Raw genomic sequence first — 72,089 nt, 5'->3', positions numbered from 1 at the left:
AAATACACATACACTTGATGACCCATGAAGTTGTTTTACAAAACTCACTGTTTTGTTTGCGCTGGCAGAAATCAGCTGGATTACTGCTGAGACAATCTATTTAATTCTGCAGTATGTTATGTCCTTCAAAGATGCACTAATCACTATTTTTATGAAAACAACGGGTCAGATGACTAATGTGTAATGTGAAAGCGGGTCGGTTCCACAAAGTGTTTTCAGCATCCTTCAGCTCATTGTTTGGTTTTTTCGCGTCCTGACACTGATACTGTTTTGATTCAGTTTCACTGCTCTCGTCACAGGTCCAATCTGAATCTGCGGCTGCAGCGTTCCCTGCGACAAGCACATTTCAACCAAGTCAAGTTTCTTCTTGTAAAACTCAGAACATTAACACATCTCCACCCCCTTTTGCATATTTTCAGTTTGCGTTAAGATCAATGTTTGTGGTGCAACGTCACAATATGTCAAAAACTTGATCTTGGGGAACCAAGCACTGGTTGCTTGAATGTATTACGTTTGCTTTTTTTTGCTCAAAAAACAATGTTTATCTTGAATGAATGCTGTTCATTACTTTACAAGTAAAGAAACATTCTGCTGAATTACACAGATTTTGCGTCTGTATCACTGCTGAAAGGTCTATCAATAAATCTGCAGTTACTTTTTGGGCCTCTGCAGTAGCTGGCAGCTGTTTTCAGACAACAAAAACAGCTCTAAAAATCTACTGTACAGCAGACGGACAAAGTTAGCTACTAGCTAGTGAACATAGTGGAGCATTAAGCAGCTTAAGACCCAGGTGTTTTTCTCAGGAGTCACTAGAGCAGCTCAGAATAACATGTTGGCATCCTGGGTTTCTGCATTCTCGTTCCAATGGCGTGTATATGAGCTGAATCTTGTGTCGGGAGGTGGAGGGGACGGCGGTGCCATGATGGCTGTGCAATACGGCATTTCAACATTTGCAAGTGTGAAACCACTGGTTATTTTTGACGTGATGTAGGGGCAATTTCCTGTTGAGTTTGTGGTGACAAAACCAGGTAAGATGAGATCTTTTCCCCACCATAACCAAGTGGACCCTAATCAGGCCATCGGCATAGCGCTGTCACAACAAGACTGAAAACTGACCCCAACGAAAAGTACTGTTTCAACATGGAGAAATGTAAAGTTTCAACATGGCCTTGGTTTGTTGAAACCTTCATTGCCAGCATTTATTCTGGTGACTGGGTTGGGTGGAGAACTTCAAGGAGGCTAAATTTTGGACCTCTCAGATGGACAAAAACAGGACTCAAAATGAATGATTGGTGCTTTATATCTGTCATACATGTATGTAAATAGACAGCTGTTGGCCAACAACACTTCCCACAACAACTTTATGAGGTGATAATAAGTCCACTTTGGGTTTTCAGCTTGCTTTGTTGCTCCCAAGTGACCGAACAGTCACTTCATGATTCTATCGCTTTAAAGTTTTTGTTCAATAAACACTTCACTGAAGAATCTGATCCCAGATGCTTAAATTTAAACACGTCGCTGGTGTTAATTCTATTTTTGTTTTTAAGGTACGATCGCATTCTACAAAATGTGATTCCACCTCAAACTGCGCGCTCAGTGACCGGGGTCTCACCAGGACAGTTTTTTGGAATGACACCACTGTACGTGACTTCGTTTTTGGGTGAGGCAGATTGGTCATGGGTACGAGATAAAGACGTCCACACACACACACACACACACACACACACACACACACTGCAGAGTGGCCCCACTGTAGTAGCACTGAAGGGTGTCCCACAAAGCATTTATTTTTGTCTATGGGGGTATAAATACTAACGGGTGGTGCCCACATATTATCAGAGGCTGATAGTGCAGGTCTGAGCAGCACATGTGCACAGTGATAGACGGCCCTGCCTCTATGAAATATAACCGTACGTTTTGCCCCTGGCATAATAAGTGTGAGTGTTTTATTATTGCTCCCCAGCTTGGGGTATGACTGTTCAGTTGGCACATAGCCGCCTGCAGGGGGATGTCAGTTGTGACTTTCCAGTAATAACAAGGGCGTGTTGTTTTCTGTGTGCATATCTCTTGTACGAGTGTGTGTGAGACAGACACACACAGACAGAGAGAGAGAGAGAGAGAGTCATGGTGAGAAGACAAAGCAACAAACGATGGATCAGTAATGTGAAGCTCATGCTATGTATTGAAAGAGAGAGAGGAGCCTTTTTTTCCCTCTTTTCTATTGATTTCGTGCCCACTTATCTAGATTGGATGTTGGATGCCCTTTATGCAAGTCATCCAAATATCATTAGGGCTAAACCCACCATGTGGTTTTAGTTCAGAATGTGAGGAACGCATGCATGGCCCGTGGATGTTTCTCTGCTCTCAGGCCCTTCATGGGGCAGAATAACATTCTCCGCTCTCAAAGAGCTGAAGGTGAAGAAAGAGACAGAAAATACATACATACAGAACATCAACAAACCTGCGTTTTATTAGCGATGGGCTGAAGCTGCTCCTTCACAGTTAACAGTTGCGTTGCATGCAAGGATTGACTCAGTGAAGGGGCAACAGTGTGGATAATCTTATTGTTTTTTAGCAAAAGCAGGAGAAAAATACTTAGTTGGAGTTGGACTGTGTTCCAAAGAGGAAAGAAAAAGATCTTGGCTTTTTTAAATTGTATTTCTTTTATTTTATCTGTTGCTCTTGTGCCCTTCTTACTTTCCAGGCAGAAGGAAGAGGGCAGAGCTGGAAGAAGCTGTGTGTGTGTGTGTGTGTGTGTGTGTGTGTAAGGAAGTGTTCTCCTTGGAATATAATGGCCGCAGAATTGCATTAACAGCCAAACATTTCCTCCGTGTTTTCCCGTGCCCTATATTTATACTCTCAGTGCAGCACACACACACACACACACACACACACACACACACACACACACACACACACACACACACACAGTATGCCACTGTGTTTATTCACTTTTTAGCCACCTCCGTCATGTGGTCTTTATAAGGACCCTGATTTCATTATACATGGAGTTTAGGTAGGAAGAAGTGCTGATTTATTCCAAAGGTAAACCTAAACCGCGGGTTTGACTTACAGCATGTTAGTTAAATATATATACTATATATATGTGTGTGAGTTACAGTTTCAGATTCCTAAGTGGAGTATTTATTGTCATTTTTAGTCTCTAAACCTGTCTGAATACAATTTTTGCTTTATAGTTGTTATTTTTAACTCTTTGATTTCCTCTGCGTTTTAAATCTCTCAGCCAGATGTGTGTAGTTTTGTTTGTTTAATTCCATTTAAAGGTATCATTTTTTGTCAGACTTCCAGGAACCCAACAAGCAACACATCTTCTTGTGTTGTGTAAAAGTCAGGCGAAAGGCATGAATCTGATTCTGATTACTTGGTCGAAATAGAGCATGGAAGGATCACATGCTTATTTTCTCAAGTTTTTTTTTGTTTTTTTTTACTGTGTTTTTCAGCTCCCTTCCTAAAACTCCATAGTTGCGTACAAAAGGCCACTAGTTTCATTCCAAGAACCGGGGAAATCTGACGGTGAAAGTGAACACGTTTTTGCCAGCGTGACCTTGAGCAAGAAATTTCAGTCCGGAGACGCTCCAATATTAGACTGCACCAGACTTAAATGTCTGTATCTGTGATAATAAGCAGTAGCTGTTTCTGGTTTTTTTTAAAAACCTGCATTGCATTTCAGAACATTTCTTGATTTAAAAAAATAAATAAGATGGTGGGTATAGGATCCGCTCTGATCCCAACAAAATCAACAACCTGATGAACATTTCTGAGAAAAGTTCAAATCCTACGTGAGTGAAACACAAACTCGTGAAACAGTGAGAGGTTTCAGAGGTTTCAGTGGATTGTTCTCACGAGGATGGAAATGGATGCACAAAATCACCTTAATTTTGACATTCTTCTCAGCACTGTTTACTGCTATTTGTTGTTTACCAGCATTTCGTGCCTCACAAGATTGAAAGTAGTTCCTGTACTACCAAGATGAGCTGTTACGCACTCCGTCTCGCACCTATTTCATGTTAAGAAAAACAGTGAAAGTAGTCAGTGTGAATCATGAAAGTCAGAACATGCTCCTTGAGTCAGAGATAATCTTTTGAGATTTCAGCGAAGTTCACCAGTTTCATGATTCCCACGGTTTCCTCCACGGATGTAGAACATATTTAACACCGAACTCACTGTACAGTCAGTGTCTCAAGGTGGTAAGCTGTCTTACATTAAATAGGATCTGTAATTCCAGTATACAAACTGTACTGACTTCATCGGATGTCTCTGCTGCGTTGTCTGGGAGTTTTTCCTCATCCAAACCACAGCTCTAAGGATAGATGGCGTTGTATTATTGTAAAGCCCACTGAGCCATTTTTAGCCTCAAAGCAGGCATGGCTCAACGGATGGCCACCACCACTTTGGTCCTGACTGAAATATCTCTGACATTCATGGCCTGCTGAGGATGAATCCTACTGACTGTGATGATTTTTTTTCTCTAGCAGCACCGGCAAGGTTAATATCTTATCTACATCTCACAAACTCTCACACTCTTTTGTAAAGACAAGCATGTTCCCCTCAAGTTGAATCCAGAACAATCATAAAGATGTGCTCTGTGTTTCATGCTAATTAGCATGCTAACAAAGTAGGCTAATGTAATGTGGTTTTCGCTTTAGTTTTCGCTTTCTCCTGTTCTATTTCTTGTCACAGTTACTGCACACAAAATGACCTGGATCCAAGACACACAGGCAGGCAGGCAAGTAGTGTAACTAAGAGCATCCAATGTCACCAATGTCAAAAATCCAAAAGTGTGAACAATAAAAAATAAAAATAAAATGGCAGGCGATAAGAACTGGCTACCAAAGGCAGGAAAATACAAAATTAACACGACAGCTGAGGACAAACCAGAAAACCACAGGGAAAATATCAGGAACAGAGTGAAGACATGAGGACCAGGGAACAGGCACTCAAGGCACCGGAGGTACAGGACTAGAACAGACAAACTAAAGAGTAAAACTAAACTAAAGAGTGAGGGAAAAACACAGACGTAAATACAAACTAAACTAACAAGGGGATGAGGCAACAGTGGAGTGACGCTGGGAAAAGGGCAGCGGTAACGAGGCTGATGTGAGACAGTTGTGGAGGGAATCAGGCTGGGAACACAGGTGAGCAGGAAGTAGACGATGACAAGAAGACACAAAGGGTATAACTACCAACTAAAACAGGAAATGACAAACCAAACCATGGTGTTTTTGTTTGTTTGTTTGTTTGTCTGCTGAACATCAACATGTAAGCGTTGTCGTTGGGTGCAGGTTAGCATGCTGACAGTAGCATTAGCTCAGGCGTCGCACCATTGCCTCATAACACACAAACAAATAGGTCAACTGTCTCATTTGCTTTTTACACAACCGCACACACTTTGGATTAAATAGAGCATCGTGAAATTAAAGAAGAAAACTGGACACATGGCAGTAACAATCAATCAGTGAAGTTGTCTTGATATACTGTGCTGCAGGAAATATAAAAGTTTAAACAAGAGGGTTGGCCACCTTTGTAATACGTGCTCATATTGTGTGTGTGTGTGTGTGTGCGTGCGTGCGTGCGTGCGTGCGTGTGTGTGTGTGTGTAAATATGATCTGAAATGTCATTGTGTAGCGCTCGAGTCGAGTGTCTCTGTGGTTTCCTGAACATTTAACATCTCAAGCTTGAGATCACACACAAACACACACACATACACACATACAGAGCGCTGCCGTAAGAGCCACATGTCAGCTGAACGGGTCTGTGGAATTAACCAAAATACAAGTTTCATATTAAAGTGTGCTGCTACTGTAGGTGTGTAAGTGTGTCTGTGTTTCTCTGGGTTTTTCTGCAGTGGGTCAGCGGCCGTGCAAATCAGGTCACTTTGGGTAAAAGTGGTAATGACGCTCTGTGTATATGTGCATTCTGATGTGCATCATGTGAGTGTATACCACTAAATTACATTGTGTAATCAGTCAGACGAACGTGCGTGTCGAGTGAGCGGCCCTTTGGTTTGAAGCCGCGTGTTCGCGACTCTGCAGTGAGGCATTTTCTCAGTAAAAACCGCAGAGTGAGTTTCTGATCACAGCTGGAGGCAGGGGGACACCTGTCGACCTGCTCATCATCCCTGTGGTCACACTGGCCTATATACAACAGAGACACAGAGAGAAAACACTTCTAACACGGGGGGGACATCGACGGGGTAGAAGGAAATATTAACTGTAAAGACTCAATGTTATAGACAAAATTTTATTATTTGGGTCAAATGTTATGCTGTAAACCCATACAGGGGAGTGGAGGTGTAATGCAGGTGCACGTAAAATGCTGAGAAATGCACAAAATATTCACTTTATTCAAAAAATCTCTTTTAGCATCTCCCATTTAAAGACTTTATACTTTCGACATTTTTGTATCTAAAGATTTTTGTATCTAAAGCTGCACAAACTACTGCACTCGCTTCATCATCCTTTATCCAGATCTTTGCCTTTTAAGTTTCTAATCTCCCACTCACACCTGCAGGGTGAAGGTTTTATTCCAGTATGAACAGCAGTCTTACTTTTTTTATGTCAAAGAGTGAAAGAATAAAACAAGAGAAAGACAGAAATCTACAGTTCTGCTTCTGTCCCATGGAATCTCATTTAACGAGTCTGAGGCACTGAATTTAATCATTTACGTGTCTGTGTCTATCTGTCTTTGAATATCTGACAGTGTGTGTCTACATGTGTGGTTCAGTTGAACAGTGTTTCTTCTAAATTCCTAAAGCTGCAGTAACTGCTTTTCTGGCCTTCAGGGTGGAAAACCCCTGTATCACACATTGGCTTACACACAATTTGACTGTCTTTTTTTCACAATGTTCAAGTTGTTTACGTATCATTCATCTGAAATGCATGTTTGACGCTTTTATATCTGATCAATACCAACACTTTTTACCAACACTTACAGAAATGACAGCTTGCGTTTACCACCGTTCACAATTACGATATATAAAATAAGTACGGCAAAAACATCAGATGGTTCAGGGCCACAGTTTTATATATCTTTAAATGTTACAGTTAATGGCTGAAAATGTCGACAGAAATAAACAACGTTGGAGATTTCATTTATCTCTTATCTGCAATGCAAATTCAACCGCCGTTTGCCTCCCTGGAAATGACTGTTGACATATTGTTACCATCAAGTTAAAAGGGCGAACTTGTTAATGAACACAACAGCATGTAGCTTTTTCACCTTCAAATGGCAGATTCAAAATCATTTTGATGGTACAGTGTCTTGAAACAGGGTGAAGGGTGTCTCCCTATTGTTTTTGCACTATGTAACTTCAGTGAGAGGGTCGGATCACAGTGTTACATACATGTTTACTTAAACACAACATTAATATGACATAATGAGGAGGGATGTCTGCAGTTTCCCACTGATCGGAGATCTGCAATTTTGAACGTGGACCCAAGGCCAATTTTTTATTCTTTTTTATGTCAGAGCACAATCTGTGGCAGAACTCAGACGTGCACGTAACATTACTCTGGCTAACCTGTGGATAAAATGTCTGCAGTGTGGAAATAACTTAAATTAGAAAGCGAAAGCAGTCCAACGGCAACATGTAACATCTGCAATATGACCATTTCGCGAGGGGGTGACAAAAGAGCTGCATTTAATACTACACATTTGATAGGATAACATTTTACAGAGAAGGTAATTGAATGAATCGCTCTGGATAACCAGCTCTACCTCTGTGGTAGAGGATCAGGGTTTTCTTCATCATCTGGAGTTTTTGAATCCCCGGTATGCCCTACCATCTCAGCACTACCATCTCAAGTTACAATGTGCCGGTATGCGCACTAGTTTTGCGGGTCTCATACAGCAGAGCACGTAAAACAGGCAATTGAGGAGATGCTGAATGTGTGTGAAATAAACAAGCAGCACGTCCACGTCATTTTACTTGATAACGTAAGGAATATGAAAAATAGCAGTGGATGATATGGAGGTACCAAGTGGGGGCTGCATCTCACACACACTTCAGCTGGCTTTACACGAGGGTCTGCCGTCACAGCGCAGCATCATAGACTCACCTGCTAACACAAGGAAGGTGGTAGGCCAATGTTGCAATAGCATATGCGGAATAAGAGCCATAAGTATATACATATGTATATATATAAAGTATATACTTTGTTTCAGCAAAATGGAAAAACCTATTAAGAAACAGCTTGGATGCAGGTACTTTTTTTTCTTAATGCAGCTGTATTATCCAGCTTTAAGCCGAGTTTTAGTCTCCACGAGTGCATGAAGGAAATATCTGACTCTTTAGCTGCGAGATGCTGCACTATATTTACCAGCTAGTCTGTTTTTAAAAAAAAACAGCAGCTTTTGATAAAATAAATGATATTGCTCACTCATTTTGCACAGATGTGTACAGTTGTAAAGTAAAAGTCTACACTAAACCAGAGTCTGATCTGCTCCCACTGAGATACTCTCAAATAGCATCCTGTTAAACTAAAAATTCTTAATTGTTAACTCTGAACATTAGGTAGCAATACTATATAAGAGGGATTTACATTAACCTAACCGTTGTTTCCTTCTTTTAATGATTTTGTATGTGTAAGTGTTGTTATATATCTATACTTCACTATTCAAAGCTCTGTAGTTATAGTCTGTCTTCACATAAGTTTCACAAAACTGCTTCACATTAGATTCCCCTAGAACCATCTTAAAGCACCTGTTGAGTTTTGGATTTAAACATTTACACTCGTGGTATTTCATTGCTCCGACTTTCACATGAAAAAGAAATCCCACATGCAGCGGTGACAAGTGACACATTTGTAGTGAGGATGTGTTCAACAACTCGAGTATTAAGCCTGCAAGACAGACAAGAGACAGTACAGGTGGCCATTGTGTATCTGCGTATGTTTGTGTTTGCGTCTGTGTGTGTATGCTGTGGTGTGGGGGTGGAGTGGAGGGGGGGTAGCATTTCCGCCAGCACACAGGTGCATCATGACATGTAGCCCCTGCGAAACCTTGATCTCAAACACACACGCACACACAAACAGACACCTCAGATGCTGCGATAAGTGTCATCTCCAACCACGGCGACGGTGGTGCTTTCAGTAGAGATACGAGGAGGAGGGGATTTTGCAAGAAGGGAAGCTTCAGAGGCTAAAACCTCTATAAACAAAGTGTGATCCAGGTGTGCGTTGATATCAAAATGTCTAGAGCACCGAAATGAAATAAAAACTCTTCAAACTTCAAAAAATGTTGAATGATCTCTGAATCCAACTGAAAAATGTATGCGGACTTGCGTTGCGCGTTTGCCCGTGTCCTCGTGTGCACGCATGATTCTGCACATTGGTATCTACAGTACATGTGTGGCACTGCGGTCTCCTGGCTGTATCTCATGATTGTGGTTTTGCCGTGCTGTTTTTTTTTCATGCTATTTTCTCTCCCCCCCGCTGTGTGTAAGCAGAACAAAAATGTAGCTCCTCTTCTGAATAATGGGAGTGGCACAATAAACCACATGCAGATGCTTTCTAGCATAAAAATACAGACAGCGACAAAGACACAGAAACGTAACATACTGATGTATATCTGGGCCAGGTCTCACCTCAAATGCGCGGTTAACAGCTCATAAAAGTGTAAGTGTGCTTGTGTAAGGACATAGCAAAGGAACGTACCATTTTTCCATGGTCCAGCTTTAACATATGAAGATGTAGCACAGAGCCAAAACCCAAATAGCCAGTACCCTCCAGCCAGGGTGACTTCATTTATTTCCACTACCTCCCACACACACACACACACACACATACACACACACTTGCTGTCGTCCATGCATTGGTCTCGTTCAAGTTCCCAAAGCTGTTTCATTACAGTGAGCCCAATTAATCGGGGTCACATTCACCCAACAGCGGATCAGCCCTGCAACAGCTGAGCAAAACATCTGCTGGGCTCCCACTCCCAGCCAGGACGCTCTGGGGTTGATTTAGACCAACGTTTGACATAAACCGATAAATTTGTTGATTCCACTTCCAGAAACGTCCACCCTCTCCATATACTGTTACTCTTAGTCATCCCCCCCCAACCCCCCCCCCCCCCCCCCCCCCCCCCCCCCCGCAACCCCCCCCCCCCCCCCCCCCCCCCCGCCTTTTTTTTTCATAATTTCTTCTGTGGCTGTACCTCGCCCCATTTCTGTGAATCAACTGCGCCCCCCACCCTCTGGTTCCCCCCCACACTTCTATACAGCTGTTCCCTTGCCTCATGTTGCACATTCTTTCATTCTTCAGGGCTCTGGCTGTCAGGGACCCATTACTTTTCTTCCTGCTGTGTGTGTGTGTGTGAGAGAGAGAGAGAGAGAGGCAATGTAACAATTTGAGAGGCCTGAAAGACAGAGTACAGCTGCATGGAGTGGAGCCCCCCTCAAATACACAAACACACACTCACACACACTCCTCCAGCTGTTTGTCTCTCGCCAATTACTGCCGTCCCTGCTCGTCCTGTCCCCTCCAGTCCTCCCCCCGGTCCCATAACCACCTTCCTGCTCCTGCTATTTTTAGCTTTAGATACGGCGAGAGAGAGAGAGAGAGACAGACGGGGGGCCCCTTCACGGCCTAATCACGGCATCCACCGAGCGACCACTGCCTTCATATTTTCAGAGCTCCCCCTTCTTTGTCTCCCACTCTTCAAACTCTCCATCCTCCCCATCTTTTGGCCACAGGCTCAGGTAATATACTTGGGAATGCTAAACAAAGGAAAAGTGCAACACAAAAACAGGCACCGAACCGACAAACAACAAAGCAATTAGCCTGTGTTTGGTCTACTGAAACAACCGTGACCTTTCAGGAAACTCCCCCTTCCTGTGAGAGAAGGGCAGGCTCACCGCTCTGGCTGATTAAAGGCTGAGAAGCACAACAGCCAAAATTCTTGGAAGTGTGTGAGACACTGTTGGTAGGTATATTTCTTCAAGTGGCCATCGTGACCTATTTGTGAGTTTAGTTATTTTGTTTGTTGTTTTGACACTGAACCTCAGTACTTTTGTGTCAAGTGTGGAAATGTCTTGCCAGAGTCGTATTTTTGTTTACTTGAATGAAAAATCTGGTTGAATTCCATAATTTTTGTTGTTGTCAAAAAATCCCATGACAGGCCAAAACCTTGGTGTTGCCAAGTTCTGATATAGCTTCCTCTTAACCACAAATCTCTAATTTTTGTCTAAAAAACAATTTAAATCACTGTGTGATATGCTTCTTCATTATGATTACTGTAGTTTATTTTGAGTAAATCTCACAAACACCAGCCTGCTGCTTTGAATGCTCACAAGACCACCAAATGAGTATTCATCATCAACTGAAAGTAGTTCCAAACAAATGTACTATTTACACCTTTAAAGTGCCCATCTTCTAAAAGAAAAAAGTCAGACTTTTCTTTATTCAGGCTTTTGTTTGTGACCTAAAAATGTGTGTCGTCAGTAGGAATAAATAGACTTGGTACCGTATCAAGAGTGGAAGGTAGGTCAGAAAGTACTGGGAGGATGACTAGAGCATTGTTGAACACCTGTTTGTATGTAAACAAAATTTAAGATCTGAGAAAGATGGAAAATAGTCAGATGAAATAAAGGGTTATGCAGAAAAGCATGTTATATCAAGTATAAAATACGTAGCAGGGGTAGACAATAAGGGAAATTTTTGAAGATCACTGGCCCCACAATTCTAACCACTGGCCCAGGACAATGTCAACATATCCTAGCCAATTCCTGCAGTCTAGCCATCAAGGCTGGAACTTTCTAAGATACCAATACTAGTAAATACTAGTATCTTCCAGTAGCCTAGTTCAATGATAGAACTGTTGTTCTCATTCATTCACTTTTAGGCTGCTTCCACCGACTGATGCAAATCCAACTCATTGTTTCATTTTTCAGCTCTATTTTGTGTTTACACACGTTTGTTTTTTCTCTGCTCCAAACCATGGATGTATTATGGTCTAAACGCGCACCACCGCTGTGGCGCACACCGAGCAGCTGGAGCGGCTCGAGGATCGGCCGCGTTCATGTAAACGGACCGCAAGCTCGACTGTAGCCGCACCGAGACCCAGCGCATGCTCTGGCCCTCTTGTAACGTCCGCATCGGTCCCAACAGGACTCGACACGACGCGCGCAGAGGGCAAAGTTTCACGGTACCGAAAAAAAGGTTCTTATCGGTTCTAGTGACAACATTCAATCAGCAGCAGTGAGCGAGCGGCACGTGTTCCGCAGGAACGAGCGAGCTGTGCACACTGCAGTTGTTCGCAGGTGGTGTGCTGACGTCCCAGGACACAGCTCTCGCTTCGCACAGAAAGTAGATGTCTCTGTCTTTGATCGGGTCGGGATCTCGGAACACTGTTAGCGGTAATTAGCTACCGAGACGATTTCACAGAAATCATTTCAAACCACAGGGAATTAACGTGAAATTAGATTTATTACATTTTTTACTTGTTATCTTTTTTCAAGGCATTATTTTTCACTGGCCCCACTGGGCCAGTGCTTGGAGCGTTCTGGTGGCCCTGACAGTTTTAAAAGCACATCCGAGCCACCGGCCATTTATATGGTCGACCCCTGCGTAGCATCAGTCCCTTACAGCCAATCTCTTTGTGAGACAGCTGGTCACAACAGATGGTGAGATCCCACTATGTCCTTAGGTAAGAATCCTTTTTGCCAAGTTTAATAGGTGAGGTACAGGTGTGCCGACTACAAAGGTGACAACAGCAAGAAGTAACTGTTTGTCCAACATGGCAGCTTTGTAAGAAGCTAACTTAGATGCAGGTCTGCTCCAACACTCACCTCTTTTAAATCAAGACTTAAAACATTTCTTTTTGCCACTGCTTTTAACTGAAGCAATTCAAGTCTTTGAACTGCATTATTACTCTGAGTTTTGTTTTTTTGTTTTTTTTATAATGCAATTTTTAATGTCTTTTAAATGAAATGTTTGTCTTTTAATGTAATTTGTGTGTGCCTGTAAAGCACTTTGAGTTGCCTTGTGTCTGAATTGTGCTATACAAATAAACTTGCCTTGCCTTGCCTTGCCTTGCTGCTATGGCAACAGTTATATCAGAACTGGAGGGTATGTTTTATTGAAAGAGGAGCAAAGAACGGCACTGAAGTCTTTTCTTGATGGAATATGTATTTTATTCCTCTCCCAAATGGCTTTGGCTATGTCAAATGGTTTGTTGATCTGATTGGTTCAAATTAAGACAGATGCTTCATCCAGTCACCTGCCAAGTATTTTTTGAGAGTGCCTGCCCTTTTTCAAACACTTTCCAAGGACGCCTTCTCAGATGGTTTCTTGTAACAAAGCATCTGGTGAATCAGGTTATGAAACTCTATCTCTTTTCAAATGATACCCCGAACTAAGCTGAACATGAGGGAAAGAATTTTGGCAGCAACCAAAATTAATTTCGAAGCACCAATCACATAGCAGACATTTTCATGCAAGTGCCACAAGGGCCAATCCTAAAGTTGGATCTCTTTATGGGAAAAAAAGATGGTCATCCACATGCAGATAAGACATTTCCAGTATTTTTCCTATACTTGTGATCTGTCTCAACTGCTCTGGCAGATAAAGGCGCCCCCTTTTCCTCCTGCTCTTCCTCACGCTGATTTTTCGAGACTTTTAACGGCCCGTGAGCACCTCACGTTTCCAGGCAATGCCGATCCCATTGTATTCCTCAAGGACTTCTAACCTGCTTCTTATCTGCGTCTCCTTTTCCTCTCTGTGCTCCAGAAGGAACCGGTTAGCCATTTGTATCAACTCAGCCACAGCATCGAGATTGCTCGGCTCCCATCGATTAATCCAGATTGTGAGGAATTTCTGCTCACAGGGCTTGAAAAGTGGGTTCATGTGAATGCAGAGTGTGTTGTTTATGCATATTCTTTCAAATATGTTTATTTGGAAACCAGTCACTTAATAGAGAAATTGACAGTTGACAATTATGTTTCCTTGTTTTTTACCAAAGGCAAGAAAAAATAATCCCTGACAAAAAGAAACGACTTCGTTTATGCATATTCAAACCCACATGGTCACTAGGTGGCTAAGTGGAAATTCTGGGAAGTCCGATAACTGGAAATTAAATACAGAATTGTAGAAAAACAGAGAACTGCATTTCATCAAATTCGTGACATATTTTGGTATTGTTCTAATCCTGCATATTGTGCAGTAATGTGTTGCTTTTTTGCTTTTGTATATAGACTGGAAATTTGCACATCACAATCTTCTTCCCTGCAGAAAGTTTGTTTGAGGAGAAACTGAGACCAGGGCAAGCCAACCTCAGAATCCCTCTCACTTGCCATGAGGACAAAGGGTCATAACCCCCAAACATGGGTTTCCTTTGGTCAGTATGTTTTCCCAAAGGATGAAGTTACATTTGAACCAGAAAGCTAATCCATAGCAGCGATCGCAGTACTGGAGGAAGCCAGACCACACAGCAGTTGAGGTCAGGAGGGTTGTTGACCCTTTTAGCTGCATTTCTCTTCCACAGACGTAAAAACATGCACTCCCTAAATCAACTAAGGTTAATTCAACTTAACAGGACTAATGTGTGTTGGCAGGGATCCAGGATGCTGTCTGCTACCGACTTGTTATGTCTGTCTGTGGCATTGTTATGTCTGCTGAAAGATTTGTGGTTGGTCAGATGAAAGATATCTTGATTTAATAAGGGCAGAATAAAACATGCCAATGACGCAACCCAGTGGCCAGAATAAATGTTGTGAATGTAGAAACCTGCGGTATGTTGCAACTTAACATTTCTTTGCGTTCAATTTTCTGTTTTGTAACAACACTGTGCGTATGCCTCTGGTTAGGTATAGGCATTAAAACACTTGGTTAGGATTAGGAGAGGATCATATTTTGGCCCAAAATACCCCGAGTCTTGTCAAAAACACACATTTTTATCTCAACAAAAATATTGGAAATGTTCCCAAGGTCTAATGAAAAATATCCCATGGTGTCATGGTTAAAGAAAATGTTGAAAAGCTGCAGTCCCTCGTCAATAACAGTTAGTGGTTCCACGCTTACAAGTGCTGAAACACACTCCCTAACTGCAGCCACTGACTTTGCAGCACTCTCCCCTGTAACTCCAGCACCATCCACTCCATCTCCCAATATGACAGTCAGATCGTAAACATGTAATGTGAACCTGATATGGCACATGTCGTAGAAACGTCAATATGGTACTTAGCTTATGACACTGACATCTGTGAACGTATCAGTGGTTTGCAGAAAACATTAACTGCCAACATTTTATCCTGGAAACTAGGCTTTATTTAGGGGGCTCCTACTGTACATATGTAGATCTTAAAATCTTATTGAAGAAATGTTAAGAAATTCACTGTTTTGATGATTAAATAATGAAAGGCCAACATTCACTAGGTTCAGCTGCTAAAACAGAAGGATTTGCTGCTATACTGTATTGTATATTTATATGAGTTGTATATATAATTAGTTGACATTTTTTGGTTTACAGTCTGACAAACAAGATATTTAACCTCAAACTCTATGATAGCAGAGTAGGCATGAGTAGGCGGTAACGGTTAAGGCAGGAACACACCGGCCCAACCGTTGGACGTCTGAAGCGTTTGGAGAGGCTCGGACGAGGTCGGGAGCAAATATGTTTGGTGTGTTCAGCTGCGTCGGAAGCTTTCGGAGCCGCGCGGACGTTGTCGGATCCGACTGAGCATGCGAAGAATTCCCAACTTGTCAAATAGTGACACTTTGGGATGGCAGCCGATCAATCCCAAAGGGTCAGTATTTCATGAGTTGGGAATGAGAAATGTATTAGATCACATTTAATGTTTTTGAGATTTTTTTGCAGGCTTTACAGTAGTTTGGAGAAAACCATGTTTCCTTTAAACAAGCTGGAAAAGCTGGTGTCTCCACTGCATGACTCCAGTTCAAAATCAGATATGAAATCTGTGGCCAAACTTTGCATTTGTTAAAGACATCATTATCCCCTGCCTTATTATGTTATGTTGCATCCAAACGTGCTAAACGGCACTCCAGGCTCCTTCTTTTTTTGTCAGCACTCTGATGTTGTAGATTTATATGAATGAATCTCTGGCTACTCACAGTTCTCAGTAGTTACGAAAACCACATGCAGTAACTTCCGCCTGTATTTCCGTGGAAATGTACATTTACCAGAATGACGGTACCTCAGAAAATACGTACATTTAAATCATGAAGCCACTGATCCGGTTTCTCACGTTATTATGCAAGCCAAGAATGATTAAAGCACTTATAAGTATGTTCACAGAGATTAGATCCCAATGAAAAAAAATGTTACACACTGCTGAGCTGTAATTGCCGTTGTGAAATATGTCGCATGTCAAAATAAGCACAGTGAATGCTCAATTTGTGTGTTTACATGGAAATGAGAGCTTGACTGGGTCGTGGAGTTTTTAGGGATAGGACAGAAGTTTATCCCACATGCACAGGAAATACAATGGGCAGCTATAGAATCATTTAATTCAAAGAATATATCATCACACATTTCTGGTTACAAAACTGGTGTAATGCCAGTGAGACGAACCAACAACAAACTTTTTTTGTTGGATTTTTCTTGAGAAACAACATTTCCAACATGCACAGTGTAATACCACTGTGATATGTCTTTTAACACTTCTAAACACTTTTCATTTTGGTCCTGTGCATCCGAAAGCAACACTTCCTGCGATTGTCCCTCATACACAAGCGGCTACACAATCTGTTGCCCTCTCTCTTTCTCCGTCTGTCCAACGCACACACAGATACACACAACGTCCACATCTCCCTCCCTCCCTCCATCCCCGGAGTTTCTGGTGAAGAAGGGGCAGCACTGACAAAAAGCTACAGAGGGCTGATAAGGCAGAGCAACTGTGTCTTCTCTGAACAAAAGATAGATTAGATTAAGTGAAAGAGAGAGAGAGAGAGAGAGAGCGAGAGAGAGAGAAAGAGAGAGCGTGCGGGCGGGCGCGAGAGAGAGTGACTGTAGCTCACATGAGAGGAAGTGCAAGACACAGAAAAGTCAGAGGCAGCCTGTTGTGTCAAACATTTAACTGCGACTCCCTCTGTCAGTGCACAGTCGGGCTCGAGCGCTGCAGCACCACTCCCCTGTCAAAGCAGGATCTATCTGCTGCCTGAGCCTCCCTGCCTGTCCGACTGCTGCATCTCTGATTCACTCGACTGTTGTGGGGGGCACGGAAGGACCTCTCACTGGATGTCAGCACCCAAAACAGGTAGGAGTTGTTGCACGTTTACACACAATATATTTATTGGTTTAACAGCTGTGTGAAAAATGTGTCTTTCAATGACTGTGTATGAGCAGGAAAGTATATTAAACCTTTATGTACTCTGAAGAGAAGAGAGGACTTTAGCTGTTGTGGCGGTTTTGCAGATGTGGACACAGTTTCGTGAGCCAGTTGTTGCTGTGGTTCATCTTCGCTGTTTCTACCGGCAGATGGTCAGCTTTGGCTGGCTTCAGCTGTGAGAATCTTGGGTTTGTTCTGAATTTACTGTAGCGGCTTTTCTAAGTGTTGATATCGCTGCAAATGATTCAAAGTTGTGCAAGACAAATATTTTGGCAAGAACCAGAAAAAAAAATGTTTTCTTGGTTTTATTTGTTTGGTTTTGGAAGTGTCGTTTCTCAGGACGGGGAAGGGGAGAAAATTGGAAACAGACCCACCCACCCTGGAGAGCTAGTCTATCCACGAAGTATTAGAGTGCAAAGAATGAGGAGACACACAACAACATTCCCTCACTGCAAAGCTGAGGATGATGAGAAGAGAGAGACAAGAAAGAGAACCTGGTCAGAGAAAAGCTGAGAAGAGGCTAGGGTTGACACAGTGACAGTTTATTAAGTTGCTGGTAATCTCTTTTCAAGCAAGGACACTTTCAAACATTAAAGAAAAAAAGTTGACATTCTTGAGTTGTCAAATCTTGCTTGTGAATGCATTATTTTATTTGCCCATGCACCAACACATTTTTTTATAGATACCTCACATGACTGCCACATGCTTACAATATTATTATAAGATTAGAAAGGACTCGAAAGAAGGAAAAAATTAGCAGAGTTTGCTGTGTGTAGCAACTTGGCATTTCACCCCCTCCTTCCTTGTTTTTGTGCACTGTATATAAATCTAGCTGCATAAGATGAAATGCTGGCCTCAGCCTGTGCTTGCTCTCTCGCCCAAAACACTCAACTTTTCACTCTATTTTTACTGTCCCGTGCAGCTTCAGACTTGTCTATGTGGTTTGTTCAGGCTATAAATCAGACTGTAACTCGTGTGTTCTCTCTGAAAATAATGGGAGTATAATAATGACATTCGTGGTTTATTTGGCCTTTTCCCTGCAGTAATGAACACTCATGATGATTTAAGGGCGTTATATATTGATAAAACTTAGCAAACTAGAGCATGAAGGCTATCTTAGAACAGATGCCACCCTGTCCAAACTTTCACTTAAAACAAAAACAAAAATGCTTTGTTGAACTGTTAAAAAAGGCTCTTAGCAAAAAGCACTTTGTGTCATACTATGTGTTCAGCGGTTTACAGTAGGAATGAGAGTTGTAATAATTAGTCCATTGATCCATCAGTTTAAAGACAGAAAATGAATGACTAATACTTTACATAGTTGATTTATCAAAATGCATTTCTGAGCAAGAACAGATCTTTTTTCTCAATGATAGTAAACTGATTATCTTTGGATGTTGGACATTTGACCTCACGAAGCAAAACATTTCAAGAGCCTCTTGGACATTCACGAGCATTTGTCAAGGTAAATTAATAGAATAACTGATTAATCAATAATGAAAAGTCAGAACATGAAACCATATTTGATTATACTGGGGGAGAACAAAGTCCTGTTGTGTCCAAAGTGGGAAATCAGTCTCAGCAAGCAAACTGTATAAATAACTTGAACTTGATGGTCTATAATTCCATCACAGTGATAAATCATTGAACTCTGGCTTTGTTTTGGTTTGAGGGGCAGCAGGTTAAGAGGCCAAAGTCAGCTGGAAGTGGCCCACGGGGACTCTCCCTCTCTCAGGGTCACTGAATCAGTCTGCACTGTGAAGGAGTCCCATCATGGGTGTCTTTATCCAGCCAAGGGGGGTTTGACTTAAAGCAAAGAAAGATTGGCGACATTGATGTTTGTTGCAATTTCAAAGATTTGACACTTGCCATTTGTAAATTATTTAGATTTTCCTCAATATGTATCTTAGAGAAGTCATTGTCTGTCTTAACCAGAAAACTCAGAAAGTTACATCAGTAATGACTTTTACTAAAAGAATCAGTCCAATAAATCAAAACTGAATGTTTTCAATTACCAAAATGACTTGGATTTGTCATTGTTCCATCACATTTTCCAAATAGCTGAAGGACAGTACAGTCACTTGGCTGAACGGTAGGCCAAAAGTGTGGCGATCCAAAATGGATCACCTCTCATTTAGTCCTCTCCGCTCTAAAGAGGGCTCTTCATCACAGCAGAGGCTGCCAACTGAGGTCAGGTGAGCACTCTAACAGGGTAAAGAAGTTACTCCAGATTAGCGGATGATATGAATGATACTAAAGAGTGGCTGATAGTTATTTCACTTCCATACCATAACCTGAACAGGCTGTTGTTTGTGTCTAGATGACAAACAGTAGATGCAGTCATTTTTTTTGAGTACCTCCCCCTTGTGGAAAAGCATTTTTACTGCAAGAATTTAATCTAATTTTAATGTTACTGCCATGGGGAAGTTTAAGTGCGCAGGGAAAACTATCATAGAGATTTTGTCTTGAAGGAAGTGGTTTAAGAATGTAGTTTTAGAAAGTACCACAGAGATTGATATAACATATAAAATAAATGTTAATGAGTTGTTGCTTTTCTATATTTCTCTCTGATAACATTATCATTCAGGCCAAGGATCTCTGAAAATGTCTTTTTTTCTGTCATTTTATTTAGCTATTAAGCATTTAATCCACAGGAGTGTCACTGAAATCACAACTTCAGTTTGACACGTTTCTCTTAAAGTCACAAACCTTTTCGGGTACACACTGTTCCCAACTCAGTGTTTTGACCTTTTTCAACACGGGCACACACAGAAGTGCAAAGGCGTCGTAAAGCAACACTTTCCAGCATCAGAGTGAGTTTCCAGAGAAACTAGGCGTGCGCTGTCTATCTATCCTCCCTGTGGGTTGACTTTACTTTGCTGTTGGGAATGGAAAGGCTTTAGAGGCTGCCCACGGCCTCCAGCGTCTTCTCAGTTCAAAGTTACCGCACAGCTGCTAGCTAGGGGGGCCTTCCTGAAAACGTGCAGTCGTCAGTTATCACGTGGTGTTCAAGTGTGTTAGAACCAGAATGATGCAATCCACAACCACTGTTTTACATATGTAATAGATTTTTTTCTTTTATGTATACAACAAGGCAGTGTCCTGTAGATTCTTTAGTTGAATTTCCTTTTTTCTTTCTGCATTCAACAAATCCTGGCGATTTAGAGCAGCATTGAAAATAAGTTTTGGCCATTTTGGGATCAGCTGTAAACAAAACATTAACACTATATCACATCACAAATTTTGTTGTGGCAAACATGTTTTAGTCTCCACTACCTCCTGAGGGTTTTAGCTCTTTAGCTGTTAAATGCTTCACAATGTTCACCAGCTAGTCGATACTGTAACTTTGTCTGTTGGCTGTTTGGTACTCTGCAGGTTGCAAGCAGTGGGTTTAACAGAGCTATCAGAATGGCATCGGCCCCAAACATTTCATACTGGTCAATTCACATTATTCTCTAATATATGAGGTGCATTTCACACAACAGATAGAGTAGTATTATATTTAAAAATATTGATTACTGCATTTTTAAGTCTCTCATATTGTAACATGGTTCCACTTTACTAGTACTAATACTAACACTTACACATTACAATTATGTAACTCTGTATATATGACCCCTTCTTCATGTCTGTCAGTCTTGTAAGAGGCACTGTATTCTTTTAAGGACTTTTCTTCATCGGAAATGAGTCAACGCATGTCTCTGCTTGCGTGTGTGTGTGTGTGTGTGTGCGCGCGCGTGTGTATAAGGTAGGATGACCCCCTGGATAGTCAAAAACAAATTCTTGTTTGCGGACCCCTGGCCTCCACCCGTTACCAGGAAATCTGTTCAACTGATAACTCAACACATTCCACAGGTAACACTAATGTACTGTGGCATTTCCATCAGTGACCCCTCTTATATCACACACATTATCCACATCAAACTGTCACTATCAGAGGGAAAGTATCCTTGCAGCACATGCAACCACAAAAGCTGCCGCAGGCCTTTTGTTTTGGTGTGTGAGTGTGCTGTCTGTGCAGCTCTGTTGGTTTTTGCCTGATTGTGCATCTTAATTATCTCAGCCTTTTCCACTCTCTAATCACTTTCTCACCCTGCCTATCTTTTTCCCGACTACCTCCTTCTCTTTCACTCATTTTGGCAATCTGCCCCGCAACTGCTGCTCCCTTCATCACCGTATTGCCTGACTGCATTCCTCTCATTCCTACTTGCTTCCTGTGACTGGAAGAGCAGTGAGCCCTACTGGCCACAAAACATCACCTTGGAGTCCTACCCGTGTATGCCATATGTGTCCCTTCCTGTCCTCACTGCGCTGGCTTTCAGTTTTTAAAATTCTCTTGGGCATTCTATAAAAAATTGCATCTCTCTTGGCATCTGACAAGATTTGGGGGTGACTTTTCCACAGCATCTCGCTCATACTCTCATTGTGCTGTGAGGTGGATATTTTTGTTGTGTAGTCTGGTGACTGTTCCTTTCTCCATGATCGAGTCACTCCTATGCTGCTCACAAATTGAATGAGCTTATGGTTACAACATAGGAAGTTGTGTATGCAATATGCTGTTTTTAAGTTTTGAGAACACCGCTGCTCGGCAACAGTGTCTAGAAGCCACAAGGCTAAAAATTTAGCAAGCTAGTAAATCAATCAATCATCATTTTCCTCAGGGATACTGTGAAGTTACAAAGAAAAACTCCAAACAAGTAAAATTGCAGTTTCCATCCATCAAAAAATGAAGATCCATGGCCACTGCATCTCTGAAAATGTCAGCAAAGATTCATGACCTTGAGGCTTTTAAGAGGCATAACATTTTCACATCAGCACGTATTGGACAACATGCAAGCTGAAACCGATATATTTTTGATAGGTCAATAATATTGGCAGACATATATCTGTTGGGGTCCAGTACACACGACCCAGTTTGAAGTCACACAGACAGGTTGGCTTACACATATATCCCATCACTCACATGCTACCAAGCAATGGCACTGTTATGCAAATTTGCATGTGAAAAAATATATCCCGTACATCATAGTACAGCATTCAAGCTTAGAGCTATTGGTGGAAAGCGACAATTTATCACTGCCCTGACTGCTGTTCTTGTTTCATGCTTCAGTACTCCTCAAAAACTAAAACTACTCAGCCGTCAGCTCATGCACGTAATATATTACAACCTTGATTCCATTCCATTGTAAAGGCCATAACAAAAGTCAATACATAAAGAAATACTCAAATAGATATAATTGAACAGAATTAGCTAATTTCTTTTTATACGTGACAGTTATCAAGTATTCTCTAAATCTGCAAATAGAAGCAACTCTGTCTTAAGCATGTGCTGCTCAAAATGGAAGATCCGCTATGAAATTCAATTTGCTTCTGTGCTTCTCAAATTATTCAGGCCACAGTCAACCCGTGACTTGGAGATGGACTATCATGTCATGCCAAGAGCACAGGGAAAAAGACATACTGTTGTTGAAATTAGACTGAGTGTTGTTGATAACGTTTTTTTTTTAAGCTCAGGCTGTAATTTTCCCCTTAGGTAGACAATTTAACTGAACAACACAAAGCTATTGACTCCCTCACAGGACAGGACCAGCCTGGGTCACGTGAAAAGATTGGCTCTGCTCACTGTCTTTTACTAGCTGGTTTGTTCCAGACCGGATTATCTTCATGGATCCAATGATGTTGACTTTTTTGGCAGAGGCTAGATTTGGCTTCAGGCAGGATGAGAAAACTCTAAGAGACAGTAGGAGTTCAGTTAAGGAGAGAACATGTGAGTGTAAAGTAAATTCAGTAAAATTTGTGTATGCCTATAAAAACAAATACAATAAATTAAGCGCAAAAGTACATCTACTAAAGACTTACTACTCTATTTGCCCCCTACACAAAGATCTGATTTGTTTAGTTTTTTGTGCAGGGTTCGTACACATTTATCAAGGTCAAATTCAAGCACTTTTCAAGCACTTTTAAGGGTCATTTTCAAGATTTTCCAGCACCTTTTTGCTGGGGTAAAATACGTATCTACAGGAATATATATACTAGTGATTTTTTCTTATCACAATTATGTACATTGTATTATGCTGTAAACATCTAAAATTATGTTTCATAATAGCAAAAACTTCAGAAATTAATTATCCAGTCTGATCTCAATTTTGTGAAAGACAGAGTTATAATGTCAAGCACTTTCAAGCACTTAAACTAAAATCCAAGCACTTTTCAGGCCTTGAAAACACAACATTGAAATTCAAGCACTTTCAAGGATTTCAAGCACCCGTACGAACCCTGTTTGTGGATCTTTTTTCTGAAAAGAGCATCAACAAACAGATTGCATTCTTATAGATTTAGGATACAAGTTGATTGAAATCCAGCGCTTGTGAAAACTGTTGGAGTTGTTCTAGGACTGAGCAATTTCAAAGTCCACATTAAATTTGCTTTGAGTGATTTATTTAATAGAAAATAAATTAACTTGCTGTTTGTTCTTTAGGTGGAGACTTGACTCGGGCACAACTTGTCAATTTAATGACTTTAAATTTCCTTCAGTAACACTAATAAAAGACTCGACTTGACATGGTATTCATGACTTCGAGACTCGAGTTTTACTTCAGACATAGACAAAGATTTTCTTTTATTTCTGTGATGACAAAAGCATTTTTTTTTTTCTATAGACCAATAACCTTTCTGAAAAATTTACTCAAAAACGGGTTACTTGAATTGCAGGACAGATGCATTACGTTACTCGTTACAACAAAAAAGTGTCCGAGTACTGTAACAGATTATTTTATTGTCTCACTGTCTGTGAGGGAGGAGTACAAAAGGGGACCGTTGGGTCTTGCCCCGCCCAAAAAAAAGACATCCTAAATGGTCCCTGTTGAATGTGTTATGATGTTGTGGTCCCCGGTTGGATAGAAACGCGCGCACACACAAACACAAACAAACACACACACAGGGGCATCCTCCTCACCCAGCCGAGTTCAGCAGATGGAGCCCTCACACCAGCAGCACGCACACGGATGAAAGTGAGACTCCGAGCAGGTTTTATCAGCAGTTTCACCGCCGTCAGTCAGACTCTGTGAGGAGGAGACAGCACATGAGTGGAGAGCAGCTTTCATTGACGGTGCACGGTCTTCTTCTTCTTCTTCTTCTTCTTCTTCTTCTTCTCTCTCATTTTAAAGTGCGTGTTTAACGGCTCTGACAGCGGCGCGAGCTGACGGCCGGAACCAACGTTTTTTTATGTTGATTCAAAAGAGCCGGCGGCTAGCTTCACACAGTGACTCCCAATTCAGCCAAGAAACAACCGAAATGACATGGATAGACAGCCGGGCTGAGCTTTTATCCGCCTTGTCTTGTTCCTGAAGTACTGTTGCGGCTCCAGACCTGCTCCAGTGCCGCATGACATTCAGAACACGTCGCGTTTGAACTTCACCGTCAAAAGGTAGGCGATGTTTACTCGCTTATGTGCACTGTGAACTAGCTAGCTAACACCCTTTTTCAAACTTCTAACGACTTTTTTAAAAATGTATTTATTTTTAAAAGGCTTTAACTTCATTGCTGCTGTTTCTGTCCTTTCCCTGTGTTCAACAACTCATGTCATCCAGAACACTTGAACTGAAATAGTGTTGTTTTGCTTGTGTTGTGGTAAAACCATAAAACAAGAGTGAACAAACATGAACTGCATTGCCTTTGATAAATCCATGTTTTCCTTCCTCTGGCATGCGTCCAATCTCAACAGGTGGAAAAGCTCACCTGGCTGAGATTTTCACTGGCACTGCAGTGTTTTCCCCTGTTCATTTGAAGGAATGCAGTACAGCAATAAAATATGGCATTAATAATATCCAAAATCAGAGCGAGCTTGCCATGAGGTCATGATCCACAGTCAGATGCTGCAGTTTAAATGAGTAAATACCTTATTACCTGCCTGATTGACTGCCTAATTGACTGTGTGTAACTTAAGGTGCCTTGGTAATTATCCTAATCTGACCGTTCAACATGCCTATTTTACAGTCAACAGTGCAAATAATTGTGTAATTATGGTATTAAGACCTCATTGTGTGTGCAAGTGTAGAATTTCCTACTGGATGTATTTCTGCCATAACGTCATTGAAAAGTTTGACTCATTCACTACTAGGCAACAAATGTTTGGTTGTTCGATGGACCATGGGGTGGGCAACTGTGTTCGAGTGTGTGCACTGTATTATGACAGAAGTCGTAAAAATTGTTAGATCCCACCCAAGCCTGCCCCTTCAGTCCCTAAAATGAAAACACACACACACACACACAAGGCAGCCATGCGTGGAATAATGTTCTCATGTGTCCAGGTTCCCTCTCTGGACGGGATGAGGTCATAGCCTCAGTGTTGTTGCGGGGATATAGTTACATTAGTTTCATGTGGGCCATGCCAAAGGAATCGACACCACCTACACTCCTCTGCCCCCTCTGTGATGTCTTTTAAATCTCTACCTCACTCCTTATTTTTTTCCTCTCCTCATCTCAGATAGCCAGCAGTGATCATTATTCTTCTGACTGGATAAATGTCTAACCTTGTGCTCGCATCTTTGTCTCTGCGGCGTGCAAATACTGTATCCAGTGTGTTTACAAAAGCGTATCACTGAATGAAGACTTTGATCATAATAACCAGCCCTTTATGCTGCACGATCGGTGTCGTCTTACTCAAACTGTTGATCACAAAGGCCCCTTTGCTGCACAAGTTGTGACAGCCTATGGGTTTGGCTTTGTGGTAGTCACTAACAATGAATAGGCCTCATATGGCTGAAGGTTAAAGTGAAACTTGACCACCATTATCTTGGAGAAAAGGCAAAATATTCACACGTACACTGGAGATGTAACAACTCTGTTGTCTCTCTTTCTCTCTGTTGGTTTCGTCTGCATTCTTGTAGACAGATACATTTTCATGTCAACATAGTTAACCTCATTCCTTCTGCAGTTGGCATCAGCTGTGAGTCACACTCTGGCCTAACTAGTTGTCAGGTATTGTTGAAAATGATATTACTCTAAAACAGTTTCACTGCAGTGCAGTTGCTAGCAAACAGTGTTGAATGAAACTTCTATAATCCTCTAATAGAAATTCACAGCTATTTAAAACACATAGAATGTTCATGTGTATTTAAAGCCTTTTCTGAGCATTCAACTCTCCATGTGGTTTAACACGTACTGTAGTGAAGCAGAAGTGTGCTTGTTGTTTTGGTTTTCTTTTCTGACTTTCCTGGTTAGATGTTTATTCAGTAACATTTCAATGGTCCCACACTGAGGAATCATAAATTCTTCTCTGGATGCCTCTTTTCTCTTAATCTTTTTCTGTTGTCATTGAGAATAACTGACTCATCACTTTGTTTATAAATGTCAGAAAATTGCAGTATCACCAATGTGACATACTGAAATCTTGTTATATCTGACCATCAGTTCAAAACTCAGATATTCAAATTACTATGAATTTCTTGAAAAATGACTAAAGGTTAATTGATTCTAAAAATAGACCTGGATTCATTTTTTTTGTAAATGAACTAATCGATTAAACCTAAGATAAGACAAGGGGTGAAACTAACCATTATTCTCATAATTCTCAAGACTTCCAGATATATTCTTACAAACTGATTAATGGTTAGGTCTTAAAATCAGAAAATAGTGAAACACTTAAGTAACAATTTCCTAGAGCACAAGTATGTCTTAAAATGTCTTGTATTGTCCAATCAACAGTCCAAGAATATTTTTTTAAAAAGCACTTAACGAAATAATCTAGTCACCTAAATAGTTGCCAATTATTTTCTTGCCACTAGGATTGCAGAGAATTTCATTTCAGCATATTCCATTGTATGAAAACTTCCGGTTATCATACTATGTAAATTTTTCTCATCTGCGAATATATTGATTTCTGCCATATGAGTGTTATTTAAAATATATGCTACACATCAGATGTATATGAAGTTTCATGTCTGTCAGAACATAATACTTTATGAAATCATTAAGTGTATGTTCAACCGAAAAATGACCTTCTGTTTATGTTCCTGTTGACAATAATAATTGTGTTATTGTACTGTGAAGATCTCCGATTGCAACCTCACTGTCTGCTATTTAATTAAATGATTAATTGACCCTTCTAGGTCGGGCACACTGTAATGTCTTCAGCTTGATAAGTTGAGGTCATTAAATGTCTAGTGTATTGTTTTTATTTTACCTTCCATGCTACATGGAGGACTAAGATGACCAGTGAGGGACTTTCCACCAGTTGCAGATTAATCACTCATTTCCAGTGTATTGTCCATAACACAGCTGAGTAAACACTGATAGTGAGGCTTGTTTGATTAGCTTATTAACTTACCCCTCTATTGACCCCAGACAGACCTCTTAAGAAGCGCACCAAAGACAAAGTCATATTTAGTTATGAGGCCATCATCAGATACCCATTTTGGGTATAAGTTGGTGCTGGAGGCTAGTTGTGAAAGTGAATATCAACCTTTTCCCAGGACAGATAACCTTTAAAAGTCCCCAGTGTTCTCCCACTGTGAGCCACAGCAGTGCACTGACAATAGGGACAGTGTTCTGGACCAGCCAAAGCCCCTGATCACATTTCCTGTTCCTGATTTAAGATCAACTCAGCTGACTGCTGATACACTCTACTCCTCAAAAAAACAGCAATGGTATCATCACCCTGCTTGTGTATATTGTGTGTGTGTGTGTGTGTGTGTGTGTGTGTGTGTGTGTGTGTGTGTGTGTGTGTGAGAGAGAGAGAGAGAGAGAGAGGGGGGGGGGGGGGGAGAGAGAGAGAGAGAGAGAAGAAGGCAAAAGATGGAGAGTATTAGGGAAATCAACAAAGTTCAAACAGAGACAGTTGCTTTATCATTACCAGCAGTAAAAACAGAGTTGTACGAGAAGACAGTAACCTTATTCTTACTGGCTGCAGGGTGTATTTGAAACAAAGAAGCCCCTCTGTGTACATAGCCTTCTAACCTAGTGTGCAATAACAGATGATTTTGCTCAGTATACTACAGTCGCAGGGGCGGCTTGTAGTAGGAAGTGGGCATGAGAACCTGTTCTCTCAGTCAAATCATCCTCATGCAAGGTGTTGGGTTTTACATGAAAAAAACAAATACATACCTGTTTTTTTTGTGTGTGGGTGTGTAAAGGTCGAATTCTTGCAGGTGAAATGTGGTGATGAGTAGTAGGGGTGGATGTCTATTGTGGAGTCAAGTTGCACAGACCATTTACCTGAATCAGTCAATGCTTAGATATCAGTTGCCGTTTCTTTTGAAGTACATAGAGGAAGTCAGCTGGTGTTCCCGCCAGGTCAAATATGGCTCATGTTGTAGTTTGCATAATTGAGGGTGTTGTTAAGGTGACAATTTGTGTCTGAATGAGGGTGTGATTGTACTAATTTTCTGTGTCAACACTGATGAGCACCTGCCAGGTCATGAGAGTACCAGTGTCAATTCTTCTAGCAGCAAAATAAAATGTGTGTGTCCTCGGGCAAGACCGTGTTTCAGTCTCATGCCACCCTTATGACAGCTCCCTGGTCGAATTAGGCTCTATTTTCCCCAGTTCCAAAAAAGTTGACCCTTTGGAACCCACAGGAGAAAAAATGACTCATTTCAACAATTGACACTCTGTTTTGGTTGTGAGAAATCAAGCTGGCAAATCTAAAGAGCATGCTAGCTTGTGACACTCCACGCACAGCTCTACAGTGAGCTGGCGACCCCTCATCTTTTTTCCTGTGCCGCCTAAGGGACACAACATCAAGAGAAGTCTCACAGCTGTCTGACCTCTGACCTTTTGGTTGAAGGCAGGGACAGTGCAAAACAGTACAGATGAATATGAGAGAGGAAAGGAAAAGTAAAGTAAGTAAAAATAAATAATCTAAGATCTGTTTGTGTGATTATGCTGTTGACAGTGTGTGTAGGAATCTTGCTTATGTTGTGGCATAATAAGTTGTTACTTCTTAAGCCCTATTAAGGAAATGAGCTGGGCGTTTTTTTTTTTTGTTTTTTTTTACAGCATTTGTTGCCATGCTAAACAAATGCCAGGGACCCTATAATGAGATATAAGCTAGACATATTTTGCATTAAAGCTGCAATGATGAGTCAATTAATCAATTGGTTGATCGGAAAGTAAATTAAGAATCTTGTCAGCTTTGGACTGTTGGTTCAACAGAAGTACCAATTTGAAGGCACCACTTTGGGCTCTGGGGAAGTTTTTTAGTCCACTAAACTGTTAATTGATTAATTGTGATAGTCATTGGAAGTCTAATCACTAATAAAAATAATTGTTAGTTGTATTCCATTTGCATGACAAAGAGTTTGACAAAGATTCCTCAAATTGCATTGTGATTGAAGGAAAAACAATATGCAACTACTCTGATAGTCAAATAATGGTTTGACTGGTTTCCCAAATGTTGTAGGGTTCCAGCTTTCTAATTGTCAAAATGTCCTGCTTTTCATGTCAAATTCAAATGAAATACTTACTTAATACAGACAAAGCAAGCAATTTAAAATCTTCACTTTGGGCTCTGGAAAACTGTGGTTGACATTTTCTGATGTCTGACAATTTTCATCAATCATTAGTTGCAGCAGTAAAAAATGCAACAGACTTGTAATAACTAACAATCTTGCATTTTCTTACAGTGAACTCCTCTTAACATTGAATTACTGTTAATTTAAGATATATAACAAAATCTTAAACTAGAATCGGGGTCAAATATTCTTCTATAAAAGTCTATAAAACATTTACAGGAATTCCCTCACATTTAAACTTGGACTGGTTTACTTGTATAAAAGTAAGAAAACACTCAAAAAGACAGTCAAAATAGAGCACAATTGGGGCGCCGTTTAGCTAAGTTGGTAAAGCAGGCGTCCCATGTGCTGAGGCTCTGCAGTGGACCCGGGTACGACTCCCGGCCCAGGTCCCTTTGCTGCGTGTCACTCCCCCTCTCTCTCGCCCTGTTTCCTGTCACCCTCTTCAGCTGTTCTATCAATAAAGCCATAAAAAGGACAAAAAAATACTTAAAATGAAAAATAGAGCACAATTTAATCTATAACTTTAGATTAAACCTGAACATTGGGGGCTTTGTGGTGGGTTGGGGCAGTATTTGTAATGGCTGCTCGTATTTTTTATAAAGCAGCATTGTGTAAAGCACTTTGTGCTGCTCGCTCGTGTATGAAAAGTACTTTATAAATAAAGTTGATTTGATTTGTGTAGGAGGATGTCACATTTCAGTGCAAATTAAATCTATAATTTAAATGTTGTGTGCATAGTGTGTGTCTGTGTGTGTGTGTGTGTGTGTGTGTGTCTGTGTGTGTGTGTATGTGTGTAAAATAACAAGTTTAACCAATTAGTAGTAGCATCAATTAATCTGCTAGTCGACTAATTGGGATAAGCCAATATCAACAGCTCCCACATAACAGTGACTGTAGGAAACTCACTTTCCATTCACATCTATTTGCAGCAGCACTGATATATATCAGGCTGAAGTTATTGACAGCCAGTCACACACACGCCATACACACACAGAAGCATGTGTGGGCAATTGGAAACACTATTAATATACTTATAAGCACACACACATGCCACACACTCGTAAAAACAAGTGGTGTGATGCTATTAATATTTTGAGAAACAGCAACGTACTAAGTCAATGTCATCAAACATATGTGCACTTGCATGATTACACACGATAACACAACTGTTTACTGACAGGTGACACTAAAAATAAACCAGCATGGTTAGGTTTACTGAAACAAGCACAAAGAGCCACTGTGTTCCTCTAAAAGAAACAAATGGACACTATTAATACACTGGCACCAACAAACACCAGCACTGATGCACTGGTACACATGCACACGCAGCCACAACTGTCGCACAAGCAGATCTTACTTATACAAACACAAAGACCTGTTGTGTACACTCAAAAGAAACAGCTGCGAGCTATTAATACCTTGGCGCGTATAGGATGAACACACACAAGCACACACACATATGGATGCACACATAAGAGATTGATACTCCAGCTGCTCGGAAGCAGAGGGACAGAATGTCCCCAACAGCTGTGGATTCCTCCAAACGTAAGGACGGGGGAGGGTCAGAGAAAAGGGCGGAAGGATAGGTGGTGGGCTCGAGGACTGGCGAAGGTGGCCAGCCTGGTGGATTCCCTGTCATAAAATTAAAATTGTGACGTGTGTGGGCGGCGTCACTCCGATGAACATATTGAATCTAAAATCTGCACAATCTAGACTGACAAACTTGATATTTTCAAATATTGTATTGGGATATGAGACAATGCATCATCTTAGATTTTGGATACCTATACATTGTGATATGGCATAAGTACTGTCTTTTCCTGGACTTCATTACAGTAAAGTATCATTTTCTGAACTGACCAGCAATACTTGCTTTTACCCACTTACCTATTTTCATTATTGATTAATCTTCTGATCATTTTCAGGATATATCATAAAGGGGCCTATTTAGACAGGCTATAGTGCATAGTCCAAAGTGCTAGTATGTGGATAATCTGGGCACAAAATGTGGCGCATGGTGAAAAGGGTTGTATTTAAACTCTGAATAAGTCATGGGTGTGTTTTGGGCAGAACATAAATAAATCAATCCGAGTGTCATCTCCCATTCCCTTTAAGAGCCAGGTGCACCAGGACCTGACACATATTAAACAGCACTCGTCTTCAGTGACCGACAGGGATTTGTTCCTCAGCTGCTGGACCTTCTGCCCCGCTGTTTCACAATCATCTGTCTAATCAACAACTCTCTCTCTGTGTGCGTGATTCCGCAGTCCATTGATCAGCCGGGACGGTTCATAGTATCAGTAACTTGGTCGATAATGGGTGCAATGAGAGGGGTTAAATACGTCCCTAATGATGAAAATATTAATGGCATTACCTGCAGCAATCCTCCCAACAGTGGAAACAATATGTGTACCGCTACATTAACATGCACATTTGTGCACAATGAAGAGCTGACTTCATTGATTATTTAAAACTCCTGACTCACTGACACTCATGGAAATATTTAAAATAACTGATAGCAGCCTCTCAAATGATAAAATCAGAGTGTATGCACGGTGTGAACTCCCTGTGTAGGTGCATCTTGTTGTCTGAATAATGCCCTCTTAAATATCAGGAAACAGACTGCACCTTTGACTTAAGACCAGTTTTTTGTTGGTCAGGAGCACACAGGTGGGCATATACATTTGCTATTTACACAACACGGGCACTCAGCGTGAAAATGACAACTGCGTCCGTCTGAAACTAGCAATGACACTTGCTGTGCGCAGCCTTGATGCCAACTGTAAGATAGAGCTCTTAGTCTATAAAATATCAAAAATGCTCACCGCAATTTCAACAAGCCCAAAATGATGTTTTCAGATTGTCCAAAACCCACCGACACTTCATTTGCTATCATAAATGACAAAGAAAAACAGCAAATCTTTCCATTTAACATGCTGTTACCAGCAAATGTTTCATATTTCTACCTGAAAAATTACTTCAAGGATTAATAGATTAGAAAAATAGTTGTCAGCTTACTTTCTTTCATTCAATTAATGATAAATTGTCTAATCGTTGCAGTTCAAGCTTGGTTATATCTCACAGGACATTTAGTCTCTGAACTCCTGCTGCTCTTTCTGCTTTGTTGCTCATCTAACCAGGCATAAACCTCAGGCTGCTGCCTGTGTTTATGTATACAAATAGTAACTAGCACTTGAGCTGATGTGTGACTTCCAGACTCAACTCTATCCAATTCCACTGTGGAGTTCACTGCAGCCCAACAATAAACAAAGTACATTTTAAGGCCGCGCTGTGGATATAAATGCTGCTAAAGGACATCTGTAACTCTCAAGCTGTAGAAATGAAGCCCTCCAACCAAAATAGCAGCCTCTTCTTGCCTAAATGAACCAAGAGGATGTTATGGTGGAGACTAACTTTAGAAACAGGAAGTCTGCTTATGTGTGTGTGTGCATGCACACACCACTAAAGCCTATGCGTGTGTGCAGGTGTGTGCGTTTTAGTGCTTCAGTGTGCTGCTGCAGAAGGCGAGCAGAAAGAGGATGATGGTTGTGAAACGAATATGCTATTACAGAAACCAGAAGTTTGTCTCCTGTCTATTTATAGCAGCACAACGCTCAAATGAGAGACAGAGAAGCACGCACACTGATCTTATCGAGATCTGCAGTTCTCCTTATTTTTAAAACGTTCCAGATTTTATCTTATAAATAGCATTTCTTTTCAGTTTTAAAATATGGAACTTGCATTTTTATAGCACAGTTTATGAATAGCAGACCGTGGACAATTTAGGCCAACAACAAAACAGTGTACAATGGCTCTACTTTTTTTGTAATGTAATGATGAAACAAGTTCTTACTGTAAATGTCCTCTCAGTAGGGAAGTTATCAGCAGCTGATGAAACCTTTCAGGATCAGGGTAGAAAGATACTTAACTGGCTCTTTGAATGCACCTTTTGTGACTGAGCTGGTTTAGTGTCCAGTCGTTTAATGAGTCACACTGCCTAAAGTCACAGCTTCAGAAAACTCAGCTCAACATATTTGTGTGGAAGATTGGCTTTTCTTTAAAACTGCAGAAAGATACAGATAGATGGGTAAATACAGGTCTTTGAAAGTAGATCATGTGTCTCTGGGAGGACGTACAGTGTCATATTCTTGTAGAATTCAGATGTGTATGCTGAGGTCTGGTCGTCGCTGTATTTTCTTGGTAAAGATATACCGCAGGTGTTTCTTCTCTGTTCATATGAGAGGCCTGACTTCCTGATCATTTCCTTTCTCTCAGGGGAGCTGACTTGTTTGGTAATCGAGTGTGTTTATGTATGTGAGAGACTGTATGCAGATTATTTGACTTCCCACCACAGCCACCGTCCTGCTGCTCCCGTGATTGTCTAATTTCCTTTGAAAACGCACAGACATTCTTCTGGTAATACATACCGTTCTGCTTTAACGTGTAGCCTACTTCCTGTTTCACCAGTTTTGTTGATTACAGTAAAAGAATTCAAAGCAAAAAAAAAACAAACCCTGTCAACTTCAGCAGTATTATATTGTCACCAGTCGAACATAGGGTTGGTTGAAATATTTCCCTGAGGTGTTTTGTCTGACATGTCTTTGCATCCTTGAGTTACCTGACAAGGTTAGGGTTAGCATTTAGCTGAGCAGTTCAAGAGGCATGTAAATTGCGGGGATAATTTTTACAAGAGGTTTATAGTCCTTTTACGATAAGCTGTACAAACAATCATGCGTCAAGTCTTTTTTTAGATACATTCATTTTGTTTGCAAAAAAAACAGACCTGAAACAACTTGCTTTAAACTGTAGGATATTTTCTCTTGTCTTGTTTTCTCCCTGCCTGTTTTATCATGTCCTACTCCTTGTAAGTCTCACTTGACCTGCAGAAATAAGACCGTGGGAGTGTTTGCCTCTTCAGAGGAATTTTGTCAACCCGAAACGCCTTCACAGACATAATTATGAGTCAGTCTTGCTGTTGGGAATGAGGGCCAAATAACGCTGCCTGGGTGCTGTACTTTTGCATTGTTGATTTCAAAATGTATCTTATCAGTGTAGTTGGTATGAAAAAGTAATCTTTTATTTGTTCACAAACTGGATCACTCCCAAAACAAATGAATAATTGCAATGCAAGTATGTTTCTTAGATACTGTGGTGTGAGAGGTAGTGCTGTTTTGGAAAGTTGTTACTGTGCTACACTGCTGTCCCCAGCGTGTAACGTAATTCAGGAGAATATGCCAGTAAAAGAAATCTCCACTTACAGGAATTATGTGAATAATGTTGACTAATATTTTGGGTTGCAGTCATTCAGGCTTTTGAGTTCAGTAAATTTCCATGTCCTTGCCTCCCTCTCACTGTCCCTCTTCCCCAGAGGGAGTAAGGTGTCTCCTTCCATACTGTTTCTGTGTACACTTTTGTGTCAGTACCGAAACATTCTTCTCAGTGTTTATTGGTGTCTGGTGTCAGTCATATTGACACGTGAAAAGAGTATCAAGTTATCTGTGATTTTGCATATGTTTTTGTCTTGTTGTTACAGTGCATCACAAAACTGGAGAAAAACTCATGGCTCATGTTTCTTCACTACCAGTTAGCATCAGTCCTTCCTGTCTCATGTGTTATAGGTCATACTGTCAGGCCCATATTTTGCCGTGCATGCTGCAGTTAAATCATACAAAGTGAAAAGTAAGGTTAAGATATTTTTCGGTGGCCTCTGGATTGCATAAACGGATCAAAACCTTTTCGCACTCCCCTGCACCTATAAAAAGACATCTGTCTTTTGTTAGGACACACAAGCTTGGTTCATTTGTCTCGCCCATTGCCAAATTTAGCCTTTTATTTCTTTCATTTTAGTAAAACCTGGAAGGGAGATGACAGATTGATGTACCTGACCCAAATGCCTTGACCACACAATGCTCAAATCCAACTCCCCACCCTGTTTCCTTCATTCCTTCTTTCTTTTGTGGCCCTCCAACCCCAACACACACAAACACCCCCTTTATTTTGCTTTTCTGAATGCGCTGTTGGACAATGGCCAGTTTACTCGAGGCAGGAAGACTTGAATGAAATGAAATATGACTGTTGAACGTGCAGAGTTTGAGTACAAATACAAATCTGGGCATACACTTACGCCAAATAAACTGAGTGCACTCTTGGTCATGTTTATGTAAAACACAAGCAGTAAATGATGTGCAAATTGTTCCTGGACTTTTTCTGTGAATATCCTTAGGGGACCCTTTGTGTGATTAACTGGACATCCAAATATTTGCAAAACTTTTGATCCTCTTACTCGATATTGATGATCTTTCTTTGACAGGCTTTGATCTGTCCCCACATTGACGTACATAAGCATCGACAGTTATACCCTTCCACTAATTCATGTTATTTTCTTTCTCTCTCTCTGTCTGCAGTGGATGTGATCTTCAGTAATCAGGTCTCATTATCCATACATGGGGAGCAGCTCATGGACCTAAGTGTGACCCAGAGGTTCTTGCATCCAGGCGCAGATTCTGCCATGCTGGCCCCCCGCCCTCCCTTCTTTGTGGGACCCCTCACCTCTCAGCATTGCTCCCAGTTTTCCCAGCAGCACTTGCAGGTAAAGACAAATTTATGTGTCAAGAGTGTATTACTCTGGAGTCTGTAATAGGCTGACAGTGACAAAGCAAAGATTCTGCAGGACCAAGTGTAGCCAGTAGCAGTGTGTGTGTGTGAAGTGGGGATGATAATGGTACTTTGGTTTGGGTAAATAGACCAGCTAATTCTATGATTGATGTTTGGTTGTTTTTTCAACCAGTTTGAATACCGTATTTTCCGGACTCACACTTTTTGGGACATTTGGCTGGTCATGCGACTTATAGTCAGGTGCGACTTATATATCAAAATATATATAATGAGTAAACATTACCATCTACAGCCACGAGAGGGCGCTCTAGGCTTCCTCCAGAGTTGGCGGAGTTGTTCAGAAGCGACACAGAGGATGAAGAATTCAATAGATTCAGTGATGTGGAATGAGATCGACAGCTTGGTGAACTTGCTTACCGGTAACTTGCTTGCTGGACTCGCTGGCTTGTTATGTTAATTTAGCCTATTCTGCCTCCCAGGCATAATAATAATAATACATTTAATTTATTTAGCGCCTTTCAGGGTACCCAAGGACACTTAACAAAGTGGAACAAACAAAACAAAGAATAAATGGAGTGCCTGTCAGTCCGCACAGAGTGAATAGCAGCGTCATATAAACAAACTTGAGTCTGGACTCGAGGCTCCTTGCACACAGTGGGGGCGTAGCAGGAGACCAAGAGATCCAATCCCAGCGATGGAGCCTGGGGTGAAGTGACAGCAGAGGTCCAGGAGTTCCTGCACTGAACACCTGAAGATCCCACAAGCAACAGCGGAGCAGCAACCATCCAACATCGCCACAAGCCGGGGGAGACCACAGCAGCAGAGGAGAGCGACAAAGGAGCCAGGCCGTGAATAGCCCTGAGGTTGGGGTGAAGGGAGGACCAACGGAGCAACGATGGACAGCCCACAGAGTATTGAGTACGTTACGTACGGTTTGAAAGTTAGCGTTGCTATGCTAACAGCTGATCGACGGGGCTAACAGCTGATTGGCGGGGCTAACAGCTGTCATGTTAACATACCGGACACCTATTAAGCCTGTTGTTCTGTGTGATATTGTGTAGTTCAATAACTTGCCTTTCCAGATTAAATGTCTGTTCTTGGTCTTCAATTTTGTGAAATATGTTTCTAAATAAATGCGACTGATAGTCAGGTGCGACTTATATATGTTTTTTTCCTCTTCATGACGCATTTTTTGACTGATTATACTCCGGAAAATATACGGTAATTCAAATAAAAACTGTGATATTTCATTATCATCAGTACTGAGCATTGGGAACACATTTACGAATGCTCGTGAAATTTATATATACACGAGGGTGTGATATACAGAGTGAAAGGCCGGAAGACCTTATGCCACATTACCACAAGAAGAAGCCAGCTGCATCTGCCTTATACCTTTACACAGGTTGAATGTTCAGTGTAAATAAGAAAACGCGTCACCCTCTCAACATTATATTCTGAGAAAACTTTAAGTCAATGTTAAGTCCTGTCGAAGATTTTTGTTTTTTGTAACTAAACGAGACATCAGAAGTTTCTGTCTCTTTTTGTGCAGAACGTGCATGCATAGTCCAAGCAGACTAGACTGATCAGTGTTAATATGTTAATTTTTTGTCCTCTCAGTATAACATTGAACAAAGAGAGATGGACGAGGAGGACAAAAGAGAAGTGCTAGACCAGCTGATACGGAAGAGAAAAGATGAGCAGAGTGAGTATCACATGTAATGTATTTCTCCATAATGTAATGTGCTTTCGTAGGTTCCCTGAAAGGCCATTTGGTTGTTGACGTGCTCTCCATCTGAGTCATAGCACACTGTAGGTTTCAATGAAAAAGGGGGGGTTTCCAAGAGTACTGTGATGTATTCTCAGATTCCAAGGAAATTTGTACTCATATCAAACCAAAGTCAAACAAACAGACTTGTTTCAGGAAACACTTTGTGGTGTTTTTATTTTTTACCATGTAGAGGAAATGAAGAGATCGTAGAGGAAAGTCACAAATATCCTGGATCCTACTTTAGAAGTCTCCTGAAAACTATTCACTTTAAAAAACATTTTGTCATATTTTTCTATATCATCCCCACTGTGGGCTATACATAGGCTCCACCTCTTAAGTTTGGCTGTGCATGAACCAGATCATTGTCTTTCCATGATCAAGTGTCTTTATTGACTGGTAGGTGCTGTAGCCAGTCCTCTGGTGAAGCAGAAACTTCGGGAACACATAATCATGAAGAGCCAGCCTATCCATGACAGGGTTACTCCCAACCACTGCAGTCCTTCACCAGGATACAGGTGAGAGACACAGACAGACAAATACGACTGTGACATTTTACTGAGCTTCCAAATGCCTCTTCATTTTCAGGTTTAAATAAAAGAAATACATTACTGTTAAATGGAAATCTAGAAATGGAGGCAGTCTCTTGATACCCGGTCATTAGTGAAGCAGCCCATTCAGTGTTATTTTGTAACCTAGGCTCACGGTTCCTGACATGTCCCCGAAGCCTCAGCCTACATCCTGTGACCAGCATAAAGGCTCCCTGCGCAGGACAGGTGAGACACCTCTGGTTGTTTGTGTCTGGGATGGGGGTTCCCACCCTGGGGTAAAAGCTGTGAAGGTCACTGGGGATTTCCATTACAGGTCTGTTCTGTTGTGGTGCACCCTGTGTAATGTGAGTTAGACTCAAAGTCATCTGAACGCATAGCTAAATGGGATATTTTGTTCAGTGTGACTTTTCACTGTCTATATATTATTCTGTATATTCTGGACCAGAGAATGAGACAGTGAGGGAGATAATGAATGTACCCAGGAGTGTCCTTTCCAGTGAGACGAGGGAAACTCATTAAGTGCCAGGCCTGCAGGGCCAGAGAGAGAGCGAACAGTCATAAAACAACAGTAAGACACAAAGACCAAAGCAGTTACATAACTTTCACTCAGGTATGTGTAAAATGAACTGCGTGAGAGTCCAAAGCAGGTCTCCCTCACAGTCTGAATGAGAGTGGGAGTGGTTTTGTCTTCCTGTACATATCTGCACTAACCATTCAAAATGCCATTATTTATTTTCGTTGTCCTAGAACCCTGAGATGCCAACACACACACACACACACACACACACACACACACACACACACCCTCCTGTGCTTTTTTTGGCTCAGTGACAAAACAAAGCTGCCTTTTATCTGCTCTGAGCCAGCCACTGATTGATTGTTTTGTTTGGGCTTATTAGAGCCTGACCAATGTAAACATGGGACTTTTCTTTTGCTATAGACCAGGGTTGAGGTATTTGCTTGGCTGCAGATTGCTTTGACTTTGCTATGAAAATTGAGTGCATCAATATTGTAGGGGTGGTGAAAAAAATCGATTATTTATTAATCGCGATTATGATATTGACGATCATGATTCAATTATTAAATTTCCAAAAATAGATTAAAAAAAATATATATATATATATATTTATTTTTTTTATTTTTTTAAATAGTAATACAAACTGGAGTCCTCCTCTTACTGGCTTCCGCTACATGGTCCACAGTCTGGAGCCAAGATATGTTATTCCATCCCGGAACTTTTTCACACTTAAATCGATTCCAAATCTTTACAAGGAGACAAAGCTTTCCGTGCAAGTGTCCCTCAACTCTGCTCACAGGGTAGCAATAACCTGCGATGCCTGGACATCCAGAGCTACAGTCTTATATGTGACCGTTACAGCTCATCATGTCAGCAGTTAATGGAAGCTAATGTCCTACGTACTTCAGACGAGAGCTATGGATGATAGCCACACAGGCACAAATATGTGTGACTTTCTCAAAGCAATGGCAGACGAGTGGGGAACAGAGAAACACACCCTGGTTCTCGTCACCGACAATGCTTCTAACATGAGTCCGGCTGCTGAGCTTGGCAGCTTTCTTTTAACAGTGAAACACTACATTTAAAACAAATAAAAAAATAATAATTTTGATATTACAGTTACACTATACAATATTGAAGGTGAGGAGTTACTCAAAAGATAAGTAAAATAATTCAGCAGCTGACTGATGTTAAATGGAAGATCAATAATCGTTAATAATTGAAAATCGATTTGTAATCGAATCGAGACTTCAATAATTGGAATCGAATCGAATCGGGAAATTGGGCCGATTAACCACCCCTACAATATTGTGAGTCCATTCTTGCTGTTGAATGACATCATTGATTTTATCATCAATAAGTATCTTTCCTTTTTATGTTGCTTTAAGCATAATTATGTATGTGTCTGTGTTTGTGTATTTGTGTATGTGTACAGTCTCTGAGCCTACTTTGAAGTGGAAGATAAAGAAGCTCATCAGTGCAAGACCAAACCCACTGCAGCGTAAGATCAGTGCCCCTCCAGCTGTCAAGCACAGGACAGAAACTCTGGGTAGAGTATCTTCATTTAGCTGGGAAACACTCATGATCTAATGCTTCTGTTTTATTTTCACAGTTCTTTGTTTGGGCTCATTTAATACAGCTTTGAATTTAAACAAACACTTGAAAATGTTTATAGCTAAACACATAATACAATTTTACACTTTGAATGATTATTCAGTGTGTCACATGTGTGTCTTCTGGTGCTGTATGAATACATCTGTTCTGACAGCGTTTGCTGTCATGAGTTGATAGGCATGTCTCAATTCTGTTACCCAGATTCCTCCCAAAGCAGCAGCAGCAACCCAGCATCAGGGTGCAGCTCACCCAACGACAGCCTCCATTCAGAAAACGGCTCACTGGCTCTTGAGGTATGTTTGTATCATAGCAAGTTTTTAGTTTCTGTTATACACTACCATACAGTGAGTACACGGGTCAGGGTTCAGGTTTTAGCATCAACAACACAATACGGTGGACAAAAAGTACCTATAATCCACAGTTGTTTTATGCTCCAATTTTAGCTACATTTGTAAGACCTTTCCTAGAAAACCTTTTGCTTTCCCTTCTTAACAGAAAATCATATAGTCTTATTTTCTGCACACTGATGCCACATGTCGCTACCTCTGCTGCTCTGCTCTTTAGAGTACAACTGACCACCAGCAGTTGAATTTTAATTGGGCATTAAATGCAGTACAGTTATAGTCCCAGATGCATTAAACAGGGAGATTTGGGAAGGCCAAATGGTTCGTTGTACAAATACCTGTTACTTGATCGCTATTTTCTATTTACTGTACTAACATAATTTTCCTCACTGGTTTCAACAGCAGTACGTGTTTTAAACATATAAGTCTTGTTTTGTAGCCATTTTGACTGACTCAGACTGTAAAATCTGTGAGACAGTACTTTAAGCTCAGCCCACTGCTCTCAGTTTATCCCTAAGGAGAGAACTGAAATTAACTTCGTTATGTAAATGTGGGTTTACATGTATTATGTCAGCTGATGTGGTCATTATCTATACAGAAAGTCTTTTCAATTAATATTTCTGTCTCGTTCAGGCACAGAGGTTGCTGCTAAAGGAGGGTAGTTTGGCTCAGTTCACCTTGCCTCCCAACTCCACTGCCATGCCCAACATCACTGCTGGACTTCCTGCACAAGTGAGAAACTATACCAGCTTGGGATCACTTCAGAACCAATATTAAACTGCTGGTGTTCAATTTTATAGCCAAATATACAAATACTATCACACACCTCACATCCATGATATGAATTTGTGTGTATCTAAGACTGAATGTCTAAAATAGTGTCAGCACACTAGAACACTTATAGAAACATGCGGTATATTCTGGCTTTCACTTCCCTCTTCATCTCTGTGGTGCTTTCATATCTTGTGAATCAGTCATGTGGTAGTTTATTCACTTCATTACATTGTTAACATGTTGATGAGTCTATCTCTACATTGCAAACAAGCCACAAGCCCTCATCCTATGCACTAACCCTTCATTTTGTTCATTTGCTATAAGCTGCAACCAATACAAGGGCTTCTTTAATTCCTTACCATCATTTTAGCCTCTCCTCTGCTCTCTCCGCAGGCTGACCTACGAGTTGCAAGGCCGTTGGCTGTATCTGCTCTGCATCCGGTCTACATGCCTCTGGAAGGAAACAATCCATCCCTGGCTCATCATCTGCAGCCTGTACTCATACTGGAACCTCATACTGGACTGGTGCACTCCCAACTTGTCTCTCGTGAGTTGTGTTATTGTAAATGTGTTGTACAGCAGAAACAGAAGAATCTCAATATGCATATATACAGAACACAAGCATCTGGGCATGCAAGTATCAAAAGAAAAGAGCATATAGACATTTTACATCCACATTTTGATTGTGCTAAAACATAACTATAAAACATCACCAGGGCTTTATTGTGAACCCATGATTTGGGATTAGAGATGACACAGGTAACTAGATGGCTCTCCTACAATCAAATCAAATGACTTCCTAGAATTCTAAAAACATCATTGCTGAACTGGCATCACCACTAGAAGAAGGAAGGGAAACCTTATGCTTCCCTCTTTATAGGGTGAACCATTTACTGAAACCTGGAGATTTCCAAGTAATTTTTTATTAAAGTGCTCACATCAAAGGTGTGTCACTGAATGACTCAAAATGATCTCAAAAATTCATTGTGTAGTGGTATGGAGGCTACAACAATGTGGATAATTACATGTATTGATCCATCCCTGGCTGTTGCAATGTATGGACTGCAAAGAAAATCCAAGGAAGAAAAGAAAGACTTCTGATGTGATGTCTTTCATAAAGACAACGTCTATGCAGATTATACCCTCAGATCTTTTTTTCAACAAAGGTTGTAGCTGTGGATGTTTAAAAGAGCACCCTAAACCCTGTTGGGATGTTATAACTTAGATTTCCGCAAGATTGCTTCTAACTTGAGTGAAAAACATAAAATCCCTGAACCTCTCTTTGCCATTAACACTGTTTTGACCCGTGGAGCCTCTTAGCTCACAAAGAACAATGATAGGTCCATTTGTGCAAGTGGTTTGTGGATAAATGACAAAAGAAACTTTAACATGTGATGTGTTGAAAACAACACGGCAAGGTAGAGCAGCATGAATGTTTTTGCGCCATGGGAAGTCATCACAGGTAGAGAGGGCAGCGCCAACAGCAAAAGGTGGACAGTATTGTTTTGTATGTCCACGAGGGGCTAATCAAGTTGTATAAATGCACTGCTCTGATTTTTTTTTTCCATTAGGGGCTGGCAAAACAGCACTGGTCAGACCATTTCACCAACTCCATTGGTTCTTTCGAAGACTTGAAGCTAACATTTGAACATATTGTGGAGGACTACATTCTCACTATAACACAATTTTGGATACCAGCCTGCATTAATATCGCTGAAAGAGACTAGAAGTAGTAACAGGCACATTCTGGCCAAGGTGGAACTGAGAACACTTGAATACTCAAATCTTGAAGAAGAAGAAATGTGTTTTTGCTAAAAAATTGACAAGGCAGAAGAAATTAGTTGTCCCTTGGATGATAAGCTGGGATGCATTTGTGAGAAAGGTGTAAAGTGCAGGAGATGGTGAGCAATGTGGTGTAACTTAAAAAAAAAGGTCAAGAGAGTCTGTTGTGAAGCTTTTTTGGTGAGGTGTTGAAGTGAGGTGATAGAGAAGTAATGAGATACTGAGTGATAGAAGTTTTTTACCTTGTTTGTTAATGGCACATGTTTTGAGTTTGAGTAATCTATAGCTTGATAACTTGATGAAGGTTCTCAGTCATCTAGGTCATGGTAAATCTCAGTGCTGTATCGTAAGTGACTGGTCTTGTTTCAATTTCTCTGTGAGAAAACCACACAGAATGTAAAAGCCAGCTAACTCTTCTTCAGTTAGTTAGAACTGATGAAGCCTCTTTGATGAGAGGTGAACCGTCTTCAAGAAATTGAAACAAATCCAGTTATAGCCATCCTTCTTTAGTTTCCTTTTGTGCCAGTGAGTAGATTTTATTTGTAAACATGTTGATTAATATTTGATACATATATCGAAAGAAAATTCATCTTTGCAGTCAGTATATTTGCATTTGTGATGGTATGTTTAGTTTTTTTTTAACTCTAACTGCACAAGGCGCTTCAAGTCACTTTTCTGTTCACTTATTTTTGTATTTTGTGATGTAGTTTCACCTTTTCTGCATTTACATCCAGCCAGTCCAACAAAAGGCCTATATATTATCCATTATCAACACTCATAATAGGCCTTTTTCACAGCAGATATTTGTTTTAGCAGAAAAAGCACAGGTGTAACTGATGATGTCAGTAATAGCTGCATTCCTTTTAGGTTTGCAAGATTAGCGTCTAGGTGTTGTGCATTATGGCTCACCCGCCTCTCCTGCCAAAAGAAGTCAAAATGTCGGCTGTGAAATAGGTCTATTCATTGTATGCCACAGACTACAGGAACATTTTTGTCCTATTTCTTATACTACGTTTCTTTTGACTGAATATTCTAAATGGCACAAGGGTGCCCTCTAACTGGCTCTCAATGGTGATGCAGTTTCAACTATATAGAAACATAGATTCTGTAAATGCAAGCATATGCAATATATTCTCTGAGCTCTGTTATTTTTGTACATTAAATACCGCTGGTAGATTTCCCCCTCCACTTCACTTTTTATCTCTGAGTCAGATATGAATAATAAATGCCACAGTTATATCAGCTTTTATTTTTATTTTCCTTACACTCTATCATTTTCTTTACTTTTACATTTTGCACTCCTTCCACATCTTTATTGTGCATCTTTTTCTCAGCCTCCCTATGCACCCTTACCATTTTGCCTCCTCTCCATATGTCTGCGATCATCTTTATAACCCTGTTCTTCTCTCTCCTCCTCTCCACAGTTCATGGTTTGACCTCCGTTCCTTTGCAGCAGCAGCAGCAGCCTCACCTGTCAAAAAGGGAAGGTGTACTTACTTTGCCCCCACACAGACCGTTGGAGCGAACACGTTCAGAGCCTCCACCCTACAGCCACTCACCTGTTAAACTGCACACCAGCCATCACTCACATACCCAGCATCACCTACACCAACAATACCACAAGAGCGGACTGGAGAGGTTCAAGCTGAATGCACACCTGAGCAAGGTGAGAGGAGGCAGGCATGGACACAAGACTGTTACACACAAACAAACAATTGATCTCTAATACTGATAGTCATAGGTCTTTATGAGTTTATTTATGATTGTTGTGTAGAGTGTTGTGTGAACTTGTGCATGGATATCTCTAATTAAGAAAATAAAAAACTTGACTTTGACTTTATATAGAAGTATTTTGTTAATATCAGTTGTATACAAATGCTTTTGAAAGGGAGCATCAGCAACTTTAAGCCTTGTAAACACTGCAACATTTTACCCTCTATTAGCTAACTAGCAAATCCATTGAGAAGCCTCGTCTGACGCAGATCCCATCGGAGGACATGGACCTGGAGGAGATCGGATCAGAATCTGGTTCTGGCCCAGGGTCCGTGTGCGGCTCAGAAGCAGGCTCAGTGTGTGAGGATGGCTACCGCAGGAGACAGAGCACAGCCAGCTCAGACTCTGTTTACGACACAGAGTCCACTACCTCCTCACGGGAGAGCTTGATCGAGCCCTCGCATTCTCTCAGTCAGGTACTAAACAGCAGAATAATTATGTTTAATTATCAGCAAACATTTTTTGATAGAATGCATTATTGATTATACAAGCAATGACAAAAAATGCATCCCTTGTGCTTCTGTACCTGAATGTACTTGTTGGAACCATGTTTCTGACAGCAGAGGGCACTGTAGCTTTTTTTATAAAAGATGAGGCGTGTGAGAGTTGCATTTTTATGGCAGCATGCCTGGCAATGCTGAATTTCCTTCATCCGCTGCTTGTTTTAGGCAAGCAAAATCAAATTGACCAAATAATAAGTAGTTGCAATGTACTACAGAGAGCCATTCGATTTATGAGTATGGGAAAGTTTAGTCCAGTTAGTCTTTGCCATGTGCTGCTGTTGATAACTGCTCCTTCATTCCCTGTTCTCCTCTTCACCAACTGCCCTGGGAACCACAGAGGCAGGTGATTCTAAGACCAACTCTCCAGCTGGACCCCGGAAGTGTGCCATCAATCATTTGGCCTCACCAGCCTCTGGGTCGGACCCAGTCCTCCCCAGCCTCCACTTCACTGCCTCCTCCTCCACATCCACCCACCACCATACCTTCCCTGTCACTGTCCAGCCCTGCTTCAGACGTCCACTTGCGCTTCACCACAGGTGAGGGAGACTTATTTAATCAGGAAAATGTGAAAAGAAGCCATGAATCCTATCATGTGGTCGCATTTTTTAGTTACAGCTCAGATATAGCTGGATCAAAAAAGATAAAATGAAATAAGGCTTAAAGATGTGGTGCGTGCACGTGTGTGTGTGTGTGTGTGTGTGTGTGTATGTGTGTATCTAGGTCTGGTTTATGATGGTCAGATGCAGAAGCACCAATGTACCTGTGGAGATAACAGCCGCCACCCTGAGCATGCTGGAAGGGTACAGAGCATCTGGTCGAGACTGCATGAAAGGGGTCTCAGGAGCCAGTGTGAGGTATGGCACACACAATCACGCAAACACGCACACACACGCACACACACACACACACACACACACACATACTACACATATAGGAAGATGCATGCCCCAGATTTACTGCTGTATATATATAGTATATTTGTGCGTCTGTTTGTATGTAGCGTATCGGCAGTAGGAAGGCCACAGTAGAGGAGCTGCAGTCAGTCCATTCAGAAAAACATGTGCTTCTGTTCGGCACCAACCCTCTCAACCGTCTCAAGCTGGACAACCGCAAGCTGGCTGGTAATATCAGTAATAACAGTTTGAAAAAAAAACCCCCACTAATATTACACTTAACTACTACTAATACTAATCTCTGGTAGGACTCTTATCTCAACGGATGTTCGTGATGTTACCATGTGGAGGAGTTGGGGTGAGTTCTGTGCGCACATGCACACACACATCACTGAGCCTTTCAAACACAAGTCACGTGGGAATCTTTCCACTTATCTAATTGCATTACTGAACAGCAAACATTACACGGCTTATTATGCCTCATTACGCAATTAAGCTAATAATGCTACAAATTGCTAATGCTATTGTTTTTGGCTAAGAGGACTTAAAAACCCAATCAGAAATGAAAGTCTGTACAAAGGTGAGATGTGGACGAGAGAGAGAGAGAAGAAGAAGGGAAGAAAGAGGGTACACAGAGACTTCAGCTTGGAGGCGTGCGTGCCAGTGAAATTGGATTTTATTTAAATAGGAATGGATGTGGGCAAACAGAATGAGAAAACAGAAGAAGAAAAAACTGAACAACTATGAGCGAAGGAACAATGAAGATAAAAAGAAGTTGTTTTTTTTCTCTAATATAGCAAAACAAATAATAATGGCCATGAGAAACTGTTGTGAAGCACAATGAGAGGAGAGTAAAGGAGAGGAGTTAGGAAGAGAAGAAGGGGGCAGGGTGTCAGTTGATAAGACGACTGATCCGCCTGGATTTCCGGGCCCTTGGCTGCGCTGGTGAAGAGCGGTGATTGGAACAAGATGGCAGAGTCTGTGATAAAAGAAATTCCTCTGATTTCATTGTTCCACCGCGGCACACCACCAATGTGAGTTCTGAAACATGGAGTAACATTGAAACACATGACGGAGCTCACAGAGAGAATAGATGCAACAAAGGGAAAGTTTCTTAGCAATTATTAGTGTCCACAGAGGTTAATGGTCCATCGTCACACATGTTCTTTCATTAAATACTCTGTAAGAATAAATGATTAAAATTGGTGATTCATGTCATTTATTATTTCAAAATAACTAAAAATAACATGTGACAACTTTCATACCCTTCGGACAGAAGTAATTTTTAATTGTATCCTTAATTAACATGTTCTGAACTGACTTTTAAGTGTCTCATCACTGTTTTACTAACAGGTAGATATCGATACAGTCTGGAATGAACTTCACACATCCACAGCTTCCCGAATTGCTGCAGGATGTGTCACAGACCTGGCGCTGAAGGTGGCTCAAGGAAAACTAAAGGTCTGTCTTTCTTACGTTACTAATACCTTGTCAGCAATTACCATATGTTTTGAAAGAGAGGCGGTGTAGCAAGGTGTGGCGTGAACAGTCATTACAAACAGTACAGTAAAGCTACAGTAACTCACCTCGATGAGTTGTCTGTAGTGTTTAACAAACAGTATATACAACAACATAAGCAGGTGTAAGATTAAAGATTTAACTATGATAGTCGGCCTCGTGAAATCAGAAAGGTGTTAAAGTTTTTGCTCTCCTCTCACAGAATGGCTTTGCAGTGGTGAGGCCCCCTGGACACCATGCAAACTACTCCTCCCCTCTGTAAGTACAGCAGCATACACATACACACACACACACACACACAGTTCTTTTTGAGGTGCTTTGCTCTGTGTCTTGAAAGTTTAAAAGAAACTGAGCGGAGTAGGCAGTTTGCCTCGGGCATCAGCCAGGTAGCACACATAACACAAACTCAGACACACACACACAAACACACACACACATTAAGACAGAGAGACATAGGCTCTCTTACGCTCTCTCTCCCTTGCTCTGAAGTGTAGCTGATCTGTAATAAATCCTTTGAAACACTTTGCAGAGACCTCCTGGCTCCTGGTATGTGAGTGTGTGTGTGTGTGTGTGTTTGTGTGTGTGTGTATGCGTACGTGTATGTGTGTGTGTGTGTGTGTGTGCATGGATTTGTGTCGTTCTTTGATAGGGGACATTAGCCAAGTAATCACATTCAGCTGGGACTGTCTGTGTGTGTGCTCAGCAGTGTTTGTCACTGGTTATTTATGGGATGATAATTACTTTTGTTGATGAGCAGTTTGGACAGCATATACTATATGATATACCATCAGTGCGCACACACACACACATACACACACAAAAGCAGTCAAAGTTTACGGCCCATGCTGACAATGCCACTTCCAACATTCCTCTATTGTTTTTCATACATCAACACTTTTGCATACCTTTACTGTAGACAGTGAGTGTTGAGGGAACGTCTGCGCCAAGTTGAGTTCATTTCTCTGAAATCATCTCACACATCCTGTCAGCAGTTCACACTGTTATCATTTGGAATGTGAAGTCAATTTTACGATAAGCTCGGTCTTCTGTTTGTCACAAAATTTGTGGGTTCTGCATTGCTCAGGAGTGCAATAGTTTAGAGTCAGCATAATGTTCCAATGGGAGAAGCCATTTTTGTTTGTCAGCAGTGGAAGATGAAATACAAAACAACTAAAATAATTGCCATAAATGTTTGCCTGGCAGGACTGGCCCTTTATGACTTGCACGTTAGAGTCAGTGCTGTGATTGTCACAACCTGGGCTGAATAGCAGCCACATGACGCCACAGAACTAGAGACATGTCTCCAGGTTCCTAAGGTCCATATGGTGACTCTATGATATTAATCTGCTGAAGATGTCCTGATAAACACATGTGGCTGCCTTTCTTCCTGTCTGTTTGTCCACAGGGGCTTCTGTTTCTTCAATTCTGTGGCCATCGCTGCCAAGCAGCTCCAACACAAACTCAACGTCAGCAAGATCCTCATTGTGGACTGGGTGAGGACCCACCGCATGACCAGCATCACTGGTCTCCACATGGACAGCAATAAACAGACAAAAACACTCATGCACTCGCACACAAATGAATAGTGGGCACAGAACAAGGTCCCAGAAGCAGAGCCGCCTTCTTCAGTAGCACTCCAATTGATCATCAAGTTCATGTAGGGACTGTTATCTCTGGTCTCCATATGTGATTAGGACTGTCACGTATGCTCAAAATAGACAGATATACACACGGTCATATGAACACACGTGTGCAGATATTGATGCATAGCCAGGTGGTTGTCTCTGTTCACCATGTGTGTATATTTGAGCCTGTAATATGTCATCACGCACACTACCTAAAACACTAATTACAACCTGCTTCATTTAAAAAGCTTTTAAGATTATAACACATCTTTCATTGACAGGGAAAAGCCTTGCACAGACCCTGCTCTCTGCTTTTTTGGTTATATGTATATGTCATAATGAGAGAAAGCATGATAGCTAGATAAATTGGGTTTTGAGCAAATATGTGAGTCTTAATAATGTGGGAAATGCCATCTTCCTAATCTGTTATCCAATCCTTGTGCAGGACATTCACCATGGCAATGGCACTCAGGAAGCCTTCTATAATGACCCGAGTGTGCTGTACATCTCTCTACACCGCTTTGACGATGGCAATTTCTTTCCTGGTAGTGGACATCCCAGTGAGGTAGGTAGTCTCCCACAGCGGTGCTTTGTTTGTCTGCTTTTGTTTATGTTGTCATGGTGATGTCTGAGTGTTTGTATGTGTTTGTATGTCTCTGCATGCACCTAGGTTCTTGTAAAGACAATAGCTTGAGAACAAAACATGACAAACATTCATAACACAGTTCTCTTTGTTAAGTAGATGAGCTGAGTAGACTCTTGATATATTTAACAGCCATTTGTTATTATAGAAGACTGACTTCTACCCCACATGTCTCTTGTGAAGATAGATATGTTGGCATAGAAATCTTTGGTAATAATGGGATTCCAGTGGGACATTAGGAAGCTCCAGCACCGTATGAGGATCATATACTTGTCAAAACAGGAACAATTATTGTAATAATAAATCCAGAAATAATCTGCATGATTTAAAGACCTAGTTACCTCTGCAATTTGGTCACGATGACTGATTATCATGATCGCAGAGTCCTCAACTGCACAGGATGATAATGAAATGTGTTGAAAGTGTTCCTTTAAACATTATTTAAAATTTCTTTGAAAGTTTTAATATTTTCTGGCTTCACACAAATAACTTAAAATACAATATAGAATATCACATAAGCTTTGGTCCACTGACATTCTTGTGTTAGTCTTTTTGACTAATTCAAATTTGGAACTGTAATTGCCAATCAGCTTTCATTCAAACAAGTTAACTCGATGTTTTTCCTCTGAAAATGTGTTCATCTAATGAACTCGCTCATTACTTGATTTTGTGTATCAACTGTAGGTTTATATCCATAGTTGTAGTTAAGGAAACTTTGGGCCTTTGGATGTCAGAACTTCACAACAGGATATGTACCGTCCAATTGCATGCCTATGTTTAAATACAGGAAATTGAGATGCCTATGAATTCTGCCTTGTGGTCTTACCAGAAACCAAGTGTGATGACTATCCGCAGTCATATGAATTGACCCCAACCCACGGTGGCATTCACCACACATCCAATCCCACACATCCCCTCCTCTCACTCTCCCATCCTCCCCCACAATAATGAGGATAAAATAGTCAATGTTTTCCCATAAAATCCCCCGATGAGGGACGTCACATAAAACGCTCTGCCGGCTTGGATGTGGCTTTGCCTTAAGTGGCCCTTCAACCTCCGTTGAGCTGTGTGGTAAACCTCTGGAGTCTCACTGTCCCCCGTGTAGGTATATAACGCACCATGGGGTAGGGTGTGATGTCATAGCCATAACAGAGAGTGCCTAGTACCACACAGAAACCAGCGAAGGCCTAATCCAGTCCAGCAACGCTTGAAACATGAAAGAGAGAAAGAGGACAGAGAGGAGACTTGGAGCAATAGCAGGAATTGTGTGTGTGCATCAATGTGTGTGTGTGTGTGTGTCCGTGTGCATTTGCGCGTGCATGCGGGTACATTACTAGTTGGCAGAGGACAGGAGGCCTCATGTGTTTTTCGTTTGCCCTGCGAACATCCCGTCCACTGAGGAAAGAATGGAGACAGACGCTCTGCGATGCTCATCAGCATTCTTTCAAACATCCTCTCACACCCATACACACACATTTAGACACACACACACAAAGGAAATTACCACGCCTTACTGCCAAGAGTATGTCAGTCAACCTCCTCATTCTGCCCTCAAACTGACACTTTGACTGATGGTGAAGGGCTCAGAGAACAGCTAAATGGCTGCTAGCAGGACTACAAAGAGAGCGGTAGGAATCCTTAAACCTTCTTTCCAAGACCAGGGCCTCAGTTCACTCCCTGTCCCAAATATGTGAGGTCAAACTGAGAGAACCTCCATCGACTCTGCCTGGCATTTTGGGAATAAATGCCAATCTCAATACAGCTAAAAAAAAAGTTGGTTTACAGCACGTGGTATGAGAAGTATACCATTTAAGTTTTATTTGACATGTCATATATACACAGTCATTCCAATTATATACAAATAACATATTTTCAATAGATAAATAGAGCATTTTACGGCATACATGATGTATTATAGTACATAGTTTTTATATAGAAGGCAGCAGTTGCCAAATGTGAAAAAGTTCCCAGTATAGCTGTAGCCTAAAGTTTGGGAATCATAAACGGGTGTAGCTCTGTTGTGGCTCAGAGTGATTTATAAGGCCGTTTGACAAATTGTATCAAAATCAAAATGGAGGGACAGGGGTGTTGAATTAATAGCCATCCGTCTTTCATTTAGGCATCATAATCACTCCCTGGTGTTGCCTTAAAGACATTCAGTCACTTTTCCTCAATTGCTGCAATGCAAGGTTTTGCAACCACCATGCCGATTTTTGCGAACATTTGACACAAATCTGTCATCGTCACGCAGTTTCTCAACTTTCACTGGGACTGATTAACTTTTCTTGACATTCACAAAGATCTTTTCTCACTCTCAGTCTCATAGTCTCCCTCTCTCTCCTTCCATCCAGGTGGGTGCAGGTGCAGGTGAAGGCTTCAATGTTAATGTAGGATGGACAGGAGGTTTGGACCCTCCAATGGGTGATGCTGAGTACCTGGCTGCATTCAGGTAAAGAGGGGACTCAAACTATCTCTGTTAGCTTTGTTTCCATACTTTAAATGACATTTGTTACAATTTAGATAAACTTGCATGTATCAATATTGAAAAGTATACCATAGTTTTCACATTAGTAAGTTTCATTACCTTTTAGGCCACCATAAGTTTTAGTTTGTGCCATCACAGGAAAAAAATTCAACTTGCAAAGACTTAAAACTTTTGCATCACATGTAGGGATGTACAGTACTGGATTTGATATGCGCCTTTTTTTTCTTTTCTTTTTAAATTTCCTTTTAAAGCCTTTATCGGCCAATACCAATGACGTGGCGATATTGTCCTGCATTGGTAATAACATCATTGTCTAAGTATTGTTATGTTAGATTAGCTAATAAAACCATCAGATACACGATGACAGCAAAAACAGCCACATCAAGAAAAAGGCAGAAAACAAATTATTTTCATCAGGAAGGAGGGGTGTTTTTCACGATGTGTGAATGAAAAGTGTGTGTGTGTGTGTGTGTGCCAAGGACACAATAACAATAAGCAATTATTTTTCTCCTGCTAGTTGAAGCCCATTCTTACATTGTGGAGGTCAGAACCTCCTATCTGCACCTGGGAAACATACAGTACTTTTGAGCTTATAATCATGCACTTATGCTCTAATGTAGGAGATTGATGGACTACCTGCAGTATCTCAAGCAGGTCGAAGGGTCAACAGTATCTACACAATTTGATAGAAGCAACATTGAAATAGTCACTTTGGCTAAAAACATGTTTTAATGAAACACACCTTTGCTCACCACCCTTTTAATTTAATCCAAACTGTTTCTCCTGAACGAATATAGTACGGTTCTGCTCTCCACTGGAATGAACTCAGAGTGTTTCTGTCAGCAACACTGGCTCACCACCAGATGATTAAACAGTATGTGAGCTCTACGCAGTTATGCATGCAGCAGACACAGTGGGTGGGCCCCCTCGTCAAAGGAAAGATGCTAATGAGCTAACCCATACTGGTAAAAATCCATAGAGCCAGTAGGCAGGCTTGGAAACACTAAGTCCAGTGTTTACTGCAGCTCTGGATGCTAATTAAGAAACAACTGGTCTTTTCCTGAGCAGGCGTCTGTTTTTGGTATTTTTCATCCAGTTTGGGAAATGGCAAGTGTTTTCATGTGTAAAACTTCCTCAGTTAACCACACCGTAGTACTGTACTGTATTGTTAGACCTAGAAACTTTGCATCAAAGCTCTGTGGAGGAGGAGTGTCCTGGTGGTCCAGTGGGTTAAGGAACTTAATATTTAGCTCCGATGTCCAGGGTATGTATGTGGCAAAATACATCTGTCGCTTGACATCATGGGGAACAACCTTACATTTCCTATCACTGTTGAATATTTAATTACAGAAACAAAAATTTAATTTGGATTTGCAAAATTGCAGCAAGATAGTGAAGATTTTTAAGGGGCAAAGTAGGGATTTCTGAAAAAACGCATGACACGATCTTTGAACCATTTTTCATTGGACTTTTCCACCATTCTGTGGATTAGCTGGTGCAAATAAATGCATAACATGCTATACAGACAAAATTTAACGCATCATGAATCCATGCTTATGCAATTAAATATGTAGTCCGGTGCCAGTTGTGTAATTCAATTTGAAAACATGATTTAGACGATGGGATGTTCCAGACTGTGTGTTTCTCTCTCCAGGATGGAACAGAAAACTAGCCAGAGTGCGGTTGTTGATGATGTGTCACTGTTTTTGGGTGTGTGTGTTAGTGACAGGGGAAATATTGTGGTCGAGAGTCGGTGGTGGGACTAGAGAACAATCAAGAGAAAGCTCAGCTGCGTTGATATTAGGTGTCATGACGTAGTGTGTGTGTATGTGTGGAAGATAAGGTTAAGGTCAGTGTAATCACCGGTAGCACGACACACACGTAACCTCCAGTTTTAAAGGAAGAGCATAAGTATGTACCTCTTTGCAGCCATGTATGTGTGCATGCACATGCATTCATGTGCATTTCTAGGTGGCTACTGACAAATAACAAACTGTGGAGGAGAGGAGGGCAAAAGAGAAGAGAAGAAGTGGGGGGTGCATTGTTAGGGAATCCAAAGGCGGCGTAATTAGGCCCAATGGATCCCAGATGGCTGGCTGTCAGTGACGTGAGAAGAGGGACGAGCTTCTAATAGGAACCAGACGCACACAAACGCCTTTGAACTGCCGCTGAGAGAGAGAGAGAGAGCGCAAAGAGAGAGAATCAAACACGGCATGGGCCATACACTCTTGCTAAATAACTGGCAGCAGGAGAGGAGAGGAAGTGAGGAAGAGTGCATAGAAGCGAGGAAAGTGGTCTCCCCTGAATACAGTATAAAGTATGTAGGCGTCTCAGTCCAGAGATGTCAAGGGTCTCATTTTTATCTGCTTGTGTCACTCGCAAAAACAAACTATTCAGCGTTTGCCACCTGCCTGAAGTTGTGTGCAAATCTTTGCTTTAACCCTTTTTTGATCTTTATATATCCAGCGAAGGTGTGCAGAGTGCTCAGGCTTCTTTTTTTCAGCAGTGCTCTGCTCCACATTTAAACAGTTGCACACATTCACACCTGGGAGCTACCCCACGTTCTAATGTTGGCCTCCTACCAGGAGTGGATCAGGAGCAAAGATCAAGCACTTGGACCGCAGCCTTTGATAATTTATCTTCCATCTTTTTTTAAATGGATAGAGCTACAATGAAGTAAACGTTTGCAGTTAATCCAGAGAAAAAGTCTGACATTTGTAAAAGTGTTCCACTCTCACCTCAACAATGTGTTGTTTCATGTTTTTTTTGTTTTTTTTTACTTTACAGACAACTTATAATGCTGTTGATTACAATAAGTTTTCTTTTGTGTCTGTTCTGATTGAATCCCACTCTGACTTCCTCTCTCACATTATTCTGTTGTATTCACTCGTCCAAGTTCTCATTTTTCACAAATTATAAACACCTGTTGAATACACGATTTCTTAAACGTACTATCTAATTTCAGCCAGACCACAGGGCTTGAATGAATGAACATCCGATATAGTATTTGTTTTACAGCAGGTTGTTTCCTCTCCTCCTCCTCCTCCTCCTCCTCCTCCTCCTCCTCCTCCTCCTCCTCCTCCCCCACAGAGCCGTGGTGATGCCCATAGCCCACGAGTTCTCCCCTGATGTGGTGCTGGTGTCAGCTGGCTTTGATGCTGTCGAAGGACATTCGTCATCACTGGGAGGCTACAAGGTCACAGCCAAGTGTAAGGCTCACTCGCTTCACATTCAGCACACATTAACATTCTCTTACTCACAGACATAGACATAGATGTGAATCAGGGTTAATGTCACACAAAGTGCATTCGTCCGTAATTATACAAAACAATACAGTGGTCTTTAGGGCATTTAGCTTAAAGAATGACTCCTTGAGTGTTTCTTCAGAGTCTTTGTTTCCTGGTTGAAACCCGCCTCATATGGACCCTGACTTGTTTGCCTCTGGTTAGAGTAATATTTAGTTGTCCTCGATGGCATTTTAATCTCATCATTTTGAAATGTATCATAGTAGCAGACACACCGAGCTAGACTGTGTTAATCAACTAACTTTTATGAAGCCTTTTTTTTCTCTCTTTCACAGCTGATCAGCCTTATTGATTTCAGACATTAGAACCACTCAAGAGTTTGTTTGTGCACTGAATTGACAATCTCAATTCATAAATCTCATCAGTGTTGTAAATAGTACCCAAAAGTCTCATTTGAGTAAAAGTAAAGATATTGTATTAACATATGACTTTGGTTAAAGTCATCTGCAAAAATATTACTTTTAGTAAAAGTCTAAAAGTAACTGTTACTGATACTGATTTTAAATTTTCGTAAGTGCCGAAAGCAATTTTCTAGCAAGAAATCCACAGTACAGGTAAAAGTAAATTTTACATGTATGTGTATACGGCATACTTTTGGTGAACCAATTATCAGACAAGATATTCTGTGTTATTGATTATCAGAATCAGTGATCTGTGGTTATTGTTGTTTTATTTTTTGTTTTGTTTGTTTTTTATCCAATTGCCAATTAAATAAGCTAATTTAAAAATATGCTACTTTGGCATTAATGTAATAAAGTAAAAAATACAATATTTGGATTAGAAGTTCAAAGTAGCAGAAAAATTTAGTGCACATGTAAAGTACAAATACTTTTAAAACTGTACTCAAGTACAGTACTTGAGTAAATGTAATAAGTTACTTCACATCACTGAGTTTCATATATTGTAAATGTAATGTGAGCAGTTAGCACTGATGTGTAATAATGTTGACACAAACACGACAGTTTTGTGAGTTAAAGGCTGTTGTGGAAAGTGACACCGACTGTCACAAACATTGGAGGAATCATTCAGTGTTGTTAATCAAAGCCTGGAGAGAAATCCCTGACTGTGTGTGTTTGTGTGTGTGTGTCTCTAGGTTTTGGCTTCCTGACCCGTCAGCTGATGTCACTGGCTGGTGGTCGGGTGGTCCTGGCTCTTGAGGGGGGACATGACCTCAAGGCCATCTGCGATGCCTCTGAGGCCTGCGTCAGCGCCTTGCTAGGCATGGAGGTGAGATGTGTGTGGACATATGTGTGTGGTACATGTTTGTGTCTGTAGAGATATACGTTATGTTCTCTCTAACTAACTTGCTGTGTCACAGGTGGAGCCGCTGTCCCAGTCTGTGTTAGACCAGAAACCTTGTGAAAACGCTGTCAAGTCCCTGCAGAGAGTCATCCAGGTTCAGGGTGAGAACTCACAACACAACACAACCATCAGCATCTAACAGCACGTCATTCAGAGGGTTTGCACATTTCATCAACAGAGAAGTATTATCTCTCGCAAATAACCTGTGGATCATCTAACTAGACCATGTGCAAAAATACCAATTTGTTGGGTTCCGTGCCATGGGAACAAATAAATAAGCCATCATCAGTAAAAGCCAAAACTTTCATCATATATGTCTGTGGGAACATTTTCATCTTCTGTTCTGCACGTTTGAAGTTTTGCAAACCTGTCGCTCACTTCCAAAGTTTGGTGGTAGAACTGATCTGTTACCTGTGTAATTATCTCTGAATTAATCCTGGACTTGACCCTGTCTGACACATTAATATGAGACGGGCAACCTGACTGGCAGGCACATTGAATATGCTCTGTGCTGGCTGCTGGGCGCTACAGGCAAAAACTGTTGGGTTCACAAAAAGGATCTGAGTAAATGGTTTTTTTTTTTAAATAAAGAGGCAGTGACACATGCAGATTGCGCAGGCAGAACCACCCTCCATGCCTTCAGTAAATTACTTTGGATTGTGATTTCTCCTGAGCAGACTAACTCGATTATTTTGACTCAAAATTTAAGGAATGCTTCAAAACTTTTCAAACGAGGACAGTGAAGCATAATGAGGCTTTTCAGATACAGAAATGAGGAGCAGAGCTGCTGGGTTGAGAATGTATTATTTCACAATATCATCTTGCTCAGTTTGCAGAATTACAACTGGCACCTGCAGCAGCCAGTATAGACTAAATCAACTGCCTGTTCACTGTCACATTTCTGTGTTCGGTGCTGCTTTCGATATTTGAACACTAAATTAAAATAACACAATAGGAATAATATCCTTAATAGTTTTTAGTTTGACTGCCTTCATTTGCTGTTTTTCTTCCTCCAAAGTTGTTTCCGTCTTTCTTTATTAAAGCGGTAACAGCAGGTTTTCTCCTTTCTCGCACCTCCATTTTCTGTCTCTGTTGACTTTACTTTCTCCCTCTCTCCACGGTCTGTCATAAGCTGCTGCAGACCTGACCAAGCAAAAGTCTAAGACATTATTGAAATATACATATACACCTACAATACATTCTTCAATACAATATTGAAATGTCACAATAAAGAGTCTGAATAATAGGTTGGGTTGAACATATTTGATTTATATTGGCCAAGTTATCGCTCCGTGGACTCCGGTGGTACAAGCATTTATGAGCTCAAAGACATACACAGTCATGCCACCATTTTCACTGCCTTATACATGTGAAGATTACAAGTCTATTTATATGAATTCAGCCCAAAGTGACAAAGCACTTCTTTACAACCTGTGTAGCTGACAGTATCCTCTATTTCTGTATCCTCAATTCAAACAAGTAAAACATTTTTAAAAATGATCATTTCAGGGCGTCAAAAGTTTTGTTTATGTTTCTGCTTCTGCTGCCATTGTTACGTTTTATTTTACAAAATCAAAACAAAAAAAAATGTTGAATGTTAGTGAAGTTGAACAAACAATTTTAATCTTCAAATTATTTTTAACTTTTCTAGCCTTTTTTTTTCATTTCCATTCTCTGTAACTTTAATCTGGATTTCTTCACTTTGCACCTCCCTCCGTCTCCTCATCCCTCCTGCTCTCTGACCACCTCTCCTCCTCTTCATCCCTGTCTCCCATCCCTCCCTCCAGCCGTCCCACACACAGACAGATGCGCGCACACACACACACGGCCGCCCTGGCTCCAATTATCTTCAAACACTTCTCTGGCACACGACCTTCGCAACATCCCCTCCTGATTGCACACAAATGTTATCCCAACCAAATTAGATTAATTAAAAATATTTGCAAAGCCACAAGAATGTTAAGCCCATAATTTAGGCCCGGGGTGAAATATATGTGAGTTGCGTACACAGCCAGAACACACACACGCTCACAGACGAACACATTTGCAAACACTGATTGATTTTGCTTCCACTGTGTGTCGCAGGACTCAGGCCTGGAGACCTTGAGAGAACAGATTGAATTTGAGTTTACATTTCCTGATCAACGTGGACATTTTCGACCACAGGCTGTTTATAACAGTCGATGCTTATATTGAGATCAAACGGCTACAACTGGTGGATCAAACACCAAGTGCTGCTTTTTAATAATGCAGTGCAGGAACTCTCCCTCAAGGAATCATTCAGGATGAAAACAAGACTGAAATACCGACAACTGTGGCCATTAATCTTTCTCTTTTTCTCCTTCCTTATTCCTCTCCCCTTTTTTCCATCTTGTTGCCTCCTGCAGGTGAATACTGGCAGAGTGTGAAGGATTCCGCCGCCACAGTGAATCTGTCCTACCTGCAGGCGCAGAGACGGCGGCTGAGAAGAGACTCGGACAGCGAGGCTGTCAACGCCATCGCCTCGCTGTCGATGGGGGCCGTCACCTCTAAGAAGTAAGGATGACGTTGTCTTTAATGTCTTCTACTGCAGCATCATCACAGCGCTCCACTTTGTGCATCTTAAAATCGGTTTCTTTCTCTTTTATTTAAAGAAAAGATGAACTGACAGAGAAAAGTGATTCTCTCTGAAGGATGGGTCTCCTGAAAACTGCCTTTGACCAAGTCTCAGTGGACACACACACACACACACACACACACACACACACACACACACACACAGCTATGCATTTGAACCATCACTGGAAGCAGATGTTCGACCACTGTATCCATCACCTCACAGACACTCCTCCACCTGCATTACTACTGGCTGCAGAGTCAAACACAACATTCATATCGTCCTGACGCTTCCACACATCAATGAGCTGAGAAAAAATTGTAGAGAAAGACAACCAGAGGCAGATTAATGAAGGATCTTCATTTTCTTGTGGCAATGGGAGCTGACAACGTGACGTAGCATCAACACAGGAACACACTTGACAAAGCACAGCTACTGCGATTTCAAACATTCACCTTGTAAATGACTCCTACAAGACCTGCGAGAGACGGCTCGAACTGTCGCAACCTTGAGGGTGGGGGTCAAAGGTCACCTCATCTTACTGGAGTCAATCCCTCAGAGCGGAAGGAGTCGTCCCCTCAGGACGTGCCGGTGAAGGAGAGCAGACACTTCCTCAGCACTATGACTATGATGATGTCATTTGTCTGCTTGTGACAGAGACCCCATGAAGGAAAAGATCAGCAGTTTCTGATTGTTTTGCACTGTACTGTTCTGTAATGTGAACCGGACAAGATGGAAGAGATGCAGCCTCATCGCCCATGTTAACAATCAAACATCTTGTTTGATTGTATTTTTAGTTTATTTTACCTGTGGACCACATTTTTGTGAATGTCAGCACAAGAGTTTTTTTCTTTGTTTAAGAATCCAGTAAGAGTGAAGCTACAGTGAAGTCTGAGATACATATGTTTCATATTGTTTTGTATGTCCACATATTTTCTTAAATCTTTTTTTTTTTTTTCTTTCTTGGCCTGTCGGGCGAGCACATGCAGAACGACTGTATATCTCTGCAGTTATTGTTACAGCTCCCCGACAGATAAAAGAGGACGCAGCAGTCTTTGAAGTGCATCTTAAATGTGGAGATATACTGTAGTTTATATCGGTGGCATTAGTCACAGTGAATAGCTAATACCTCTAGTCATCAATATCAGCAGGGGAAGTGATCACAAGAGATTCTTGACATGTCAGCAAAGACAGAAATCACCCATGATGCCTTATTGCAGCGTGACCACTCAGACATGATTGTTTATGAGACAATTCAGATCACACCTTCTCTATCCGGAGATTGGTTTTTTACTTTTTGGACTAGACTCGTCCAAACACTTAATGACAATCAGACACTTAAAGTTCCCTCAGGATGGGATGATCAGAATGACTTGGGTCTTAAAAGCTTTTATAGTGTTTCAGTGGACCAGTGTTTCTACCTGTGGATAAGCATTCCTGCTGTATTGTATTTTGTGAATGTACTTTTTCTTTTTTTAAGGACAAACTGGTCTGTCTGGTGTTTGTCACTGACATAGCAGCGCTCTGTGTCCCGACAGCGTCGGTGATGTTTTGCTCCGCAGACCAAACAGTGACGTTTTGACAGTTAGGACGGAGCAGTAATACTGAGATAGTTGAATATCCTCACAGTGCAATTGGACACAGGTTAAGCGCAACCAAAGCTTATGAGAACAATGTGCCGTCCCTGGACTGGCATGGCTTATAGAACTTCAAAGACTTCTGAGAATTTGTGAATGTTTCTTTTTTTCTATCCGAACAGTTGAACAGCACCAAAAGCGCAGGATGGATATATAAACAAATTCACTTCTCAAAAAAGAAAAAAAAAAAACCTACATGACTTCTATTTATACATTCACATTCTGTGTCTTTGAAGTGCTCTTTGCATGTCTAACACAATTTTAACGGTGCTATGGATACATTGTATTAAGCGCAGTATGTTTGTTCTTTTAGTTTCTTTCTTTCTTTATGTTGCATCATGTGAATGCAACTGAAAACCTGTCAGAGACTTTGTTAATGTAATGAAAATGTGAAAAAATTATGAGAAACGTGGAGTTTTAGCTCTACATGTAGGACGGCTCAACAGCGGAGTGTAGCTTAACGTGGCTTTAACATTCACGACAGTGACCTGACATATCTAATGTCTTATCTTTTGTCTAATTTCATGCAAATGACTTATTTTTGTATTTGCGAATATTAAAAAATGAACCCTGTGTGTACTCAGAGACCAAATTATCAGCCCGTGTGCCTTTAAGTATCATACTGACCAACCTGTGTGAAGGTAGCCTTAATGAACTGGATCTTAATTAAAACTGCAGCAGAAGTCCAGTTTTGTCATAACTGACACTCAGATTTTGTTTCTGTATAGTGTACATAATTACTTGGTTTTGGTTGTTTTGTCTGCCTTTGTCTTTTCTACTATTTCTTTCCTCAAAAATCCTTAATAAAGGTAAATTATAAATATCTGAATGTGATTGTTGTTTTATTTCTAATGAATTCTCCTTTTTAACTCAGAATTGTAATATTTACAATTTTAATAAGGTAATAATACAAACTCAGAAATATTTAAGTATTTAAATAAACAAGCTGTTGTCAGAGGAAAATAAGGTGCCAAGACCACAGTTTGAAGCTAAAAAGGTGGCAGGGTCCGCCACACATAAAAAGTGAAACAGTATGAAGTGGTGTTGTCCTTTAGGGTTTAAGCATTGTTTAGGATTACAAATCGGTCAATAAAGATCTTTGTCCTCTAATTAAGGATTAGAATTTCTGACACAGTGCACCTTTAACTTTGTTATTTTGTATTATTGTGTTTTAGCTGCCTCACAATGCATTATTCCTCTGATTAACACAATATTGCACTCATACATCATCAAAAAAAAGTTTTATTGTCCACAGGAGCTGACATAATAAAGATTATCAAAAGCAAAATGCAAAAGAGTACAAAAGAAACATGATGGAACAGTAATTGGACAACTTGAATCCTCGATACTCTTCCTTGAATCATTTACATGTAACCTTTTTGCTTTTACTTTGGCATTATTCAGTTGCTCACAGCAAGTTTGCAAAGATATTTCTTAAAGCTGCAGGAAAAACATACATCAGATTTTCTTGCATTTGAAAATCAGTTTTCTGCAACGCTCACTAAAAACAGAAACACTGAAGTAAAAAAAACAAACAAACAAAAAAAAAAACGGAATAGTGGCTGAAATGTGATCAGTGGTCTAAGACATTTTTCCCATGGACAGTTTTCATTAAAGCCGAGTGTAATGCATGAGCAGAGTTAAAGTAATACAGTGTGCATACACCAAATTCACAAACAGATACACTTGAAAACCCCCCAAAACACACAGAAAGCTATCCAGTTACTACAGCACAACAAAGTAGGAGATCTGCGTCAGATTTCTCGTGCTCCTCTTTTCCCCACAAGACGGGGCTTTGAGAGCCAGAGAGATTAGCTTATTAGCATTTTAGCTGTAAACATTCATTGGCTGTGACCGCCCTCTAACCATCACTGTGCCATTATCATTAGTCATCGTAATGTCTGTCTGGCAGTGAGTCACCCCGATGTGAAGAGTCAGGGTGGATGATGGTTATCACGGTGTTACCCAAGGCACTCGAACCAGCAGCCATTTTGTTTCATTGTCAACGCAGGCCAGCTGTTTGTTTTTTTCCTTTTTGTTTGTGTTTTCCTCAGTCAAAAATGTTCAGCGCTGGACTGTCACGTCTCCTCAACAGCGTTTCAGAAAGACAAAGTGAAAACTGTTGGGAGTCAAGCTGCTAGAAAATGTCTCAGTGTCTCAGAGTCGTGTCCGGAGAAAGAGGAGAGAAAAAAAAAAGGTTTTCTTAAAGATTAAAAACCGGGGATCGTCTGGTGAGGCAGGAACACATTTCTTCTTTGAGGGTAGAGAATTTTCCATTTGTCGGTTTTCTGCGGAGATGAAGAAACACGGGGTTAACATCACAACACTTGGAGATAAAGAGACAACTTCATAGTTGTTTGTCTGAAGCGGTGGCAGAGCGATTGTGTGTTGAGGTTTGAAAAATGTGTCTGCAAACAAACAAACAAACACTTCTACTTAGTGGATCGTGGAAAAATCCCTACAGCTCCTTAACTTCTTCTCTCTTGTTTTAACAAGCAAACATTTCATCTGGAGCGTTCTCAGTTCTCCCTAATTACAGTGTGCCTTTCCATGCTTCAAGGAGGACACACACAGAGAAAAGAAGCAGCCCAGAGAGAAGACTTAGACACGCAGTGTGTTCGTTGGTGTCATCCCATCACACGACTTTGATTATACCATAAAAGTGTGAATGTGTAAGTCGTCATGTCGTCAGTGCAACCTCTGTGACGTCTTTGTTTCTAGCTTTTTTTCCACAAAGTGTTGCTTCAGAAAATTTACTTTTTTTTGTGACTTGATCTAAAGTTTTAAAGTCACAATCCTTCAGACTTTTAACCTCAAGGAGCTATACGCTTTTTATTGTTAGTGGCGGAGTCCGCCACACCTGCACTGGATTCAGATTTGCCTGCCTAAGATTTACGGGAAAATAGCTGTTAACGAAAACACATGTACAGGTGCTTCTGGAGGTTTTTTATTTGAGCCTTTCTGTTTTTTTATTTTACACTTACAATTAATGGAACCTTTGTTCTATAATGCTCGTGGCTCTCTGTTCTTCTGTAAATTGTATGTGCATGTAAATGTTTGACAGATGCTGATGGACCAAAGTTATGTGACGTTAAAAGTCACAATCCGCAAGATTTTCAGACCACATTTTCGACCACTTTTTGTGGCCAATTTTTTTCTTCTACATATTTTTTTCGTTTGCTTTTTCCTTTTATTTCTTTTATTTGCAGCACTCATTCAATGTCTGTACATTCAGTAATTACCTCTCTATACTGTAATATTTGTTGTTAGTGGCGGAGTCCGCCACACCTGCATTGAGCTCAGATTGTCTAAGTGATTCTTAGCACTGGAAACAAAGAAAAACTGAAGAAAACACATTTGAAAGTGCTCCTGCAGGTTTTTATCTGAGCCTTTCCTTTTATTTTACACTTCAATAATAATTGAAACCTTTATATTATTATATTTCATTACCTTTAACTCTTTCTGTGAATTGTATGTTTATAAATGTTTGACAGATCCTGATACATTCTGGACCAAAGTTCTGTGATGTAGAAACAAGATTTTCATGAAATAAAACCCATTTTGTGACATTACTTGTGATCTTTTCTTTCTTTATTTCATTCCATGTATGTACCCTTTGTATTTACCTCTATATCGCAGTGTGTTTTTTGCCAGTGGCGGAGTCCGCCACACTTGCACTGGATTCAGATTGTCTACCCAAGATTCCCAGGAGACAGCTGTTTTTATGGAAAAATACCTTTAAAGGCACTTTGGGTTTTTTTTTTTTATTTGAGTCTTTCTTTTTATTCTACATTTTTAAAAATTACTGAAATCTTTATTTTCAATTGCCAATCAATCTTTTGGGTTTCTGTGAATCGTATATTCATGAATGTGAATGTTTGACAGATCCTGATGTTTTTTGACCAAAGCTAAACGTTTAAAGTTACAAAAAGATGTTCATGTTGTCAAACACAATTTTTTTACTAATTCTTTTGGTCTTTTCTGTTTTTGCAGTAGCAATTCAATGTGTATGTGTATATATATATTCAGTATTTACCTCCCTATATAGTTTTTACTATCAGTGGCAGAGTCCGCTACACCTGCACTGGATTCAGATTGTCTACCTAATAACTTAAGGAAAACAATTTTTAAAGGTTTTCATTTGAGTCTTTCTTTTTTTTACACTTTAAAAACTATTTAAAACTTTATTTTAAATTGGCTATATGTCTCCATTTGTTTCTGTGGATCGTATCTGCAGGTAATGTTTGACAGATCCTGGTGCATTTTAGACCACAGTAATTTTGTGTGATTTGTCGCCTACGTGTCAAAGCAGAAATCATTCCTCCGTGGCTCTGTATCCCTGCAGCTGTCTGAGCGAGGCACATACAGATACATGCACAAATGCATGAAGCCGCCTAATACACGCACACACACACAAACACACACACACACAGAGACACACACACACAAAACTCCCACCTGCGCTCGGCTCGCAGTTTGGCTCACTAAAAATAAAGATGACTATCAGAAGCCACAACTTCTGGATGAGGCTTTAAAAACGCAGATGAGCCGCAGAGGACGTTACATCTGGTCCCAGATCAGTCCCGAGTGCAAGCCAGAGATTTAATACGCACAGAAGAGCATCCAACAGCTGGTCAATCCAAACTGTTTAACACACACACACACACACACACACACACACACACATGCATGGACGCAGCAAAGCCAGGGGTTCCGGCAGAGGAAAGAGCAGTGACAGGCATTTTGATTATAGTGTAAACAGAAGGGAGAGTATTGTTTTCTTCCAACTTAAACATAACAGTCCTGCTTTATTCTGAAAGTCTCATCCTGAGCCAGACACACACACATTTTCTTAAGTCAGGTTCATCAAAACGCTCAAAACCGCGAGCTGTGTATTCATGTTCAATTGTGTGCATGCTGGAGACTCTCAAGGAAAATAATAAAGGATCTTTTACGAGGAAAGTACAAAATATTAGGAAGCATAATTGATGTTGTAAACCGAGGTCAAACCAGTCATTTAGCCATTTATGTAAAACAACCCTGTTTTTGAAAGGAACACATTTCAATTTACTGCAAGCCAACACATCGACAGGAATTGCAACCTCTCAAAATGATGATCTTTCTGACTCAGTGTTAAAAAAAACAAAACAAAAAAAACTCTGAACTTTACTTTCATGTATTGTCAGGTGTTCCAGCTATTTTGTCCACACCCTACATACCATCTGCCATAGAGGAGGGGTGGATACAGAGAAGCAGGATTTCTGTTAAGCTTTTAGAAAACTTAAACAGAGGCTGCAACTTTCAAATTTGGACATTATGTGGGTATTCGGATGAGTGACAATTTAGTGCATGTATACACACTGTTTTAAATTACCCCCCCACACACACACACACACAGACACACAAACACACACAAACACACACTGCCACACGCTGTCTTTGATGTCTCTCAGGCTCTTTCTAACCTCACCTCCTCCCTAAACTTAGGTCAGCTTCAGGCCTTGAATTTCGAGCACTTTCTGTGGCGGCCCCTGCGGAGCTGATGATAACAGGCAGAGCAGGCAAAGTGGTAGGTAATAACTACCGCGCTGCGTTCAAGGACACTCCGCTCCACGTGCTGGGGCCTTGGGATTCCATCCACAGCACCAGCTAGAGCCCTCGACGTCTGCTCGCAGAGGCCACTGGAGGTTTTAGTAATAACCCAGAGTGGAACACCTGCAGTGTGCACATGGCTGGCGGCTGCGTGTGTGTGTCTGGACAGTGTAACGTATATATGTGTTGAACGCAGCCTGTGTAGCAGTGCTGGCTTTTGATTCACAGTGAATAATGAGCTTGTGTCTGCTCGAAGATCTGCGCCTGTTTGAAATGTGTTTACCTTGACCTGTCATCCAGCCGATGAAACGTGCGTATTCATCATCAGATTAATCTCTGCTTCTCGTCACATTTCAGCCTGTTTCCTGTTTCTAAATGCTTATCTTGTATTCTGTGATTTTATTTTGAAGGACTTTTTGGATCCTTTTTAACAAAAAAAAAAAAAAAAAAAAAAAATATCTAGAATTAAAACCAGCAGAAGGCGAAGATAAAATCACTGAAACAACATCTGCAAGTGTATCCTGTTTACTAATCTGCAGATGTGCTCACACACATCCTAGCTCACACTCACTGCACAGGTAATTGAGACTCACTACCAACACATACATACACAAACACACACACCGGTGCACGTGTATATTTGCTGATACACACAGGCCCGTGTGCCTGACCCTAACCCTGGTACACACACCTTCCTAATACCTCACAACTGTTTCCAATCTAAAGGTTCCTGCTTGTCTGGGCCCCGGCGGGGCCTGATTGCACGATACAAGATCCTGAGGAGAGAGGGCAAGGCTGCAGGGGAGAGAGAGGGAGAGCGAGGGAGAGATGTGCCTCCACTTATTTCCACTCACTCTCCCTTTCTTTTCATGCTGTACCTGTGCAGGAATCTGGTGTCTGTTAAAGGGCGGTTGAAAAAAAACAGAGCCTGTGTGAAGTCGATCCTACAGATTCTGGAGGCAAACATTTGTCTAAAACACATCAGAGGTCTGTCAACCACCGGAGAGTTTAGATTAGGACGATGATAACGTGCCACTGGTTCATTTAAGTTAATAAAGTGAAAGAACCAAGAGGCTTAAACATGTTATCTGTCAACCAGTGCTCCACCTTTATTTATGTTCTAAGATATTTTTAATGTAATTTATTGTATTTATCAATATGTGTTACTGAACCTTGTACATTACAGAGGATAAGGTCCTGTGATCATTTATAGACTTGATTTACTTAACTAGCTTTTTTTTTTAACCCTTTGATTCTTTGTTATCTGACTTAAAAATTATCATTTCGGTTTAATTTCAATTGTTGATCTTTTTTTAAAATGCTTTATAATTCCACGTGAAGCATTTTGTAATGCTGACTTATGAAGGATTCAATACAAGCTATATATTTTGTGCAAGTTACTTTTATTTGCACATTTTTTTCTTTACTTTCTTTTTTTTTCTAAAGGACTTTAATTTGAGTAAAAGGTTCTCCTGGCCTTGGCATCTTTTTTTGCAAGAGCCAAAATGGCTGAATAATTTGCACAAACTGACACAGAGGCAGCACCTGATTTGAATCACTAAATAAATCAATGTCATACGAGTTACATAATAATTATTAATCAAATCAGTTTTATGTAACAGCTATTCAAGAAAAGCAGAAACTTAACAGCATTGTTACACAGAAAATCAGTAATGGTAATAAAAATACGTTTAGCAGTTTTTGTTGTGATCAATTTAATCTTCCTATGGAACGATTGACAATAATGCACTTTGTACACGTCTCAACCAACCATTTTTACATTTTCACATCAAAGTCTTATATATGATTTTATCTTTTTTAAGATTAGTAAATCCCTTTTCCAGATTATCATTGTACGCCTTGGAGAACAATTTTGTAAAGTTTCAAAAAACTAAAAGCACACGTGTTCATGGTGTTTTTATAGAACTGAAAGTTAAATAAAACTCACTAGCTTGTAAATATTAAAACTAATAAGTAGTGTCGGCATGTGTTGATGTTTTAATCACACACATTTTAAATGTTGTCTTCTTGTTATTCATTTATAAGTACATCTGTTTGTGATTGGGTGTAAATATGCTTTGTAGAACAACTTTAAGCGCCTTTTTCGTAAAATGCTGCAATTCTCACAGTGATTTTCTAACATAAAAGCTGAGAGCAGGTCGATGTTTTGAATTTCTTTTGGGGTCTTATCACAACAGAAAACTAAACGAGAGTTTTTGAGGCACAGATTTTATGCTGTTGTAATTCCTGCATATGTAATTTGTTTACAAGGCTACAAATAAACTTCACCATGTGTGTCCATGTGCTAATGTCATGGTGAGTACAGAAGTGTGTGCACAAGTGTGCATGTTTGTTTGATTTATGCATGTGTTCTGTGTGTGTGTGAGTGTGTGTGTGTGTGTGTGTGTGTGGTTGTTTGTATATTGTACCTGATGGGCTGCAGCGGAGCATCTTGTTGCACTGGACTAAACTGTAGGACAGACAAGGGAGAGCAGTGGGAGCAGACAGAATGGAGGGAAACAAGGTGAACTCAGACAGGGTTTGGCTGCAAAGGTCCAACAGTGGATGTTAGTGCTGGCGGAAATGGAGTGAACCATTACAGAGCGCATAAATCGAGCAGGAATGTGTGCAAAGGCTTGAGAGGAAAAGGTTAAGATCAGACCTGAAGTGAAGAATTCAGGGGTTAGGAGGTCAGGAAAATGGGTGCAAACACAGACGGAGGCCGTGGGGTGAAGATGTGGACACGAGAGGGTTTAAGAGGGAAGTTCGTGGGGATCCTAGTGGCTGGCGGACATGGCCCAGGCCCCCTCCATCCTCCAGACGGAAAAGGCGTAGCTCAGTCTTTCGTGGGCCAGGTAGTTGCAGCTGGCCAGCTTGGCGTCCATCTCGTCGCTCTGCAGCACCTGGTAGAGGAAGTCGATGTAGCGCGAGGCCAGCTTCAGGATCTGGATCTTGCTCAGCTTGTCTGAAGGTAACGTGGGGATGATCTTGCGTAGAGAGGCGAAGGCGTCGTTCAGAGACTGAGTGCGTTGACGCTCCCGCACGTTGGCAATGACGCGCTGAGAGTGGAGGTCCTCGAAGGGCTGGTCCAGCCTGGGGCCCAGAGATGTGGGGGCCAACGACACGATCGTCGTAGGGCTTTTCTTTGGCCTCTTCGGCACGGACGGCAGCAGGCTGTTGGGGCTGCCGGTGCTGCTCTCCTCCGCCTGACCGAGGCTGTCCTTCTTGGGGTAAGGGGAACGTTTTCGGTTTCCTTGCTGGTGGCCCTTCTTCGACCCTCTTTCCAGTTCCTCCTCGCTGGCCCCCATACCTCCTTCAGGGGAGTTCGTGCAGGACACCTCTTCTCTCATTGTACTGTCCACCGACACCTTTAACTTCCAATGCAAAGACAGGATGCTGTGACACTCTCGTTCAAACGACAACAAACCCTGGAATCGACGAGCTTGTGCAACAAAAGTCTTCTCTTTTGTCAAAGTAAGTCAAGGCTTCTGAAGCTCCATCGGATTGGACGTGGCTTTGGCTGTCCTGCTTCCTGGTTACCTTGTTAAAATTCTCAGTTTCACATTCCCCTCTCAACCTGGCAGACAGAACAACAACAAACCATCTGACAGGCAGGTCCACCTCCGCCTCTTTTATACCCAAACGCTAACCCGGGGCCTGCGGGCAGTTCTCTTTGGCTCAGCGGACTTCCAGAGGGCGTGGTTCGGCCTGAGCCAGGCAGAGAAGCAGGAAGCGTGTTAGCTGGGCGGGCGGTAGGGGAAGGGGGTGAGTGGCTCTCTCAGCCAATAAGAAGAGCTGTGTCTAATGTTGCAGAGATGTCTGAGGCTTTATGGGTTCCAGATTTGGGGCTGGAGCTTCAGTCCACATGCAGCCTTGTGTCTGCATTCTCCCGCATCAATTCATTACGAGGACATGAGGATCGTTCTTTTATTTCTGCTGGTGATCGGCGTAAACTTAAATACTGAACGCTCATCATAAAGTATTTTTATGGACACATTCCTCCACAAACAATGTGCAACGTAAAAGTGATAAATCACGTGTGTTGATGTGGTGCTAAAGGTTTTTCATTTCGTCCTTTGACATAAGAACAAGTGTGAGGCCACTGCAGGGATTTTTATCGCGCTGATAACAAGACACCATGAAAACAATGCCGTTACACACAGTGATGAAATGTAACTAAGTACACTTTCTCAAGCACTATATTCAAGTACTAACTTTCGAGGTATTTGTACTTTACTTGAGTTTTTTTTTTTAATTTTCTGCAACTTTAGACTTCGACTCCACTACATTTGGAAGCAAATGCTGGACTTTTTATACATGTATTAGATAACTTTAGTTAATTTTCAGAGCACAAGCTGCGCCAGGGCTAAAGCAGTACCTTTTGAAATGCATTTATTTTTCCCGCAATCAGATTTAAAACACTGACTCTGATAAT

General features: G+C 41.0%; 2 protein-coding genes across 4 annotated transcripts; one reads left to right on the top strand and one right to left on the bottom strand.

Annotated features, from left to right (window-relative positions):
• Positions 1-16,871: 16,871 nt before the first annotated feature.
• Positions 16,872-62,885, top strand: LOC115583762 (histone deacetylase 7-like). 3 transcript variants are annotated; one of them, XM_030420938.1, is made up of 25 exons: positions 16,872-17,230; positions 36,222-36,406; positions 38,053-38,137; positions 38,604-38,718; positions 38,900-38,976; positions 40,704-40,817; positions 41,084-41,175; positions 41,860-41,958; positions 42,394-42,547; positions 45,207-45,448; positions 45,765-45,971; positions 46,396-46,594; positions 46,779-46,912; positions 47,059-47,179; positions 47,260-47,309; positions 48,305-48,412; positions 48,672-48,727; positions 49,875-49,962; positions 50,540-50,659; positions 53,089-53,186; positions 56,313-56,431; positions 57,621-57,754; positions 57,846-57,930; positions 60,217-60,364; positions 60,463-62,885. In XM_030420938.1, the coding sequence occupies exons 1-25, from the start codon at positions 17,212-17,214 to the stop codon at positions 60,497-60,499; spliced, it is 2,886 nt and encodes a 961-aa protein (XP_030276798.1). In that variant the 5' UTR covers positions 16,872-17,211; the 3' UTR covers positions 60,500-62,885. The 3 variants fall into 3 exon arrangements, with proteins under 3 accessions (XP_030276798.1, XP_030276797.1, XP_030276799.1); XM_030420937.1 differs by having other exon boundaries at positions 16,874-17,230; positions 45,726-45,971; XM_030420939.1 differs by lacking the exon at positions 16,872-17,230 and adding an exon at positions 24,263-24,728 and having other exon boundaries at positions 45,726-45,971.
• A 401-nt stretch (positions 62,886-63,286) lies between these two features.
• LOC115582687 (twist-related protein 2-like) lies at positions 63,287-71,252 on the bottom strand. Its single transcript, XM_030418801.1, has 2 exons — positions 70,084-71,252; positions 63,287-64,350 (listed from the first exon to the last, which is right to left on the bottom strand). The coding sequence occupies exon 1, from the start codon at positions 71,002-71,004 to the stop codon at positions 70,432-70,434; it is 573 nt and encodes a 190-aa protein (XP_030274661.1). The 5' UTR covers positions 71,005-71,252; the 3' UTR covers positions 63,287-64,350; positions 70,084-70,431.
• Between the last annotated feature and the right edge of the window lie 837 nt (positions 71,253-72,089).

The sequence above is a fragment of the Sparus aurata genome, chromosome 6 (genome assembly GCF_900880675.1).
Source record: "Sparus aurata chromosome 6, fSpaAur1.1, whole genome shotgun sequence".
In the NCBI taxonomy this organism is placed as follows: Eukaryota; Metazoa; Chordata; class Actinopteri; order Spariformes; family Sparidae; genus Sparus; species Sparus aurata.
This window is presented reverse-complemented; position numbering and strand designations above follow the sequence as displayed.

Coding starts and splice junctions, on each gene's coding strand:
- LOC115583762 (XM_030420937.1), top strand. Junction 38,138..38,603: donor GAAGAGAAAAGATGAGCAGA/GTGAGTATCACA, acceptor ATTGACTGGTAG/GTGCTGTAGCCAGTCCTCTG. Junction 53,187..56,312: donor GAGTACCTGGCTGCATTCAG/GTAAAGAGGGGA, acceptor CCTCCCCCACAG/AGCCGTGGTGATGCCCATAG.
- LOC115582687 (XM_030418801.1), bottom strand. CDS start 71,004: ATGAGAGAAGAGGTGTCCTGCACGAACTCCCCTGAAGGAGGTATGGGG.